Source organism: Gossypium hirsutum, chromosome D11 (assembly GCF_007990345.1).
Source record: "Gossypium hirsutum isolate 1008001.06 chromosome D11, Gossypium_hirsutum_v2.1, whole genome shotgun sequence".
NCBI lineage: Eukaryota > Viridiplantae > Streptophyta > Magnoliopsida > Malvales > Malvaceae > Gossypium > Gossypium hirsutum.
This window is the reverse complement of record NC_053447.1, coordinates 32,289,029-32,361,117: the sequence shown is the minus strand read 5'-3', so window position 1 is coordinate 32,361,117 and position 72,089 is coordinate 32,289,029. Positions and strand designations below refer to the sequence as shown.

The 72,089-nt window shown below is 34.1% G+C and overlaps 1 protein-coding gene across 1 annotated transcript; it reads right to left on the bottom strand.

Moving 5' to 3' along the window:
- Positions 1–34,392: 34,392 nt before the first annotated feature.
- On the bottom strand, positions 34,393–35,890 carry LOC107911404 (uncharacterized). The gene is made up of 2 exons (XM_016839235.2): positions 35,418–35,890; positions 34,393–35,308 (listed from the first exon to the last, which is right to left on the bottom strand). The coding sequence occupies exon 2, from the start codon at positions 35,229–35,231 to the stop codon at positions 34,689–34,691; it is 543 nt and encodes a 180-aa protein (XP_016694724.1). The 5' UTR covers positions 35,232–35,308; positions 35,418–35,890; the 3' UTR covers positions 34,393–34,688.
- Positions 35,891–72,089: the final 36,199 nt, after the last annotated feature.

Sequence of the window (72,089 nt, the reverse complement as noted above, 5' to 3'; positions counted from 1 at the left end):
GCCAATTGAATTTAAACTGAATATTTTGCCTTCTCATTTGAAAGATGATTATTTGGGTCTATCTTCGACTTTACCTATCATGGGTTCAGTTAAGTTCACTAAAAATCAAAAAGAAGAGTCATTTGTAGTTTTGGAAAAGCACAAGAAGGGTATCAAATGGATTGTATCAGATATTCGAGTCACAAGTTTGTGGATTTGCATGGATTACAAGAAGTTAAACAAGGCCAACAGAAAATATCATTTTTGGTTTCCTTTCCGAAAACAAATATTGGACAAATTTGTTGGGTAAGAGTATGATTACTTCCTAAATGAGTATGGTTGGTATGATAGATGGCCCTTTGACACTGTCTTGGTCAGTGACGATTTCGAATAAATTTGAGGGAGTTCTCTTCAGTTTCTCTATCGTTATTTTATATTTTTAGTTTTTTTTCTCTCATTTGAATAAAATGGTAGACTTTGATAAAATATTCTTTGGGCCATTACATTAATTAAAATTCTTTCTAGGAGATTGGGACTTACGTGGGACCATTTGTGACCCCTCCAGTCTTTCATGGGAGTTTAATTTAATGTAATTTTTAAAAAATATATATTTTACTAAGTAGCCCGAAGAATTTAAGTATTTGTTTTGCTAAATAAAAGGCCAACTTTTAACCCAAACGTTAATTTCTTTGAGTTTTTTTTAGTTTACTTTCAATACATGAGCTTAGGATCCAAAAAGGAGCTGTCATTGGGCTTAAAACACTACTAGGAAGGGAAATATTCAACCCTTTGCCGCACAAACCTACAGCTCTTATCTTTCTCCACCGCCACTCCCAAGTAGACTAATTGTGCATCTCACTTAACCCCTTGCACCTTTATTCAAAGCCACTAACCATCGCACCTAAACTATCCTTAAAACTGCTACCCCCTCCAACTCTAAACCTTACCCTCAGCTACTCACCCACCTGCCCAAAACTAAAACCACCCTTAACATATTTTCTAAGTCCGACGCCGACAGTCCCTTCATTTTGCACCATTTCATGAAGTGAACAGTTTGTAGAATGACTATGCAGCAACACATGTAGTTGCAGCAACAAGCTTACTGCAGATACTCAAAATTACATTATAACTCAATCAGAGATGCACTTAAAATATATATTTCATAACCCATTTGTTTTTGTGCTTGAATTTCAAGACTTTATACTCGAACCATGGAATCCAACGTCGAGGAAGGAACGAGGTGATAGTATTTAGAGGGGATTACAAATAAATAATAAGGGGAGATATTGTTTTTACTTTATTTTACTTTTTAGGATATGTTAAGTTTTAGTTTTAAGCTCTTTTAGGAATTTATTTCTCGCATAATAAAATAAGAGGTTGAAATCATTAATAAAGTTGAAAAATTTACAAAATAATAAGTGTGGCAATAGATATGTACATGTCTAGGATTGGATCGGTCTAGGAAGAGCTTGGTATTTAAGCAGTCAAACTTGACTCACCTCTTTTTTTTGGGATCCTACTTGATGTACAGTATCTATTCACTTCTTTATTTTCATTTTTTTCTATTATTTTTAACAATGAGGACATTGTTCATCTTAAGTAAGGGGGACCAAAAATTTAAATTGTTTTTTTCAAGATACATTTTTCTTATAATTATGATAAGTTATATTTTGCTCAAAATTTTGAATTTTTGTTAATTATGTGAAAATTTAGTATAAATAAAGTTCTGTTATCTCAATGATTGTTATGTTAGTTGAATTATGACATAAATGTTACTATTAGTAAAGTTTGTAAATTGTACCATAAAATTTTTAACTTCTTAGCAGAGTCATGCATGAAAGTTTAAGTCTATAGAATTGACTTAGTAATTTCTTAAGGTGAAATCTTAGGAAGCATGAAATTTTGAAAATGATTTAGGCAAACTTTTGTTTGGACCGTTTGAGCCTTTCAAGCCAACCTTAACGAATATTTATCCCTTGAAACCGAACTTTGAGACTATATGACTTGATTTTATTTGAACTATTGTAATATTAAGCCATCATTTCTCTCATATTTATCTCTAACTTGTCCCAAACATTAGACTCAATCTATCCAAAATATTCTCTAAAAATAAGTTTGGGGGAGTTGAAAGAAGTTTCAAGCGTAAAAAAAAAATTGTAGTACATATAATAATATGCTCGAAAAAAAAAGAAAAAAAGAGAGCATATGTACTCAAAAGAAATAAATGTACAAAAAACATGTGTGAACTCAATTGCAAAATGATTTGGTGAATTTGAAGGTATTTATTTCGAAGGTTCGATACAAGCTGAGTCTAGGGTTTTTAGCCTAAATTTATCTATCTTTTACCTACCCCTAGCCTAGCCATATTACAACCCATTTAAAAGACCTTTCGATTCAGATTTCTGTGCTGCCTACATTAGTGGAGAGAAATTGCTAAGTTCAACATATGAAGGCATAAATTAAACTTAGTGATTGCAGTTTAGTCTAGAATAAGGAAATAAATATTAATTTGTAAGAATTAGCATATCATTATTGAGAAAGCATTTAGTCTATTCTTGCTATCATGATAATAATTGAGAATAATTCGAACAATATGTATACTTTAGTTGCATAATTTTAAAATTCTTGTTCTTGAGCATAATTACACTAAACTCATAGTTATGGGGGAAATGTGTTCTAAAGATATTTTCCAATGGTGTTTACAAGTAATTTATTTTAAAATTTTTTCATTACTCGGGACAAGCAATGACTTAACTTTGGGGGTGTGGAAATACAAAAATATATAGACATTTTTAGCACCTTTTGAGCTCTAATTTGTACAGTTTCGTAGTAATTTTTTTGAAATTCATACTTTAATTATAAAATAATTAATTTTTACTTAAATTATTAACATACTGAATTTTAATTATTTTTATAATAAATTTATACAAATTTGGTTTATTTTCGATAGTTTTGCACAAATGGTGAAAATTGGCTCGGCAGACACCTCGAGAGGCTTGAACCGTTGGGGCAATGTTGTGCATGAAGTGATCAAGACCAAGGTTAATAATATTTTCCAACCATAAACGATACAAAAATATGTATTAAAAATATTTTTAATTAATTTTGATCCAAAATTAATTGGGTTAAAAATTAATTATAAGCCTGAAGATGAAAAGAGGCCCAATTGTGTTAAGTAAAGAAGACTGATCCAATTAGGAAATGGGGCAGCCCAAACCATCCATAGAGCTGACACAATTAGCTAGTTTTCTTAAAATCCTATTCAAATCCCTCCACTTTTCTTGCCTTCAAACTTTTGTCCCTAACATAAAGTAACAAGTTTGAGCCATTCAAACTTGCATCAATTTCAGCTGGCCAAGGGAAGAGGAGTGGCTGCTATTTATTTTCTATTTTTAGCAGTCATTCCCACCTATAAATACCCCTCTTCCCTTCCTTATTCAACACACCTTCATTCCTACACATCTCTCTCTCTTTCACTCACTGTCTCTCCTTTGTTTTTCCCTTTTTTCTTGTCCATTTCTGTTGCCGATTTCCCTCTTGAAAAAGAGCCTTCTTCCACCTTGGAATAACATCATTCTATTGTTCATAGAGGCCTTAGTTCAATAAAACAAGCAGAGAAGAAGAGGAGTGCACTAGTTTGGCTTCAAAGAAATATTTAATTGGTGCATGTTTAATCTTCTAATGTAACTAAAGGTTAAATTAGCAACAGTATTAAACAGTACATTAGCCTTGCATAACTTACAAGATTATTGTGATTAAATTGTTTCAATATAGAAATATATTGTTACCTCACTTAATCTTTTATGTGCTTATTAATGTTGATTAATTATTTGAAATGGCATTGAAAAATGTTCAAGAGATTAGTTAATTTAGTAAGTACGTATGAGCAGTAGTTAGCAAATTACCAAGTTGCCTTGAAAATATTCGTAATAACATGAACACGAGTTTAGTAATTCTAAATTAAGGAATGTAATTGATCTAGCATAATTATGACATCTTGATTAAAACCATCTTTTTGAAATCATGCTTTGGAATTTTTACTTTTATTTCTATTAATTAGTTAATTTTTAGTATCACTCCTACTCCTACGAGAAGGGGATATCCACTTGAGCATCTACGAGCTCTAGGTGGAAAAGAATTCAGTGATGTAAAGGGAGCTGGTCCTATGAAAACAGAGTGTTAGCTTGAGGTTTTTGAGAGATTCATCGAACAGATGACCTACAACAATGAGGAGAATCTAGGCTGCACAACATCCATGCTCACTGGTGAAGCTTATCGTTGGTGGAGTATTATGAAGAGAGGTACTTTTGTAGATCACATAATGTGGACTTTATTTTTAGAAGTCTTCAAGAGAAATTTTATGGGCGAGTCATACATGGAATCTTGCAAGCATAAGTTCATCAACCTGGTGCAAGGAAATAAGATGCTAGCTGAGTATGAGTAAGAATTTGTTCAACTCAGTCAATATGCTTCAAAAATGGTGTTTATTGACAGAGATCGATGCAAAAAGGTTCAGCTATGGGTTAAATAAAGAAATAAAATGAAAGCAATCGAGGAGACTTTAGAGGAGCCACCGTGAAGTGTCACGAAGAAAAGAACTTTTGACCATTCTGACACATCAGAACAACCACCCAAGAGAGGGAAAGAGTTGCAATAATCTGGTGAAAGTGCTAGACGTAGCTTTCAATCGAAACAACAAAATCGTGATAAAATTGGTACTAAAAAGTCGCCAGAAGTGAAAAAGTGGTCGTTATGCAAACACTGATCACAAACATTCTAAGGAATGCCAAAAACTAACTAGGGGATGTTTTAGGTGTGGTTCCATGGAGCATATGGTAAGGAATTTCCAAAAACATGTGGAGTGGCCACTAACTCAGAGTTCGACACCTGCAACAACGTTAGCTAAAGATTGCAACCAAGGAAGAGGTAGTACTAGGAGACCAACTAGGCAATGAACTGTTGCTTACACAGTAGCTATACTGACTGAGTCTGGTGGACCGGCTCTTGTATATGCTATTAGCAAGCCACAAGACCAAGACACAACTAGGGAGGTCATAGGTAAATTTCGAGTACGAAATTCTTTTTAGTGGGGGAGAATTGTCACATTCCAAATTTGGGCTTAAAAGTTTCGGTTTGATAAATTGGGTATAGATGGTTTGGGCCAAAATTAGTTCTCGATAATAAAGGCTTCAATGAAGTTCAATATTTTCTTTTCTAACAAGTTTTAAAAGTGAAATCAATTTCGAAAAGTGATTTAGAGGACTAAATTGTTAAAAGGGAAAAAGCTAAAAGTAGTCTTAAAGATATTATACCTTTATTTTAAAATCAACCTATTTGTTTCTTGGAACGAAACAAAGTCACTCACGTACTCTCCTTCAAAATCCTACCGCGACTTGAAAATCTTCACTCACCCAAACACTTTGATAGCCCATAAAAGTAAACTCTTCCATTGTGATTTTACTCATCTTTTAAACAACAAAAATTCTCTCAAAGTTTTCAATAACCTTCATCAATTTTCAAGTTTGTTTCTATCGGGCTTTTATAACGACCAAACACCAGGTCACCATTCTCTTGTGCGAGGTAAGGTTTGGTTCTCCTTAGTATTTCTAACAAGCTCTAGCATTTTGAAAACATGTTTTAAAGTCATTGAAACAAAGTTCATGTTTTGAGCTAAAATCGAGGCCGTTAATGGTGAAACTTGGATTTCTAAATTAAACAATTGTTTTAAAGTATTTTCCAACCTGTTTTAAAGAGATTAGAAGTTGAGAACTGATAATAAGCTCTAAGAACAAATCATTCTAATAGGTTCGCCGAATTGGCAAGGTGTAAACAAGTCATGTGTGTTTTGTGTTTTGTTTAATTTTTGATGTGTTTAACATGTATCTGTTGTGAATTATTTGTGTGAAATTGTGAACCAAGCAGATCCTTCAACAAGCAAAGCAAAGGGCAATAAGAAGCTCGTATACGATTCTACAAACCTAATAGGTGAGTGTTCTAAGGTCGCCATTAGTATGTGTGAACCATAGTTTTATGGTGAGTTCGCCAAGTGTGAGCTATATGTGTTCAAGGTAAGTATGAATATGAATGAATTATGATATGTGAAAGCATGCCTTATGCATTTCGAGCTATATACGACACATGATTAAGTCAGTATGATATGAACTGCTTTTACATGTATAATTGACTTTGCAATCTCTGAAACCATTGGTATGTCATAGGATTAGCGAGTACTCACCTATATGTTTTGTGATTTGGGTGTGATCCCCTAAGGATATGTGGGGTGAGCCTAAAGAGTGTTTAGCTCAATGTTACACTTAGGGAATGTGTGGGGTGTGTTTGGAGAATGTTTAGCTTTACACTACACTTGTGGAAGGTGTTCGACTCTTTGAGTTTCTGGGTGTGATGGAGATCCGCTTATCCAGTGTTTGGTGATTAAGCCCACTTTTATGTTTCAAATTGACAAAGGAATATCTATACGCAAATTGTTTCAAATTGACAAACCCTTATATGCATGCTAACCTTTATATGTATGGGAACCTTTATGCATATGTAAACCCTTATATGTTTTTGAGATATATGTATGAATGTAATGGTGAACTCATTGTGTGACTTATATTTTGTATATGCTATGTGGTTCTTCAGAACATTCACTAAGCTTGCAAAAGCTTACACACTCTTTACTAACACACTACAAATAGATTGATTGCACGGTGTGTAGTGACAAAGCAAGTGATCTATTTGAGACATAAATATCGAGTAGGTGTTACAAATAAACTCTGGACTTATGGGCAATGTGGTATTCTGCTTGGGCTTAGAAATATTTTTCTATCTGATTGACCTCGCTGATTGTGTTAAAGACTTGGACATTTATGATATACTTATTTTAAGCTTGCGAACTAATAAAACATTATATATATACCTGAATGTTAAGTATGTTAATTATTCGTCGGTATGAATATAACTCAAAGTCATGTTTGTTTTTTTCTTAAATTACAAGTTCATGTTCCTAATAAAGAGTGTTCACCATAAGTTAGAGCATGAAATAATAACAACTGACTAATTTATATAGAGTTCACTAAAGTTGCTACGATGTGACAAAGTCGTCGAACTGTGCAATGAACGGACCCTAACGTTTAACGAACTTCTACCCATAAACTAATTTATGATACATGAAGTAGGAGAGACCCTGTGAAACAAGTTCTCAGACTCGAAACACATAGGGGTCATTCGCGAGACCTACCTCACTTAAGGAGACTTATTCCACAAAAACATAGAACTCTTAAGCTATGCAAGTTGCGAGCCCTAGAATTAAGTTATTGCATGTCAACAGTCTTTCGTATGTTTCCGTGTTCGCATGAGTTCCCCTTTGGTTTACATGACATGCTACTGTAACATGCAAACCCCTTTGATTGTGAAAGTTCAATATTGTTATGTGAACCCCTTTCTCTGTGAAAGTGAAGTATTATGTGCTCGCATGTTCCTTATTTTATTCATATGGTATGCTGGTCTGTTGGAGGATCTATTAGAGATGAAATGGAGAGTCACTTTAGTGGCTAATGTGACATTTCGTGTTCGGGTCGAACCGTCCTGATCGGGTTTGGGGCGTTATAAAAAATAAAAATAATATAAAATTCCTAAAATTCACTAATATTAAAAATAAACTCAAATCATACTAAAATAAAAGACAAATAACTATAAGATATTATAGTTATCAATTATCTTGACTCTAGCCATTAGAAGATGAAAGATTGCTTCTTAAAAAAGTTGAAAGCTTTGGAAAGAAACAAGGAACACTTTTTTTGAAAAATTTATTGCTTTTTGGTTTTTGAGAGAATTGCATGATTTCACATAAAGACTAAGTAGACTATGTTGGTGGTATTTATACCAAAAATAAGTGGACACCTCTATCAATGACTTTTATTCTAAGATGTGGAGAAAGAAAATCTTGAAAAAATGTTTACCAACCAAAAATATAATATTTGGTGCTAGAATTTTCATAATACACCAAAATTATTGGAAATTACAAAAATAACCAAATTTAACTAGAAAATCCAAAACGATATCAAGCAAGGTTGTTTGGATGCCTTCCAAAGATAATCAAGACCTCAAGCTTGTTAGATCCCAACTAAATTCCTTAAGCTTTCAAACCTAGTGGAATTTAGAGCCTTGGTGAATAAATCATCTAACTGATTTTGAGTAGGAACAAAATTCAAATCAACAAAATCATTCTCAACCAACTCTCAAATGCAATTGTGTTTGATGCCAATGTGTTTGGTTCTTGAATGCATTACTAGATTCTTAAATATGTTGATGGAACTAGTGTAGTTACAATAGGCAGTGGCCACTTGCAATTCCACTCTAAAATCTTCTATCATCCACCTCATCCATAGTACTTCAGCACAATAACTTCTAGCAAATATGTACTTCATCTTTGCTATTGAAAGAGAAATTGATGTTTGCCTCTTATTGTTCTATGATACTATTTGATCCCAAGTATAAGCGTCCACCATGTGCTTTTACAATCATCAATGTTCCTAGCCCAGTCAGTGTCGTTGTAACCTATAGGACTCACTGTATTATCTTTAGAAAACCAAATTCTCAAGTCTGAAGTTCCATGACCATGCCTAATGATCCTTTCGATAGCATTGACATGTGATTCTTTAGTATTTTTTTGGAATATGGCACATACACCAACACTAAAACACAAGTTAGGTCAACTAATAATGAGGTAAAGTAGACTTCCAATCATGCTTCTATATGTGGTCTTAAAAGTGGGCACTCTTGTTGTATTTGCGCACAATTTCTCACTAACAGACATTGGAGTGCTAGTAGGCTTGGAATTCTCTAGGCTGAACTTCTTCACAAGGTTCTTAGAAAACTTCTCCCAAGAGAGGAATGTCCCATCCTCTAATTTCTTGATTTGGAACTTAAGAAAGTATGCTTACTCACCACCATACTTATCTCGAATCCACTCTGCATCATTTTCACAAAGTTGTATTTTGCAAAAATTGAAGTTCCACCAACAGTTATCTCATTAACATAAAATTGAGCCATTATAGTCGTGCCCCTATGTCTTTGAATGAACAAGTTCTTGTCAATAGACCCTCTTCAAAATCCTTGATCGATCAAGAAATAGGACAACATCTTATGCCAAGCTCAAGGGGATTGTTTAAGACACTATAAAGCTTTGCTTAATTTATACATGTGTTATGGATAGGTAATGTCTTCAAAGCCTCTAGGTTGAGACACACACACCTCTTTCTTTAGGAATATATTGAGAAAAGCACTCTTGAAATCCATTTGAAGCAATTTGATGTTAAGAAAAGTAGCCATTGGAAGTAACATTCTAATGGCTTTAAGTTTTGCAACAGGTGTAAAAGTTTCCTCAAGGTTATTACCTTTGACTTGAGTGTAGCCCTAGTCCACAAGTGTTTCTTTATTGCAAGCGATATACCCATGTTCATCAGTCTTGTTCTTAAAGATCCACTTTGTGCTAATAATGTTGCAACCAATAGGCTTAGGCACTAGCTTCCAAACCTTATGTCTTTCAAGCTATGATATCAATATGATTCGACTCATTGTATAATAGTATATTCTCATCATGATATCAATATGATTCAACTCATTATGGACTGAAGGTACATAAATGCCAAGCTCGAAGGCATAGAACTCCAACAAGACTCCAAACAGATTATAGACCCTAATTGGGATGTCAATTATACCCGATGATAGCGCTAGAAAGAACATAGGTTTTCCTCTTTACTTATTGGTTAAAATTTTCCCATTTAGTTATCCTTAGCATATATTTTAGTATTTTTAGTTTAGTAAATTGCATTTTATAACTAAGTGAATCCTAGTCTATTTTATCCTTAATTTTGCTATCTTTTTGCATTAATATCGCTGCATGAGTTAATTCCAGATTGTCTCCAGAATTTTCGCTGCACCTGATAGTTGTCCGGATAAGAACTAACAATGCGTGAGCTATCTAATTTGGTATAACCAATCTGTACGTACAAGGATTGAATAGTTCTAAGGAAACGACACCAGTACTGTTGGAGGAGGACATAAAAGGTTGACGTGAGAAGAAAAATAGAGGGGAAAAGCTTTTTCTTGACCATCATCTTCTTCATCCTACCTTGAAGCTTCCGACTATGGCAGCTGAAGCCTCTCACGGGTGACCCAACATGAAAATTGATGCATATTAGCTTCTGACGAGGAGATTTAAGTGCGAGACAAGAGGGAATAGAAAGATTCAATCGAGTTGTCTAGGAATAGTATTCTCCACTCGTTTCTTTCTTATTTCTTTCTAAATGCTGGTGATTACTCTCTATTTTCTGTTTGTATGGAAGTACACATGAATTATTGGTTAAATGTTATCTTATTCAATCTTGCTTTTATTTTTTAATCTTGGGGTTTGAATGTTTCTTATCATGAAAGTGTTATTGCAGTCACTGACAGTGGAAAGTGTAATGACAGTTCGAGCCAACAAGCATTACAACGGAAGTTGAGTGAGGATTAAAGTAATTTAGTCCACTTGCTCTTAATAACGCCATGTTGCCATCATTGAAAGGTGGGGTTAATATGCATGTTTAAGTCTCAGATTAAATAGAGGAGTGACGCTTCGTAAGATATACATTAAAATTTATTACCTCGACAATCACCTATCCTTTTATACCTTGTGAGCACTTAGTATTCTGCTAAAGATTCATGTTGAGGATCCAGTTTATCATTACCATATTTTATTTTATTTTTTTCAAGTTGTTGCTCTAACAACTATCCTCACAATTTATCTCGGTTCTATTTAGTTATTGCATTGACATTAATAGACAAAAGACAACCATCCTTGTGGAATCGATATCCGATAGATTCACATCTGTCTACTATACTTGCATCGACAGTGTATGCTTGCACATTATTACTGTGATGTTAAACAACCGATCAAGTTTTTGGCGCCATTGCCAGGGATGACGTTTGTTTGATTTTTATTTTTATTTATGTTTTTGTGTGTTTTTACACTTTATTTTCCTTATATAATATTTAGTATTCACTAATTGGTTTTTCTTTGTTGCTATTTCTTCAACTTCATTTTAGGTGTTTTATGACTCGAAGCACTCGAAGCAAGTCAGATTTTCTTGCCAATTTTGATCCAGAAATTGAAAAGACTGTTCGGAGTAGACTTCGAGAACAAAGAAATATGGCTCTACCAGGGGACAATGCAGCCATAACCCCGATGCAACAGCAAAATGTTAATAACCCATTGTTGCCACAAGATGCTCACAAACAAAATAGGATTATACGAGATTTTGTGGTACCTGTCTTGGATGATTTACAACCAGGAATTCTTAGGCCAGCAATCCAAGCTGGGAATTTTGAACACAAGCCAGTAATATTTCAAATGTTGAATTCTAATGGACAATATGTCGGACTGCCACATGAAGATGTGAGAGAACATCTTAAATCCTTTTTAATGTTCTGTGCTTCCTTTAGTCAACAAGGCGTTCCTGATGATGCCATAAAGATGCAATTATTTCCTTATTCCTTATAGGGAAGATCCCATACTTGGTTTTTTGGGCTACCTGTTAGTTCAATTACTTCTTGGAATGCACTAGCAACACAGTTTGTTTTGAGATTTAACCCACTAACAATGAATGCTCGTCTTCGAAATGATATTACTTCTTATCATCAATTGGATGATAAAAATCTTCACACCACATGGGAACATTATAAATCTTTACTTGACACTGTCCCATGCACGAAATTTAACCAAAAATGCAAATTGAGATTTTTTATAATGGGTTGAATTCACATACAAGGAATCTTGTTGACACATCAGCCAATGGACCTCTGTTGGATTGTACTTATAATGATGCTATGAGAATTCTTGAGAGAATTGCTGAGAATGATTATCAATACTCTATCTCCAAAGTTGCACAAGCAAAAACTACTCTAGGAGTTATTGAATTGGATGCAATAATCGCAATAAGTGCTCAAGTTTCTTCTCTCACAAACATGATTAAAAATATGCAAGGGACTAGTGGCGTTGCACCTATATAAGTTGCTTAGCAAGTTGATGTTCCTACTTTTTGTTGTGAGATTTGTAGTGACAACCATAGATATGAAGATTGTCCATAACATGCAGAGAATGTCTGTTATATTAGTAACATCCGCAATCTTATGGTAACTCTTACCACAACTCTGCACACAACCAACCGTTTTGAGGAACTCAAAACGCTAGAAAAAAAATGTTGTGACATTCAGATATAGGAAAACATCTACTCAGGGAAATTATAATCCAAGACAAGGGAATTACAATCAACAACAATAGAATAACGATCAGCACGCTCATATGCATCCACAACAAGGCCAGACACATCCATACCAAAATCTGATGCAGTTACAACACTTTTCCATATTGAATCAGCATGTTTAAGGACATCGATAATAACCGTACACTCAAGATTCTACTTCTGACCCATTAGCAACTCTAGAAGCGTTAATGCGGGAGCATATTACTCACACGGAAGCTATCATATAAGGGAATTCATCTTCCGTTCGAGCATTGGAGGCATAATTAGGACAACTTGCTTTAGATCTAAATACTTGACCACTAGGCTCATTACCTAGTGACATAGAAAATCCTAGTCCGAGGGGGAAAGAACATTGTAAGGCTATCACTCTTAGGAGTGGTAAACAAACTATCTAACCATTTATAGACTCTACTATAGGACCTCAAGATACGGATGAAGTGATCACTAGTGAGAAGGTTGAATCTGAAGAGTTTGTCGATGCATCAGACAAAGAAGTTCCACAAATTTTCACTCATATGCCTAATGTCTGACCTTTAAAATTGTCGACAAAATCAAAGGTATCGACGCAAGCAAATGTATCTCTACCTTTACCTTTCCCACAAAGATTCAGGAAGAATGAGCATTACCAACAATATCAACAGTTCCTGGACACACTGAAGCAACTACAGATCAACATTCCTTTAGTAAACACTCTAGTACAAATTTCAAGTTATGGAAAATTTATGAAAGACCTCTTGTCCAAGAAGAAAAAGCTCATTGATATTGAAACTATTGCACTCACAGAAGGTTGTAGTGCTGTTTTGACAAACAAGTTGCCCCCCTAAATTAAAATATCCTGGGAGCTTTACCATCCCATGTTCAATTGGCAATCATTATTCGGGTAAGGCTTGGGAGCTAGCATTAACCTAATGCTACTATCTACTTTTAGAAAGTTGGGAATTAGTCACATGAAATCTACTATAGTGACATTACAGCTAGCCAATCGATCCTTGGCTCAACCTGAAGGTCAAATCAAAGATGTTTTAGTTCGTGTGGATAAATTTGTTTTTCCAGCTAATTTTATCATACTTAACTGTGAGGTAGACAAGGAGGTTCCCATAATCTTGGGATGACCATTTTTAGCCGCCGGTTGAACTCTTATTAATGTTCACATAGGTGAACTAACCATGCAACTTAGTGATGAGCAAGTCACCTTTAGTGTTTTTGAATCCATTCAATGCAAGGATAAAGAAGAATGCGATACTGCCGATGTGCTAGATGATCTAATTGAGGAAGAATTCAATGACCAAAGCACAATACTTTCTAAAGAGTTTACAGTGACATCTGATGTTGAGTCTTTAGACGATTGTGACAGCATGGTTAAATCTAATAATCTTGAAATCAAGCATGAATGGCAGATTGAATCCTTAGACCTAGCCAATAGAACAACCCCAATTTTCATACCATCTATTGAAGAAGCTCTTAGTCCGGAATTGAAACCACTACCTCCTAATCTTAAATATGTATTTTTGGGTGATCAAAATACTCTCCCAGTTATTGTCTCCGCAACACTGGATGTAACTCAAGAAGAGAAATTGGTCCATATTCTTAAGCAACATAAATGAGTTATTGCTTGGAGTATTGCCGATATTCAAGGTATTAGTCCTTCTTTTTGTATGCACAAGATCAAGTTGGAAATGAAGGCAAGCAACTGATTAAACATCAAAGAAGATTAAATGAGACAATAAGGAAATCATAAAATGGCTTGATGCTGGAATTATTTACCCGATTTCTGATAGTAATTGGGAAAGTCCAGTACAATCCGTACCTAAAAAGAGTGCCATCATCGTGGTTCGCAACGATAAGGATGAATTAATTCCTACATATATTCCCACAGAATAGCGAGTTTGTATAGATTATCGCAAATTGAATGCGGCCACAAAGAAGGCTCACTTCCCACTTCCTTTCATTGACCAAATGTTGGATCAGCTTGCTGGAAAGGCCTATTATTGCTTTTTAGACAACTATTTTGGGTACAATCAAATTGCTATTACACCGGAAGATTAGGAGAAAACAACCTTTACATACCCCTTTGGTACTTTCACTTTTTGCCATATGCCTTTTGATCTTCGCATTGCACCAACCACATTTCAAAGATGCATGATTGCAATATTCTCAAATATGATCGAAGACTCTTTAGAGGTTTTTATAAATGATTTCTTAGTCTATGAGAATGATTTTGATTATTGCAGTAACAATTTGGAGAAAGTTTTGAAGTGATGTAAGGACACACATCTTGTCCTGAATTGGGAAAAATGTCATTTCATGGCAATTGAAGGTATTGTGTTAGGCCATTGCATCTCTAGTTAAGGCATTCAAGTAGACAAAGCTAAGGTGGAAATCTTTGAGAAATTACCTCCACCAACAAACGTGAAAGGTATTCACATTTTTATTAGACATGCGGGGTTTTACCAAAGGTTTATTAGAGATTTTTTGAAAATTGCAAAGCCCTTATGCTCATTGCTGGAACAGAATCGAAAATTATTCTTTAATGATGCATGTCTGGATGCCTTTATTTAGTTAAAAAAGTAGCTAGTGAATGCACCCATTGTCGTTGCACCAGATTGGTCTCAACCTTCTAAAGTTATGTACGATGCAAGCGACTTTGCTATGGGTGCAATTTTAAGACAACGAAAGGGAAAAATATTTCACGTCATCTATAATGCTAGCAAAACTCTTATGGAGGCTCAATTCAATTATACCACCACATAGAAAGAATTGATGGTTGTACTCTTTACTTTTGACAAGTGACATTCCTATCTTGTGGGTGCAAAGGTTACTGTATTCATTGATCACTCGGCATTGAGATATCTCTTAGTGAAAAAGGATGCCAAATCAAGACTGATACGTTGGATATTACTCTTGCAAGAATTTGACATCGAGATAAAAGACCGTAAGGGTTCAAAGAATCAAGTTGCAGACCATTTGTCTCAATTAGAAGTTGGTAGCGAAGACGGAAACATACTTCAAATTATTGACGTATTCCCAGATGAGAAGTTATTTGCTTTAGATGCAACTCATTGATATGAAAATTTTGTTAATTATCTTGTGTGTGGAAAACTCTCATTGGGTTTCATAGGCCATAAAAAATATTTCTTCATAACGTAGTGAAGTATCATTGGAACGAGCTGTATTTATTCAAGGTATGCAATGACAAAATCATTCGACATTGTGTTCCGAAAGAGGAGATGCTTTCAATCCTAAAGCATTGTCATGATGCTCCTTATGGAGGCCATTCCGGTGGTATGAGAACTACTGCTAAAGTTCTCCATCAGGATTCTACTGGCCTTCATTATTCAAACACGCCCACAATTTTTTGAATCAATACGATACGTATTAGCGCATCGGTTCTCTATCCTGGCGCAATTAAATGTTGCAACAGCCAATTATGGAAGTTGAATTATTCGATGTTTGGGGTATGGATTTTATGGAACTGTTTCCGAGTTCATTTGGAAATCTTTATATATTAGTAGCTATTGACTATGTCTCGAAGTGGGTTGAAACTGTTGCAGTCCCAAAGGATGATGCAAAGATAGTGCTAAAATTTTTCATAAGCATATACTCACCCGCTTCGGCACACCAAAGGCATTGATTAGTGATCAGGGTACACACTTTCATTGCAACCAAGTGGCAACCATGCTGAAGAGATATGAAGTTAATCATAGAATGGCAACTACTTATCATCCGCAAACCAATGGACAAGTCGAAGTATCAAATCGACAAATTAAGAACATTCTTGATAAGTTTGTAAACCCTTTGAGGAAATATTGGTCTTTCCAATTTGATGTTGTTTTATGGGCATTGCGGACAGCATACAAAACTCTATTAGGGATGTCGCCGTTAGAAAGTAATGTCACTTGCCAGTTGAACTGGAACACAAAGTAATGTGAGCAATTAAGCAAGTGAACATGGGCTATAAAGCGGTTGGAAAGAAAAGGCTATTGGATATCATTGAACTAGAGGAGATTAGGATAAATGTCTATGAAAACACTCTGATTTATAAGGAAAAGACCAAACGATGGCATGACAAGGTTATTTTACAGCGACAGTTTATCGCGGATCAACAAGTTTTACTATTCTATTCTCGACTTAAATTGTACCCAGGTAAATTGCGTTCACGTTGATCTGGACTTTTTGAAGTTGCTGACATATTTCCTCATAGTGCAGTCACAATTTGAGATTTACGTGATGGACACCAATTTAAAGTAAATGGATAGAGGCTGAAACACTATTTTGGCAACAGTGATTAAAAGCAGGCAGAGACCATTAAATTGGTCGAAGAGTTTTAATTTTTAATTATTACTTCGTGATTTTAGTTTATTTTATTTATGTTTTGTTAAAGTTTGTTTTCCTTCCTTTTTGCAGAATAATTAGGTACCATTGTCGATACATTGAAATTTTGCTATTAACGCATTTCGTAATTCTGTACTACCATTTATAACTCATTAGAATTCAGGGGAATTCAGATTCCACTTTTGAATCAAAAATCACTCAGCCGTTTGATCCTTCTAAGTGGGCACAATTTCTATTTGACACAACTATTCCCGCCAGCTTTATATCTTTCAACAAAACAACACGCCTCTTCATCTTCCTCTTTCACTCACTATAAATCCTCCCCCACTGTACCGACTGTAACGCAGTCAAGCAACCATTTTACTTCCTTTCTCTTCTTCAGATCATATCTTTTCAACTTTAAACCGTTTTCCCTCAACAAAAGATGGAAAAAAATGAGAGGCTTGGTCAAGAAAGACACCAAATTTACTAAAGAAGATGCATCCTCTGCTACCGCAGTTCGTGATTCAGAATCCCCAAGACTAGTGCAGAAAAAAGGATCTAGTAATCTTTTTTAATAAAGCAGCAAAGGAATGATTTCAAGACAACATGTTGAAGCAAAAATTACACCCCGAATAGGGAATTTCCCTTTTACAACAACCAGACTTGAGTAAGCAAGTCCACAAAACCATCTCGAAGTTGAAGAGGGAAACTTTTTGCACCCATCCTGGAAGCTATTCTCTTTCACTCGTACGTGTGTTTTATGCTAACCTTTATGATCATGAGTTAGAGTTCATTTTTATTCGATAAGGTTTAATACCATGAAACACTAAAAAAATCAACGAGCTATACAACACCAAGGTGGATGTAGACGAACACTCTGAGTTCATTAAGGATATCACAGATGAAAATGAGGCTTGTTGGTAAAAGACTTGTGTGTCGAAAGAGCATTGTGGACGGGTTCCTGTAACGCCCCAAAAATCTAAGTCTTTAATTTTTGCATGATTTGGCACTGATTGCTTGTTTGCTTTAATGGCTAAGTTATTTGGGTGTGTATTAAAGTATTTGAGGAGCCTGGGTTCAAGTCTTGGCTTCTGTAGAATTTTTATTTTTGCTCTTAAATGAATCTGGGCATTAGCATATAGGCTTTATAAATAATAGTGCTTATTTTATGACACAAAAATAGCTTGTGGTCTAGTGGTAAGGTGGCGTGTTGTGTAACTGGAAGGTCTGAGGTTCAAGTCCTAGGTTGCACAATGGAGTATTTATTTTGCTGCTTGAGCTGTGTAGGTAATGGAGTTGGACTGAAACACAGCTAAGGGGAGTTTGCATGGAATTTGAATAGAGTTGTTGGGGGAGTTGAAGAGAAATCGGTAAAGTGATTCAATGAGGGATAAGGGGAGAGATTGTAGGAGAAAATCAAGGGAAGTGAGGGGAGAGGAGGGGAGAGGAGATGTGTGCCAAATGTGGACTTTGTTAATCAGGAAATTTGGCTAGAGGGGTGTACTGTTCATTTTGGTATACCCTTCATTTTGGTTTTGTGTATGTTTTCCCTCTTTTTTCCTTTGGTGCCAGATTTTTGAAGAGATTTCGTGTACCTCTCGGGTTTTTTGAGTACTTTTTTTGCTCTTCCCTTTTATTTTTTCTTCTTTTTTTTGGCCGAATAGTTTTTATTCCCCTCTGTCGAATTCTCCTTCTTTCTTCCCCTCATTTTTTGTTGCTTCTTATCACTTCTCCACTTTTTCCACACCTTTACCGAATTATGTTGAAGTGGTTTCATGTTGCATCTTACGTTTGAATTACTCTTCTTTCTCAACCCCTTTTTGCACAACTGCTTGTGGAATATTTCCTTTCTCTCCTCTTCATCTTCTCCATTTTACTTTCGGCTTGACAACTATTCTACGACGGTTCGATTTCCTTGAGGAGTAAGGGTGTAGCAAGTGATATTAAAATCGTCGAAACCTTTATCTCATTATTTAATCAAGGTAAGTATTTAGTCTAGCATTCTAAGTGTTGGCCGAGTGCTTTCTGTGGTTCCGTGAGTTGTCATGTGTGGATTTAAACCACATAAATAAACAATCCTGTTTAATAATCCGTTTACAATGCAGATATCCGTCAAAGAGATTGTAGTCAACCTTCGCCAGTGGTATAAGTGGGCTAAGCCACTTTTGACAGTCGAGGCAAGTATTAATTTAGTGTTGGTTAAGGGTGTAAAAGAGAGATATTAACCCTATTGTTTTGTGACTAATGGAAAGCCTTGTATGAATGCAAGTTTTGGGTGCTCGTGGATCTTGGTGCGTTTTCACAATCAGGTGTGTAAACACCCTATTGTAATCGTAGAACAGCAAAAAGTCGAAAAGCCGAAAATACGGCGTTTGAGACCACACAGGCGTGCAATTGCTCGTGTAGTAAGCCCAACCTACGAAACATGGGTGATAGACTGTAGAGGCCTCCATGAACTTTTCATGGGCTTAGGCCATAATGGACCACGTTGGGCCTAAATGGGCCGTGTGGGCTCAAAGGGCTTGTGGGCCCCACACGAATGAAATCCACGAATTATGGCAAATACTGGACTAGGCGATATAGATCCCATAGCCGTGGCAAATTCTAGGCTAAATGGGCCGCACGAATGTGTGGGCCCACTTGGCCCGAGTAATAGGCTTTGGGCCCGTTTACACTATTTGACCATTTAGGTTATCTGAGTCATTCGATGCAACTACGGACCTTTTGAGAGGTTAATAAATGACCAAAATACCCCTATAGGGTAAAATGACTAAAATACCCTATAGGATAAAATGACCGAAATACCCTCATAGGGTAAAATGACTATTATACCCCTAAGAGATGAAATGACTGATATGACCTTATGTATAACTGATTTGCTCTATAATATGTATGACTATGATTGAGTATGACATTCTGCATCACGTATGATTTATGACATGACATACCGCATGGGGTTGGGATACTGTTATGGAGGAACTATATTGTTACTACCAGCTTTACTGTGATATTGTTACTAGCAGCTTTGCTGTGATACTGTTACTAGTAGCTTTGTTACGATAATATTACTGGCAGTTTTGCTGCAATATTGGTGTGTTGGCTGGGTGGGTCGATTTTATCCCCACACGGTGTGTTGGTGGTACGAAGAGGTGTGTTAGCTGGATTGGGATAGGTTGCATTATTGCACTGTAATGATATTGTACTGGTCTAAGGCCCACACTGTACTGTTACTGAATAGGGCTCAGGCCCAGACTATCACTGCTTTTTCTATAATGTTTGCCTGATAGGGGATTACACACTGAGTTTCGTAAACTCACTCTTTCCTTCTAACCGTACAGGTAATCCTCAATCTTAGGTGATTTGGTGCTACGAGGGACTCGGAGGTGGCCACACAGCTACAGATGTTCTACATTTGCTTTTATTTAAATTTTATGTTTATATTGGGTTTTGTTTTTGTAATAAGGCCTTTAAGTTGTTTAAATTTTTAATTAGACTTTTGCTTACTTATTTTAAACTGCTAGTTTAGGAGAAGACAGATTTTCAAAATAATTATTGTTTTCAAAGACACGAGACCTAAAGAGCAGAGTTTCAAAAGCTTCCGCGATTTTAGATCAACTTACTATAACAAAAGCAAGACAGCAAGGTAAATACTTTGGCTAGATGATTTGTTAAATAATAATTAAGAGGTTTATTAAACTTAGAAACGAATTTTTACCAACAAGACCAATTTTTGAAAGACACTTCAATGTGACACATCAGATTCGACCATAGCGTCTAGGCTGGGTTTGGGGTGTTACAGTTCCTATCAAGAGAATTATATGATGCATCGTTGCTTCCTGACGCTGCAAAGCAACATCTGGTTTCATTTTGTCAACTGCAAGCTAAAGCTCTCTACTCATAACACCACAGTAACCCTCGATAAAATATGTTTGATACATTCCATCGTCAAGGGTAGAAAGATTGATGTTGGTGCAATACTCCACCAAGAAATTACTAACTGCGCCGCAAGGAAAATTGGAATCTTGGTTTTCCAATCATTGGTGATGTTATTGTGCCAGCAAAGAGGAATTGTGCCCGTGATGGTGAGAAAGTCCTGAAAAATAAGGGTCCAATAAATGAAGCCTTTATAGAAATAATGACTCATGGCAAAGAGACGTCGATACTGAAGAAGGCAGAAACAAGCAAGATAAGGAAGGTCAAAACCAAATTCAATAGCAAAGGAACAAACCTGAATGTAGAGACATCATTATGGCGTAAAATGAAATATGTCGAAAAAATGGTCAATTCTATCAACAATAGGAAGATCAAGCTTGTCACTACAATAAAGGATATGAAGAAATCTTAGAATTTGTTTTGTGCTTATACCAAAGCTTGGAATAGTTCTATTGTAGCCACATTAAGCCAATTGAGCCCATCCCCACTACCGGAATTCCTAGTGTTTCAACCATCATTCGAAATTATGAACTCTCATCCACAGATGATGACTTAGAAGACCGAGATAGATCGGTGGCATCCCCTCCCATTATGCAGGTTTCTAACAATGAAAAAGAAGAGGAATCTATGGACATTGAAGAATGCCTACAAAAGATTTATACCTTGTTCGATGATGGTATTTTTGCTGATCAAGAGGACACTGTTGATGAGAAGGAAGTTATTGTTGCAGAAGAAGTTGTTACTGAAGAAGAAGAAGTTAATGAAGATGAAAAAGAAAAAGTAAAGGAAGATTCTGTTGTGAACATTGTCACCACACACGAGTCTGTGGGTGTAAATATTGATAATTTGGAGTGAGATAGAGCGAGACCGACAGAAGTTGCTAAGGTAACCAATGAGGAGCAATGCAATTCATTGGAAATAGTGGTCTACAGTGGGCCACTCCAAGTGGCCTCTCCTACACAGGAAGTAGCCAATGCTGCCGAGGCAGAGCCAGAAACTGAGGAGCAATTCGAGGACCATGCGAAGCCCAAAGAAAAGAAGAGAAAGCATTCCAGGGATAAAAAAACAAAAGAAGGAGGAGGAAGAAACATCGTGCAGCCACATCGATGGCTGAGGATAACTGAGTTAGTTTATTTAAGCTTTTGCTATAGTATTTATACATTGCATGTAGCTGTAAGTTTTATTTTGATAAGTACACATTGTCATTGCATTTTTATTTTCATTAGATTTTCATGTTAGTGCATTAGGGACAGTGCAAATTTTAAGTTTGGGGGAATGCACATGGGGCTTGGAAATGCACCCACATTTAATTTTTTTCAGTAATGAAACATTTAAGGTTTAACTATAGTTAATGAAAAATTATTCAAAAATTTGTGTTACATTCGATGCTTAATTCTTGAATCATTTGAATTATCAATGAATGAATTGGATAAATTTGATAGAAGATTGTAACTTCAATTCTTTGATGAATGGATTAGGTTGCATTAGTAATGGAGTGACTGCTATCATTCCTTAAATCTTGAATGAATCTACCTTTTACAACTGTTTATATATATAGTTATAAATTAGAGAAACTCCAAAGTAGGTGTAGTATGGAATGTTAAAGAGGGAACACTCCAATACAAGCGTTAGAAAAATCAATCTGGCCAAAGGCTGTCACTGCATGAGTGTATGTCGGTGCAATTATGTACTCCCTGGAGGTTTGTACAATAAATGTTGTATTGGTAGATAGAACTTACGGTTTGAAGCATGATGCTAGCATTGATGAAGTTGCAACCTTATTCATTCATGCTTATGTATTGTCGATGTAATATTCTTTCATCTGAAGTTGCAATCTTTTTACATTAATGTCGTTGCATGAGTTAATTACAGATTGCATCCAGAATTGTCGCCGCACCTGACAGCTGTCCAAATAAGAACTAAAAATGTGTGAGTTGTCCAATCTGGTATAACCAACCTGTACATACAATGACAGAATAAGTCTGAGGAAAGGACACCTATACTGTTGGAGGAGGACATAAAAGGTTGACGTAAGAAGAAAAATAGAAGGGGAGAGCTTTTTCTTGACCATCATCTTTTTCATCCTACCTTGAAGCTTCCGTCTATGGCAGCTTAAGCTTCTCACGGGTGACCCAACGTGAAAATTGATGCATATTAGCTTCTAACAAGGAGACCTAAGTGCGAGATAAGAGGGAATAGAGAAATTCAGTCGAGTTGTCTAGGAATAGTATTCTCCACTCGTTTCTTTCTTATTTCTTTCTAAATGCTGGTGATTACTCTCTATTTTCTATTTGTATGGAAGTACACATGAATTATTGGTTAAATTTTATCTTATTTAATCTTGCTTTTATTTTTTAATCTTGGGGTTTGAATGTTTCATAACACGGAAGTGTTATTGCAATCACTGACACTGGAAAGTGCAGTGACAGTTCGAGCCAACAAGCATTACAATAGAAGTTGAGTGAGGATTAGAGGAATTTATTCCACTTGTTCTTAATAGTATCATATTACCATTATCAAATGGTAGGGTTAATGTGCATGTTCAAGTCTCAGATTAAATAGAGGAGAGACGCTTCGTAAGATATACATTGAAATTTATTGCCTCAATAATCACCTATCCTTTTATACCTTGTGAGCACTTAGTATTCTGCTGAAGATTCATATTGGGGATCCCAGTTTATCATTATCATATTTTATTTTATTTTTTTCAAGTTGTTGCTCCGACAATTATCCTCACAATTTATCTTGTTTCTATCTAATTATTGCATAGACATTAATAGACAAAAGACAACCATCCCTCTGGGATCCGACAAACTCACATCTATCTACTATACTTGCATCAACAGTGTACACTTGCACATTATTGCTGTGACATTAAATAGCCAATCACCCGAACTATGTCTAACATTGTTTGATATATCATTTTCATTATTTAACATTATTAAAACACGAATCATCTTAATTTTCAACATGATATCATTAAAGAAACATATACATACCTATCATCATACCACCCATTTTCAAGGTCATCAAAACAAAGTGACACATTTCATACCATCAATCATCACTATCAATTCCTGAAGCATAGCTACTTAACAAACTTATGTAAGGAAAACAAATTAGGCTAGCACAAAATGTAAACGTAACCATCACACGTTAGATGCCTTTTCCTTCCCTTTTCTTTGAAGATTCGATTACATCTTTTGATATGATACATCAAACAATCATTAAGACAAAGTTAGCTTCACACATTGAAACAAAGAAATCAATGAAATCAAATATGAAATGAATAGCTTCAACTTGACACCTAAAACCCTAACATCTGAATTTCAAATAACTTGAAATTCTCCCATTCAAATTTAATTTCTTCAATAGATGTTCTAGGTTTCTCAAGCTACCCAAAACACACATTGAACTCAATATCTTTACTTTCACTCTCTAGAATCTCTTAGTATTCAACAAAGGTAACTTTACTAACCCTTAACAAAAATTTGTTCTAACTTCATTTCTAACTAACCCAACTATTATAAACTCCTTCCTACCAAGAATGATATCTAAAGACAACTAAAAATTACAAAACCCCAACCTTTTTCTGATTTGATAAATATATTCTTACATTGAGAAAACTAAATAATAATTTCAAATAAAATGTTTCAATGTTCATTAATCATGGAGTAGTGAAAGAAAACACTTACAATTGTTGAAACCTTGAAGGAGAGATCAAAATGTAGTGGAAAGTATGAAAGAAAACCTAACGAAAGTTTTAAGAATTGATGAAAGATAAAGAAAAATGGTTTAGGAACAAAACATGTGCTTCTTTCATAACATGAAACTGAGTTATTTGATTAAATAGGCTTGGTTTAATTGCAAAATAAAAACTAATAATTCTATAAATTACATTTTTTTAATATTCACACATTAACCCCTCAAATTTTGCTACCTATATAGTTTCATCCCTAAACCTTAATGACTAAACTCTCTAATAAATTACTTAGTTATTCTCTTCTCTATTTCTCTTCTTGCCCCTAGGAACCTCTCGGTTTAATTTTCCAAAATGGCTCGATTTAAAATATTTGGCTCCAAAAATCAAATATTTCGACACCAATAAAAAAACTAGTTACAACTTCAGTTATTTAATTAAAATCAATTAAATAATAATTCAAAGAAATTAATTTAATCTCTAAGCCATCTCTTATTCATAGCAATAAAACACATTCACTGAAGATAGTGATACATGCGATCTTTTTCTCTAATTCGTCATTTTCAGTTATTCATCATATCGGTTCAAATGCAATCTAGATATAGTTGTGTTGAGTTAGCAGATGGATCGATTGGACATATATAAGTAGGGCTCAAATAATTTGCAAATTATTTTTTAACTCTTGTTTCTATTAATACAACATTATTTAGTCATGGAGTCAGTCCACTAAAAATACCATGACTAAACTCTCCCCATTATATACCAATACAAATGTAACTTAATTTATACTCGTCTAATGACCTTGTCATATGTGCGTTACCCTCATAGGATATCCCTAATCTCTTTGGGTTAATTTTTCACCCAATATAATTTTATCTCACGATAACCATTACATCTTCCTTCATGCAAAAATCAGTTACTAACATATAGGAGTTAAATCAATCGTCCTAGACAAATGACCCGTGACCATGTTATCTTTTCATCTATCATGTAATGCCAATGAAAGGATACATTTTTTCATCTATGAGCTAATATTTGTTTGTACATTTTGCTTTACGTGCAAAATCTATTTAGGAAAAATACAAATGATATTAATATCAATGATGGAAATTTTATTAAACCAATTTGTTTGAAAATTTATAAGTGTATATGAAGAAAAATTACACTAAGGGCACTAGATCCCAACATAAGGGACTAATACAACTTCACCTTAATGACTTATTCAAGGAAAATAAGGACACATAACAAAGAATATATGGTTGAAAACCAGTTGAAATTAGGATTGTTGTGTTGGATCTGGTGCCCTAAGTGTAGTATACTTTTTTTGTAAACTTGTCATTTTTTCGAACAGATTGGTTAATAAAATTATTCATGAATTACATTAATACTTTGTATGTTGTCCTCATGTGGTTTCTGGATGTAAAGTAAAATAGAAGCAAACATTTCTCATTGGTTGTCTAATGTTTAAACTAATATTAACCGATATTACTTGGTCCGGTCATAATACAGAAAGACAACTTATACTAGTAGACAAACCAAAATTAGTCTAATAAAAAATTAGCAAACCGATTGAAAGACTAATATGTCGTCTATCAAGTCCAATTGGGGAGATGTTTTATCTTGCGCATCAAAGAAGATGACCCCCAAAAGATAGAGACATAGATGTGACTAACTAGACTGTCAGTACATCAGACTGGACTCAAGAAGAATAGATCACGAATTTGTTTATGGATTTATTCACTTGTGACATTCATAGTGTGACATACTTAAATCCTGAGTGGATGATGGACTATGTATGTGTGACTCGTATACTTTAATGTAAGTAAAAGCCTGAGTTTAAATAGATAAAGAACCGAAGGCTGATGCGTTGGGTATACGACTTATGTAGTATGTAGTGTCATTCACAACAGTGGAATTCATAGCTCAAGACATGGGTAAATGATATTCTCTCATTGGCATTACATGGTTGATGAAGATTAAACGTGGTCATGGGTCATTTGCTTTGTGACGAATGACTTGATTACTATTTGATAAAAATTGACTTTTCATAAAGAAAGATGTAATGGTTACCATGAGATAAAATAGAATCATGTTAGGAGAATAGATAACATCCCAAAGAGATTTAAGATATCCAATAAAGGTAACACACTTATGACAAGGTCATTGGATGAGCACTGATCAAGTTGCATTCATAATGGTATGTCGTTGGGGAGATCTCAGTCACGATACTATAGTGGAATGACTTCCTAACTAAATGAGTTTATAATTAATAAGCGAAAAGCTTAAACTTAATTATAAATCATTCAAGCCTCAATTGCATATGTCCAATCGGTCCCTTCGCTAGCTAATTGAAACCATAAATGAATTGCATGCTAAATCAAATGAATAGAAATGAATAGAACGGGTGAAAATGGAGAAATGAGAAATCATTTGGAAATTATTATGCTTTTCTCCAAAATGAAAATGGAGAAATGGAATCATTTGGAAATTAATATGGTTTTCTCCAAAATGAAAATGAAAATGGAGAAATGAAATCATTTGGAAATTAATATGGTTTTCTCCTAAATGAAAATGAAAATGGAGAAATGGAATCATTTGGAAATAAATAAGGTTTTCTCCTAAATGAAAATGAAAATGGAGAAATGTAATCATTTGAAAATGAATGTGGTTTTCTCTAAAATGAAAATGACCTAAAAAATGAATTTATGTTTTTTGAATTAAATAAAGTTCAAAAATGAAAATAAATCATTTGGTCATTGTAACACCCCTAACCCCTTTCTGGTTACGGACAATTACCATACAAATCCAATCACTTTAATATCAAAACATTTCAATAATGTCATTTAACAACGATCATTTAAAACTCATCAACCACCTAGCATACATGTACATTTGGGCTTTAAATCGGGCCTTTGAGGCCCTAAAATTAGTTTGGGAATGATCCAAAACTAAATCGAAATAAATCAGAATATTTGGAAAGAAGTTGCAAAATTTGAAAACAAGGGTCACAAGGTTGTGTGGCTAGGCAGTGTGACATAGCTCAGACCATGTAACAATAGAACAAAGGGACACACGGTCAGGTCCTAACTCGTGTCTCAAACCGTGTAACTCACTGAGTTGGGTCACATGACCGTGTCGAAAGTCGTGTGCCAAACAGTATAAATCTTTGACTTGTGACACATGGCCGTGTCGTAGGCCATGTGTTAGGCCATATAATACACTGACTTCATACACCAAAATTAACAAGTGACACACGGTGGTATAGCCAGGTCGTGAGTGTCAGACAGCTGTGTGACAGCCCGTGTCCCAAGCCGTGTTGTAACACCCCTAACCCGTCTCCGTCATCGAATTAGGGTTACAGAGGATTACTAAGCAATCAAAAACATTTAAACATTATATCAGTTCCAATTTAATAATCACGTCATAAACCATTCATTCACAAGCATACTATTCCTAAACCAATCCCTCAAGGCCCTAAAAATAGCTTGGAAACAATTCAGGACCAATTTGAATAAATTTAGAGAAATTCGAGAAAAATAGTAAAATTTGAAAACATGAGACACACAGTCGTGTGCCTCACACGGCTAAGAGACACGTCCGTGTCTCAGGCCATGTAACCTTTGAACTAGGGACACACGGTCGTGTCCCAACCCATGTCCTGAGTAGGGTCACACGGCCATGTCACACGCCCGTGTACCAGGTCGTGTAACTCTCAAAGTTGCCCCACATGCTCGTGTGCCAAGTCGTGTGTTAGGTTGTGTAACTCACTAACTTGCATACAAAGGACCATCAGGTGAGACACGGCCGAGTCACTCTCTCGTGTCTCAGGTCGTGTGATCCCAAATTTACCTATTTCTTGCTCAATTTCACACCCTTATGGCATAGGTACCTACGCATTTTCAATTAGACATATGGGAAATGCAATTCAACTTCAAACACACTTTAACATAATCACATATTCACTCTACGCATCAAGCATTTATCAACCTTGACACCTCAATGTATTCCATCACAATTTATTCCCAACTTGTAGCTACAACACATCTAACACTATAAGCATACATCCATTTTATTATAGGCTCAAGTTGACTCATAGCATACCATTCAAACTATGACATTTCAAACACATTTAAGTACTAAGTATGAGTTCATAAGTTGTTCAAAAGCAAAAACATATCACAACATGCTTCTCAAAAGCTAGGCATTTCACAAGACAATACAAAAGGTCCTAGTACTTGCCATATGCCAAAACCGTAAAGTTAAGTCTACCAAGGTTCCTGGATAGTGTGATTCCTAGCGTCGACCCGATCTTCTTAGCCTTCAAAATGTGATCTACAAAATGAACAATTTAAAGGTAAGCTTAAATATAGCTTAGTAAGTTCGTTTAGAAATTCACAACCTTTTCAATCCAACATAGATTCAATCAACTTAAGCTTAGAGATTTACTTTATACGCAGTTCATAACAGTAATCACAACCAATTCACTAGTTTAGTATACTCAATGAGCATTGCTTGATTGAAATTTTTATCAGTATAACGAAGTTTCTACTCATTTGAGCTTCATTCAGTATAACAGTAGAATTTTATCGATTTAAGCATCAGTTAATAAATAGTAAAATTTTCTCAGTTAAACTTCATTTAGTATAACTATATGATTTGTTCGATTAAGCTTCATTCAGTATAACAGTAATATTTGGCTCGGCAGAGCGTACTTCCAGTATATAAAAAACGTTCATTAACAACATATTAGCAAGAATTTAAGCATTTAAGAGTATGATTAAGCACATGAATTAACTGGATTGAGTTGCAGAAGATTCCAAAGTACAGGGACTATTCCGCGATTTTTCCTTTTCTAAGATTATCAGCACATTCTTGATCTAGCAATAATAATTTCATTCCATCAATTAAAAAAACAACACAATTTGATCCTTTCGTGCAGCTAAATCCTTTTTGGAAAATTACCTATTTACCCCTTAATTTTCCATCTTATTCAATTTAGTCCTTAAGCCCTAATCATGCAATTTACTCAATTTTTCTAAACACCCATAATACTCAAATATTTTATAATTTCATATCAGTCCCTATTTGCAATAATTTTACTTCAAATACAAACAATTTGTCATTTGATCAATTTAGTCCTTAAACATCAAAATCATCAAAAATCACATTTCAAAATAATCCAATCTATCAACAAAGTTCCATATTTCATCAAAAGCTTTAAGAAATAACCTCATTCATCAATGGAAAATTTTGTAACATTTAACAGTTTCACAAATTGGTCCTCAGTTTAGCTAGACCAAACAGATACGAACTCAAAAGCATAAAAATTACTAAAAATGGGCATCAATACACTTACCAAATCAAAGCTTAAAAACCAAGGTTGAAACCCTAGCATTCTTTTCTTTTCTTTATCGTGAGGATGATGAGAGAATAGTGAAAATTTTCTTTTAATTTTAGGTTTAGTTTAATATATATACAATGACAATTTTGTAAATATTTCAACTTTCTTAATTAAGCCTTAATAAATCATTAATTAGCCTAATTAAACTACTTTTGTAAACATAATCTCATCAGTTCCCACTAACTAATTTTCATTGGTTAAATTTCCCTTTTAGCCCCTTTAATTTAACTACTCAACCTTTGCAGTTTTTACAATTTCAGTCCTTTTTAATTATTAAGCTATCCAAACAATAAAATTTCTCAACTAAATTTTAATGACTCTATAGACCTCATAATATGCTAATTAAATAATATCTATGTAGTATTTCGTCAGAATTATGGTCTCGAAAGCACTATTTCTGGCACTACTGAAAATTGGGCTATTATACGTGTGCTCCATAATTTGGCCCTAAAAACAAGCCATTTCAAGGCCAAAACACAGCTAATCAACCATCCAATTTGTGCATACATTCAAAAGACCTAAACACCTTTCAAACACTTATGAACATACCATTTCAAACATCCTATTTCATCTAACCAATATGTCATTCAAAGGCATCACATTTATACCAAAACATCATTAACCAAAACAAATCAATTTATAGCCATATTTCAAGCACAACACCTAGTTCATTTAACTACCAAATGACATCACATATCGTCACAAACACACCAAAAAAGATCATATTTTACAAGTACCTAAAAGTGGCCAAAATGACTTAACTTGTCAAAGCACTATAGTTCATCAACAAAACATAAACTCAAAAAATATATACATACCAAATTGACCATTAACACATTCAAGTACTATCAATATAAAAGGTCCTATACATGTCATTTATAACATTGGTCAAAATAACTCAAAAACTACCAAAATGGTTGTTGGATAGTGTAATAGATCTCCAACAAGCTTCCAAACGATCGAGCTTTCGATAATCTATGAAACAAAGGAAATAACTACGTAAGCAACTAGTTCTTAGTAAGCTCGTATAAACTCAAACATAACTTACCATTTCTTAAGCACGAATTATAAAATAAGCATAATATCATTACCAAGTCCATAAGCTTAGTAAAATCATATACAAGCACCATCAAACTCACAAGTTAGTGAGTTCATACATGATATATATGAGTTCAACCATATCATAAGTAGATTTCATGTACACATCATTTAACTCATTAACCTTTTCATAGGATCATGAACCATTATCCAAATGTATACATACCTTGCCATTAACCTTTGCATACCCGTTGAACCATCTAGAATTTCATTGGATACTGAAGAATGCTCACATATAGAGTGCCTTTCCATATAACCATAACCTTTCCTTTTCAATAATGCTCACACGAGCTATGAAATGGGTCTGCTCACTCGAGTTGTGGGTCAAAATGTTAGATACACAATACTGCTCACACGAGCTGTGGAGAATTAGAAACAAATACAGGACCTCAGCCATCAATAGGACATTCAAGATTAGCACCGGAACATGAAACCCCTAATGACATGTCATTCGTATCCTAGGAATTCTTAAGGTTCAAACAAGACTATTTATCCGTCAATTACTCAAAGCATTGATATATGTATATTCAAGTCCATTTATAACTAACATGATATAGCATATAATCAATTTAACTATAATTAATACGATTATAATCCATACGAACTTACCTCGATAACTATGGTTGCAATAGCCAAATTGGAGTCTAGTCCAAAGCTTTAGCTTTTCCCTAATTGAAGTTTGATTGTTGTTTATCTTGATCTAAATAGATATTTTCATTCAATTAAGTAATTCAATTAACAACAAGCATTCAATTCAATCCATAATTCATATTATCATAAAATTACGAATTTACCCCTTCTATTTAAACATTTTCACAAATGGGTCCTTAAGCTTGAAAGTTGTAAAAAATACCATTTTTACCCTCCATACATGGTAGATGAATTTCTTAAGGACCCATACCAGCCCAATTAAATCATCATTTCATCATGTTACCATAAAATTTTACTATTTTCATAAATAAGTCCTTAAACTCTAAATTCATCAAAAACCACTTAACAAAACAAGTTTGTTTAAAAACCAAGATTAATAATTTATCAATTAACATCAAAACACATTCAAACTCAACTATGGAAAGTCTCTCAACCTTTAACATTTTTGCAAACTAATCCCCCTGCTAAATAGTTTAAGCTAAAACGTGCTCAAAAACATAAAAATCAATAAAAACGAGACTCAAATACATACCATGCATGAAAATATGCCTTGACCGAAGCTTCCTCCTTCTATTTCAATGGTTTTTCGGTTTACTCTAGACTAAAATGAGGAAGATGATGATTTTAGCTTACTAGTTTTATTCTTAATTACTAATTTACCATTTTACCCTTGTCCATAACTATCCACTAACTTAATTATGGTATAATTATCATTTAAGTTCATTAGATTTCCTTTCCATAGCCATTTAGCCCTTTTAACTAATTGAAACCCACTTTTGCACTCTTTACGATTTAGTTCTTTTTACGTAATTAACCTTTTAAACTTTAAAATTTCTTAACTAAACTTTAATGTGACCCTAATATAATCTCATAGAATTTAAATAAATATTAAAATATTTATTCTCTCATTGAAATCATGGTTTTGAAACCACTATTTCCAACACCACTAAAAACGGGTTGTTACAGTCATCCTGAACTATTGAATACAGAAAAATTAAATATATTTTTTATAGATTCTTTTACAATAAAGTCATCATGATTTTAACAGAATTAGAACTGGGTTGAGAAAATTATTTAAATGGAAATAGAAGTTTATTTTAAGAAATAAAAAAAAAACAAATATTGAGTTGGATTGAATTATAAAGTATTGAGTTAAAAGCCCGATAAGTACTTATAATTGGACCCGATATGAGAAAGGCCCAAAAGCCCCTCATGTTAAAGGGGTGGACGGCAAACCCTAGTAATATTAACTTGGGTTGCTACCACCTATACTTCTAGTTAGACTAGGAGTTCATTTTTCTAGTTGAAATAAACTTTTACAATTTAACAAAGGTTCTATCTTCTCTCCTTATAAATAGATAACATCGGCAAGGTTATTTACACAACTTTCAAATATTGTTATTTAGCTTGAAACTAGAGATATTTTTATTCTCTAAGAAATAAATATATTTTCCAGAATAACGATTATGCTGGTTTCTATTTGAGAAACGAATTTTTCATTTTCACACTAAAGAAAATAAAGTTATTTCTGATTGTGTGTTTTGATTCGAATCAGTCGAGCCCACACTCAAAGCAGTTCGTGGTATGAGAATAGTAAAAAAGATCATTTGGTTGAAAGCCGGGAACAACAAGGAATCGTCTATCCGAAAACACAGGTGTGAATTCAGTCTAGGGTTTATTACTATAAATATCACAAACCAAGTCGGTTTTCAAAATTTTTATTTTTCGCTTTGCAAGAAAATCGTTTTCAAACTGGATTTTTCCAACATGTTGTTGGGTCTACAAAATTCGATTTTAGTTCCTTTATTTTTTGTGCAACCAGTTTTACCACTTCCTTTTTCTTGGGAACTTAGTTATGTTTGTTAGCAAATAACATTGGATATGTATTATAAATACCCAGGAATTGTTTGGAATTAGTATTAGAAAATATCACTTGAATTGTTACTTTTGGAGATTTGTCTTCTTGAAATAAACTAGCATATTAGTTGTTTTACTATTTAGATTCTTGCACCTTAGAACTCCGGGAGTTGTTCGTTGGATTTGGAAATGTTGGCCTTTTTCTTTCATGTGACTCCAATGGAACCTCAAGGGGCCAACAAAAACCATCAGATCATGCGTGAGAAAAACAAACCACCATGAATTCAACAAAAAGAGGTAATCATAGACCTGAAATAATTGAGTCAACATTGACTCGATAATTTTTTTTATTTCAAATAGGGGACTTCCTCATGCTATAAAGAGATGGAAGGTTGGTGAAAGAGGGAGTATGCCTTGAAAAATGACAAAAACTTTTAATAAGGGGTGGAGATGGAAGAATTAGTAAGGAAGCAGGAAAAGGGAAGAAAGGAATAAGTGGAAGTGGAAAAAGAAGGGTGAAGGAGGAAGGAGGGAAATGGAGGAAGGGGTCGACAACCAATGTTAAGTCGGGGCTAGTCGACTAGAAAATACGGAAGTTGGGTCATGATTTTAGGGGAAACTTCCAAAGAACACAACAGAGAGAGCTATCAATATTATTATTATTATCTTTAATTTTTTTGTAATTTTAATGTTTGATGTATAATGGGTAGTTAAGATCCTCTAAATACACAAAAAAAAAACCCTTTGAAAGGTTAAGTAAAACTATGATTATGGTCCTCCAATACACTTAAATTTTGAATTTATTCATTCTATTTTAATTTGAAATAATTTTATCATTTACTTTTCATAATATTATTAGTTGGAATAGTTAATTATGTTAACAAATCCAATTTAAAACATTAAAGCATATTTTTTTAATAAAATATATACACTTTTTAACGCATAGTACTAACATTGATTTTTTGTGTGTGTGTGTTAGAATGGTATTCAAAAAAAAATTACGTCATAATATTTTAATCAAAATAATCAACCGTGATAATTATTTTAACTTAACCAATGATATTATAAAGTAGAGATAATAAATTATATTTTCTTTTTGAGAGCAAATAACAAATTATGTTAAAGTATAATGGTTAAATTTAAGATATAAGTATAATATAGGAACCCAAACCATAATAATTTAACCAAAAAAATTAAATACATTTGTACAAAACACACTCGTTTTCAGCATTTCTACATACAAGTACAAATAACTTAGACCACTAGAATAGAAAGATTAAAATCAGCGAGTGAGGAAAAAATGATTTTTACAAAGATCATTTGAAAAACTACATACACATCACATTTATTGACACGATTAGTATTTACCTCACATGCAGTACTTGAACAAATAAACAGACTCAAACCATGTTTTATTTAGTTGTGACATAACAAAACCAAAAGAATTTTACCACTTCCATCCCAGCTCAAGAACCTTGTTATTTACACCAATATTTCCTTTTCTCAGCACTGAGCCTGTGGCACTGACCAATTTTCTCCTCGTGTTTTCAAGGTTACGATTCATGCTGAAGCCCCCTCCATTGCATGGTACCTTAGCTTCAGGGTCAGTCCCTGCTCTCAGACTCTTAGCCCAATCAAACTTCTTACCATTGGATTTAGACCCAAGCATGCCTTTACCATTTCTTGATCTTGAACTACGGGGTCGAATAGGCTGACCTTTTCCATCATTAGGAGCTTCTTTCTTTGTCTCTTTTATCTCTATCTTGGTTCCACCCTCCATTTTTATACAAATATTCACCTCAGAAGGTGTTTTGTCTTTTTGTTTATGCCCAGATTCTGATATGTCATCAGCATTCCTTTCTCTTTTGTGCTGATAAAGGCGGTGCAATCTAAATGCCAGATGGTATATTCCATCTTTAATCTCTTCTTCCAAATCTCTTTCTATTTCACTTTCAAGCTCGCCTCGAATTCTCCACTCCTCTTCGCACATGGCTTCCCCTTGCTTTATCTGCTTCTGGATTTGAGTGGTCACCCTGGAATCATCAGCAGATGATACAACAGAGAAATCTGCAAGAACCCATCACCAAATTATGTAAAAATATCAGCAATGCTTAATGAAAATTCAGATATATATGACAAACAAAATAATGGCTAGAAAAAGAAGGGGCTGAGGAACCTAGTATATCCGCTGGTTTGGAGTATTTGACCTGCTGGTTCTCGTCCTGGTCTATCCTCTAGATTATGCTTTTCCTTGTCTTATTCGTGGTCTAATAGCAGAGCCACACCTGAAATTTTAAATACAAGTAGAAGGATTAAGACTTGTAGAGGGCATGGGACCGATGTAGAGTTGGAAACGATATTGACCCTTGCATGGGGTATTTTGTAGGAGGGAGAAAAATGACAGTTAGAGAAGTTATTTTAGTTGGCTGATTGAGATTTAGGGTTCAAATATCTCTAGGAGAAATGGAGACAGAATTATGAATTTGCCATATAGATTGAAGGGTATGCTCTTGGATTAAGGAAGTGCTTTACGTGGAAGGGATCAATAGGGTGTTCTTGGTTGCCCTTAAAGCACAATCAATATAGGGTACAATACCCACATGCTTGATGTTGTGTTCTTGGATAGTTACCTTTAACTAAGGCTCCCATAAGTTGGTTGAAGGGAGGTGTAGGGTTTAGCTTTGCTCCATTTCTTTATGTTCCCCCATGGCCATGCCCATGGGGTTTACTTTACTCTTCACTTGTTTGAAAAACATCACCCATTTCTAACTTTTACCAAAGTTTTCACAACCATACCGAAAACAGAATTCGTGAAATCATTAATTTTTAATTAATTGAATAAATCATTAAAAATTTATAAAAAATAATTATCAAATTTTAATCTTAATGGGCCTAAATAAAGGTGCCGGTCTCCAAGCCTAAAACTTGAAAAGTAAGCTGAATTTGAACTACAAGGGTCGAGACTTAAAACTCACCAAATCAAAAACAGTGTTTGGAGGTGCAATGCAATGTGGTGGCCTAACACCAGGGCCGGGCCTAGCAGCCCTTCTGAGTTATTTATAGGAATGCAGCTTCGTCATGAGCTTCTAACTAATTTCCCATTTTTGGTGGGTAAATAATTCTGAAGGGAAGGAGATTGAATGACTGAGGCGAATGTAAAGATGGGTTTGGGGGATGAGATTTGGGAACATTTACTGCTATTTAACCTTTGATTTAGTAGTTAGTAAGCGAGGTTATTCTAGTTTTACTTAAATAACCCTGATTAACTTTGTCAAATGATGCTTAAAGCAAAAATATTTTTACTGCTTGCTCATTCTTGAATGCTCATCCATGACTTTGACGACTTGACGTAACTTGTAACCAATATATACATACATATAGAATTCTTTAGGTGGAGAATTAAAAAATGAGACAAGTATAGTAATAATGGGTTCAAAAAATTTTGAGTGTAAATTACATCAAAAATATTAAATTATTAGTAAGTTTATATTTTCATCATTTAATTTTAAAAAGTTATAAAATAATCATTAAATTATTCAAAAGTTTTTATTCAAGTCACTAAGCCGTTAAAATCGCTACTTTATAGCCTTCTTTGTTCATACTGCCTGTACGACTCAAAAGTTCTCATTCCCCTTCTCTTTTACAATTCTATTTTTTTTCATGAAACAACTTTGAATTTTACAAATTTGTGAACCAAAATCCAAACAATTTTTTTACCGATCTCCGACATTGACCATCAAATTGACTTAGATATAAGGTATGTTCTTCTACTCGTCGATTGGTACCGATCCACCATATCGACCGCCAAATTGTTGATTAGAACTCACTAGCCAAACTATTTTTAAAGGAAATACTTAATTGCCTAGTGACTTACATAAAAACTTTTGAATAGTTCAATGACTTGAATAAAAACTTCTGAATAATTCAGTGACCATTTTGTAACTTTTTGAAATTAACTGATCAAAATGTAAATTTACTGATAGTTTAGTAACCTTGATTATAGTTTACCCAAATTTTCTACCTGGAAGATGGAAAAGAAATTATTTTCAAATATTGTTTGGTATGATTAAAAATAGAGAAGATAAAATGAAAAATAATTAAAACTCTATTTTACCAAAGTGTCATTTATACTTAACTCATGTCACTCTCATTTACTTTGGTTATTTTTTTCTTTCCAAGTTGTTAGATTGATTTGTTTTCGTTAACAATCATAAAAAGGACAATTTTTTATTTATTAATATTTTTCAGAACAACACAGGCTCAATGAAAATTATTTTTTCACCCCTGAGAAATGGATCAATCAAAAAGCCACTTGAAAGATGAAAAAGAGATACCACCCTTGTCTTGCTTTGACATTGACTTCCGCTAAATCAGACGCGAATAACTGAAGTGTTTGGAGGCTTTTGTTTATATTATTTCTAGCCCCTTTAGTTGATCAAATCTTTCGTTAGGGTTCGGTAATCTAAAATGAAATTATGGTTTTTAAATTATTATTATTTAGATTTTTTTATAATCTCACATTTTTAATGTCAAAATGTTATAATATAAAATGTAATTTCATTACAACTTCTTTATTAAGTTATTTAAAATTTGAAGTGGAATCTGAAATTTAAAATAAAATTATTATTTATCTTCGTATTACTTTGTAATTTATTGCATTGATTATTAAAAATTTATTATTATTATTATTATTATTATTTTAAAATGTTTGTTGAATGATCTAGGAAAATGAATTTTTTATTATAAAATTTATATTTTAATGCTGGGTTAAATCACGAAGTTAAATTTATTTGTTTTTCTTTTATGATATTATTTGAATAATTTGAGTTACTAGTATATTTATATGATTCATATTTTTGGAATAAAAACCTTCATCATGAGTCCAAAGTGGAGCACATTATTTTCCATTACTTGTTGGAAAAAATGGAATATTGTTTCATGTTTACACAAAATAGAAAAAATAAAAGCAACACAACATAAGTCTAAGTAAACAACAACAGCACAATAAAATTATAATAATAATAGAAAGAAAAAGTCCAAAATGCAGTAGAAAACTACACCAATCCAAACAACAAAACAAAAATAAAAACAACATAATAGAAATCCGAGAAACTAACAACAATAACACATCAGTTCAATATATATATATAATAGGTTAAGCTTCTTCTTCTTCTTCAAACACTATCGGTAATCTTGAAACATCTAGTAAAAGTATTAAAAGAGTTAGTTAAATAATAAAAAATTATTTTCAAAAATAAATAAAATAAACATATAACTTTATAAACTAATGATAAGTATATTAGCTTCTTAATCTTCAGGTATTTTGGATAAGTCTAGCAAATTTAAAAACAAAAGTATTTGTTAAACTATGGAAATGTTTACTAATATAAATAATGCAAAAGCTTATTTTATGAATCAAAATTAATATATTACCATCTTCCATAGTTTGAAGTTCGTCAATATACTCTTTAAGATTGATGAGAACCTTAGATTTTCGAAGCCAATCTTGTGTGCAAACTAAAGCCTTGACCATTAGAGGAGTTAGAGAACTTCTAAAACTATTGAGAACATGCCCACTCATGCTAAATACACTTTTCAAGGCAACTATTGATATAGGAATAGTAAGAACATTTCGAGCCATTTGTGTAAGAATAGGGAATTTAGAACTGTTCATTTTCCACCATAATAATAAATCAAATGAACTTGAATGATTTACTCCGTCCTCCTCACCCAAATACTTATCCAACTTATATTTACTTTCTGGTCCAACTTATTTCTTCTTCTTAAGATATTTTTGTAGTTAAGCTCGTTTGCATTTATGATTTATCTATTTTCATTTAATTGAAAAAAAATTGTTGAAGAACTTGATACGGGGTTGCGCGCGGACAAAGATCGAGTTGCCAAGTCATGAGAAACTCCTACGAAAACCCTAAACAATTAGATCTGAAACGAAACAGAAAATTAAAAGATTAGATTTTTGAATTTTCAGATCTGAAATAAAATCTCCAAATCAGCAAAGAATCAAATTGAGAATAGAAATAAGTGTTAGGGTTCTTGAAACCCTCAAGGAGATTGTGATTCTGCCCAATTGAACACCAAGATAGTTTTCCCCAAATTTCGACAATCTAATTTCACCCAAAAAGAGTATGGAAAAACCCTAGAAATTGGGGATTTTTTGGCTGATTCCTTAAGATAGAAAAAGGCTGAAAACACAATAAGAATAGAAAATAGATTAGATAATGATTCAGCACAAGTAGAAATAAAGAAAGAATTGACAGTAAGAAATTAAAAGATAAGTCCTAAGAAGCCTTGAAATCTCGAAAGATCTCACAACTCCCTTCAAACGGCTCTAATCTCCCCTCCAAAGAATATCAATGGCAAGAAGAAGGTTGAAGATGGCTCCCACAATAAAAAAGATTGTTAAAACAACTTCTAAAGAAAACTCAAGAGAAAATCCTTGAAGAACTCAAAGAGAATTTTCACTCAAATCAAATCTGAAATTTTCAATGTAATTGTAATGTAATGTAGGGTGGCTGGCCAAGCCATATAAATAGGCCTTTCAAATGTTTTCCTAATTTAATTAGAACACTAAAACTAAAACTAAAAAAAACTCCTAATTATTTTAATATGGAAATTCGACCAAGGGTCTTTTATTTGGGACTCTTGGACTGAATATAAAAATTTAAACTAAATAAAATAAATAAATAAATAAATAAAAATAAAACTTTACAACTTGGGCCACTTTGACAATTTGGCCTGATTTTCAACTAAGTATGGGTGGATTTCTTGATTGGGCTTGGAATCTTCTTATTGGGCCTCGCCTTCAAGAATTTGGGCTTTTGTGACTCGTATCATTCCCCCCTTCCTCAAAAAGATTCGTCCTCGAATCTGAAAAATCAAATGAACTCGACTTTCCTCTATCGAACGGGAGTAATGGCAATTGAGTCCACTGAAAAGAATAGCCATGAAATAGTAAATAGCAACACAAACAAGCTTGTAGTCCAATTATAAGCATAACAGAACAGGTATAACGCATGTGAATGGACAGATTCAGATTACCATGCAAACAATCTAATTTACTCACCACTGCCTCGTCAAATATTTGAAACAAAGATGGACATGTTTTAAGGCATTCAGTCGTCTCACATTGTTCCCACAAACCATGAATAAATTGCGAGTAATAAATCAAATGGTAAACATAATCGTCACAAGTAGGTATTTGAAAAGATTCACATGGTTCACAGAGTTGCATAATCATACCATGCATTAATCGACGGTCTATAGATTCACTCACACATGCATTATCAAAAACAAGAATCTTTTTATCAACCATCAAAACAGATAGAATAAATAAAATAGGACAGTCAAGCACGTTTCGATCTAAGTGTTCATCAACACGATCTTTATCACTATCCGAGGAGTACAAAAGTGTTTCAAATGTTTCAAGCATCTTACCTCGATAAGCAGAAGAATAAGGGTCGATTTTACCTTTTTCATTTAAAACAAACCTTCGCTCATCGGGGGCATAGTGTAGTCGAATCTCCGTTGTTGAGTTAACCTTTGTCAAATGGAACTCAAACTTCATGTACAACCACATAAACTGTTTAAGGCACGAATATAAATTGAAAACAAATTTGGAAAATTTCGTTACCTTATTCTCCAAAACAGATTTGGACAAATTCGAGGATTTTACACAAGGTAAATCAAGAGAATAACAAATCATGCTTCTTTTCGTAATGACTTTATCAACCACAATCGAAGAGTAACAATTAATCGGATCAAAATGAGGGGATCTTTTAAGAACTAAGTCACCAAAAGTTTTATTAATAATTTTCAAATCTGCACTGGACTCGGTTTCTAAAATTTCCTTACCTCGCTTACCTTCGGGATCATGTAGTGTGATTTCATCTTTGCCTAAGTTGATCGTATGAAAGCGTCTTTCATTTGAGAGGTATTGAAGTTGAAAGTTATCTTTCGATCTTTCAGGAACCTGAAAAGTAGCAACACAAGAAAAATTCATATCTTGGTTAGTAGAAACATTCCTCACTAGCCTTTCCTCGTCTTTTTCTTTTGTTTCTTTTTCTAACTCATTTTCTCTTCTTTCTTCAACTTCTTTTTCAAATTTCTTTTCTGTTTCACATTCCTTTTCACTCTCAATCTCTTTTTGCTCTTTTTCATTCTCTTTTTCTTTTTCCTCACTTGTTTTAACAGAATTTCTCAGTTTGATTTGGTCCTCATGGACTTGTTCCGGAGTGAGCGGCACTAAGGTAAGTTTCTTTCCTTGATGCTTGAAAGAATACCTATTGGTACGACCATCGTGAGTGACTTTTCGATCCAGTTGCCATGGTTCTCCTAGCAATAAATGGCAGGCTTGAATAGGTACTACGTCGCACACGACTTCGTCTTGATATTTACCGATAGAAAAGGCGATGCGCACTTGTTGAGTGACCTTAAATTGGCTTTCGTTGCTAAGCCCTTGTAGTTGATAAGGTCGTGGATGCTTGGTAGTGGTTAAGCAAAGCTTTTCCACCATCGTCGTGCTGGCTATGTTCGAGCAACTTTCACCATCAATAATAACTCTACAAAGCTTACCTTGTACGTGGCAGCGAGTATGAAAGAGATGTTCTCGTTGCTGCTCGCTCTTTGGTTTTGCCAAAGATGATTGTCCATGATCATGACAATCATCATCCATTCTAGGGACACGTTGAGGGTTGCACCTATGGGGCTGGTTATCCCTATCTTCCTTAATTGGATCTCGATATTGATGTTTTTGATTCACTCGTACCTCATTCAAAGTAGTATTCAATGCTTGAAGTGTAGCATTTATTTGTGTGATTGCAGCAGTATGTCTGTCTAACTGTTGTTGGACTTTCATAAGTGCATCATTATTATCACCTTTAGACATCTTCAAAACCTGTAAAAAATAAACACTCAACACTCAAAAATAAAAGTTAGCAAACCTCACCATTAATCACTCAAAAGAAAAATCAAATTCTCAATGAGGTCGAATTCAATCTTGTGAGTTCTTTATCAGAGTTTATATCAACCAATTAGAGAGTGTGAACCAAACTACCAAAGAATCCTAATTTGCACTAGGATGCCAAAAACTGACGAGACACCAATTGATTCGTGTTGCACCGAGGAAGAATTGGGCACACGTTTAAATCCTACTAACACAAAAAACAAGAAGGTGTTAGATATTGTAAAGGGAGAATAAAAAGCAAACAAATGAAAACCTACAGCTAAGAATCAATAAAAATTGTTGAAAACAGAAAACCCGAAAAACTGCGGAGTAACTTGACAACTTCGTTCGAGGTGTTCCCGATCTCAAAAAATCACAAAATTAAATATGGAATGTCTTCAAATATTGAATTTTTGATCTGGAAAATTTGGGCACCAAGTTCAACCCGCTGAATATTTTTTTAATTTTTTATTGGATTTCGTCTTTTTTCAATTTTTTGACTTTTTCGACTTATTTTTTTGTGGGAAATATTTTTGTATATTCAATAACAGTGCCAAAAATATGTATGTAAAATTTCAGATCAATCAGAAAACGTTTACCCACTCAAATGAATTTTTTTTCGAAAATTTTTCTGGGTAAAACTGCTGTTTGTAATTTAAAAAATAGAGATCAGTTTAGAAATCAACCAAGAACACCCAAAACGCCCAAAATCTGATACCAAATGATACGGGGTTGCGCGCGGACCAAGATCGAGTTGCCAAGTCACGAGAAACTCCTACGAAAACCCTAAACAATTAGATCTGAAACGAAACAGAAAATTAAAAGATTAGATTTTTGAATTTTCAGATCTGAAATAAAATCTCCAAATCAGCAAAGAATCAAATTGAGAATAGAAATAAGTGTTAGGGTTCTTGAAACCCTCAAGGAGATTGTGATTCTGCCCAATTGAACACCAAGATAGTTTTCCCCAAATTTCGACAATCTAATTTCACCCAAAAAGAGTATGGAAAAACCCTAGAAATTGGGGATTTTTGGGCTGATTCCTTAAGATAGAAAAAGGCTGAAAACACAATAAGAACAGAAAATAGATTAGATAATGATTCAGCACAAGTAGAAATAAAGAAAGAATTGATAGTAAGAAATTAAAAGATAAGTCCTAAGAAGCCTTGAAATCTCGAAAGATCTCACAACTCCCTTCAAACGGCTCTAATCTCCCCTCCAAAGAATATCAATGGCAAGAAGAAGGTTGAAGATGGCTCCCACAATAAAAAATATTGTTAAAACAACTTCTAAAGAAAACTCAAGAGAAAATCCTTGAAGAACTCAAAGAGAATTTTCACTCAAATCAAATCTGAAATTTTCAATGTAATTGTAATGTAATGTAGGGTGGCTGGCCAAGCCATATAAATAGGCCTTTCAAATGTTTTCCTAATTTAATTAGAACACTAAAACTAAAACTAAAAAAAACTCCTAATTATTTTAATATGGAAATTCGACCAAGGGTCTTTTATTTGGGACTCTTGGACTGAATATAAAAATTTAAACTAAATAAAATAAATAAATAAATAAATAAAAATAAAACTTTACAACTTGGGCCACTTTGACAATTTGGCCTGATTTTCAACTAAGTATGGGTGGATTTCTTGATTGGGCTTGGAATCTTCTTATTGGGCCTCGCCTTCAAGAATTTGGGCTTTTGTGACTCGTATCAGAACTAGACTACCTTCAAACAATTGAATTATCCCAAAATCAGAAGAATACTCATCAAACAAGCAATGAAATGATTTATCAATTATTTTCACAATGCCATTAGCAACATTAGGAAAGCAGTAAGTTGACCCCAAAGTGTAAAAAGTTCATTTTAGATCGTGGATCAAAGATAACTACCAAGTAAACCAGCAAGTTAATATTATTTCCTTCACCCCAGTACTTATTATACTTATCCCTAATTTTGAAAGCCATAGAAAATATGTCTAAATCTCCACAATCTTGTCACCTATCAAATAGACAAAACACATTTGCCAATACTTCGAAAAGTGAATGAAATGTGACATGCAAAGATCCAGACACCTTCATTATAAGATGATAAAAATGCACTAACATTTTTATAACTCTTCGAACATTTTCTCAATCATCAAATGTAGGAACTCCATCTCCAGCAATCAAGTGAAGAAAAAAGTTATGATCATCACATACATATGCTTCAAATGCACGTTCATATTTTTTAGCCACCTTTAACATCATATATGTTGAGTTCCATCTATCAGGCACATTTAAACACAATTGAGCCTTACTATGTATCATTTTTTTTGCCCAGTGGTTGATTTTTGTCAACCTTGATGGTGATACTCTTATATACCTCATAGAACCTATAACTCAATCTATAGACATAGAAGCATCCTTAATGTCGTATTGCACAATGAGATTAAAAATGTGTGTAACACGTCTCATATGTATATATTTCCCATTTGAAATAGAAGCATTTCAGTGATTCAATTTCTTTCTCAAATATTCAGTGGCAACACTATTGGCAGATGCATCATCAACCGTAATAGTGAAGACCTTCTCGATCCCCCAATCTTAAAGATGTTTTTCAAAGGCTTGACTTATGTTTTCACCTCTATAAGCAAATATTGGACAAAAATTTATAATTATTTTTTTAACCTCTACTCATCATCCACCCAATGTGTTGTTAAAACCATGTAAAATATCATCTGTAATGAAGTCTAAGTGTATGTCGTTAAACAAACACTACTTATATATGTTCCAAAATAATTATTCATTACACTCTTCATGTAGTTAAATAAATCAAGACAATCCATTCTAATTGTCCAATAGGATATAAGACTAAATCGTGGACATGCTATAAAAAGAAAGAATTTGAACCCCTTTTCTTCTACAATTTTAGAAGGCATTTCATCCACAATTGTCATATGAACCAATGTCTTTCTAAAAGCATGTTGGTCAAACACCCAAGTTGATAAATTCGTTGGTTCTTGGCTAGTCTTCACAAATGTTAATTCTAATTGCTTAGGGATATAAGTATTACCTCAAGGTCTTTTTAAGCATGTTTTCAAATGATCATTCAAATTGGTTGTAGAATCCAAAGTTGTTTCCATGGTGTAAGTAACATCACAAGCATTGCACCTTGCTCTCTTATCCCTTCTTCAATTACATATTTCGTGAAATAGTTCCAACAAGCTACCCTTAGAGTAATGTTTCTTTGAACACTTACCTTTATTGTTGTTTGATTTTAAAACCCCAAAACTCAGCCTAGACGTTATGGCTAAATCTCAGAAGTCACATTAAAACCGTTGAAAATATTTACTTGTTGAAAAGAATTAAGTTTCAATTATTTTTAATGAAAACTCTAAATTTTAAATATCGAGTAATTTAGCATTTGAAAAGAACTTATTAAACTCAAGTGTTTGAAAAGTATTATATTTCAAAATCTCATCCTAAATCATAAAACTAAGAATTTGCAACATTTTTAATTATTTCTTAATAATGATTTTGGTAAAAATATTTCGCAGAAGAGTTTTGAAAATACTTAAAGAAATCAAAAAGTCTGTTTAAAATCAAGCAAAAATCGTAATTAATTTAAATAAACTTAATAATTCAAAATACTTGTAAATCCATCAAGCATGCATGCATGGAAATTTAGAGATATAAAGTAAAGGAACAACCCAATAAAAAGTCCAATGTCCAAAGTCCAAATAACATCCCAAATAATTTATAGTTCATTTATTAAAGTTCCATCCGAGAACCTCCTTTAAATGTTGAATCCAAGCCTTAAGTCCATGAATCACCTAAAAGGTTATGAAACTAAAGTTGTGAGCTTTAAAAGCCTATTGTTAGTCTTATAACAAGAAAAATAACAATAAACACATGCTTATCATACAACATAATCAATTTTATGCACATGATCATGGAACTACAATTTTTGTAAAATAATTATGCAATTTTTTTTAATAAAAACATCCTACCCATCACCGCTACACTCCAAAAAGAGTTCCCCAGAACTCATCTATCCAATCACTCTAATATATATGGATGGAGCCACCAATATTCGCAGACAAACTGCCATGTAGGTTGTGGATAAACCACCAAATTCATAGACAAGCTGCCTTGTAGGTTGTGGACGAAGCCACCAATATTTGCAGACAAGTTGTCATGTAGGTTGTGGAAGAAGCCACCAATTCTTCCTCCTTACAATGTCCCACCCCATGCATGTGATATGTCCATAATGAACATATATATAAACATATTTTTCATTTCAATATATCACTCATCACATTAGGCATGTTGAAACATGCAATTCGAATTTCTTAACATATAATATCATATAGGACATGTTTAACATGTGATTCATATATTGTTTTAAGATATCGAAATATCGCAATTTATTTTTCATGTAAAATCAATTATGTTAGAATATCACATAACATGAGAATGAGAATAACATTTTTTTTCAAAATAGTGATAATCATAACCATACAACATATCTTTCGTAATCTAGTTGGTTTGGGTCACTTACTTGATATAGTACACATCGATAGGTTTAAATCTCCCTTTTGGAATACTTTAAGTATTTGCATAAAACATGATCCAAATGATAATGTGTTTGAACATTAAAATTAATGTATATTTATTTTTAATTAAATTGGACCCACACCTGATAATAGATCTAATGCGAAACACCACTCTAAAGAACACCCACACTCGGATCTTAACCAATGGAATATCGATCTGTTATCAAAGTGACCTGTCATTAAGAATCGTCTTTTTAAACATTTTATGATATTACTCACTTAAACTAAATCATCCATTTTGAACTTACTCTTGTAAAAACTCATTCATAATGATGATTTTGTTTGTGAAATTAGGATCTTTCTGGGATGGTATTGATCAACCCTTCATCAGAAGTGGAATACAATATATTAACACTTGAAGGAAAATACACTATAATCCCTTATACACATTTGGCCGAAAAGATAAAATAGGGAAGAAATAATGGTTTTTATTCCACTACCATACTTACTTTAACTCGATTAAGTCAAAAGGATTGATGGATCACCAGAGTCTTGAATCGGAAAGGAAACCGAATCTAAAGAAATTGATTATTTGAAAAAGTGAGTCAAAGGTATATGATATAAAAATAATTTAAGAAAAATTGAAAATAAAATAAAAGAAATAAGTTTTTTTTACTATAAAGAGTGGTAAAGATCAAAAAATGGTGAAGAAAGGAGAAATGATCACTAATCATCATGGAGGTGCTACAACGGTTTGGCAAGAACCCAACAGAGGAGGGGGAGGAAGAAGAGTGTTGCGGCACTTGAGAAAGGGAGGAGAGAAAAATAAGGAATAATGAGGAGTGGAGAGAAAAAGAATGTTTTATCTAATATGGTGCAAGGTTGTGGCCACGGTGCTGAATGGTGGTGCAAGTGCGGCATTAGAGCAAACAAATAAGAGGAGCGATAGCAAAGCGGAGGTCCTCCGGTGGTTCTGTTGGCAAGGAAATGGTGGTAAATGGCTAAATAAAAAGAAAAATGGATAGAAAATGGAGGTTCAAAGAAGGGGGACGACAATATGAAGAGAAAAGAAAAAGATGAAACATAAAAGGTGTATTACACCTTGTCTAGGTACATTGAATAGACAAACAAGGTAAGGGGTGAGGGAAAGACATGTTGAGGGGAAAAATGAGCAAAAAGGGGATTTTGAGAGTGAAAAGGGGGTTTAGTGAAAGAAGGTTGACTCACACACAAGGAAATAAATAAATAAAAATATGAAGAATGTGGAAACTTAAACCTAGAACTCTTAGGAAATTATGTAAGTTCCTAACCACTAAGCCATTTAATTCCTTATTTACATTTCTACAACAATTATTTTAAAAATATGGTGTGACCTTTACTAAGGTTTGAAACAAATTTACACCAAAGAGAAATTAATGAGAGGAAAGGGATTCAAACTCAGATCATCAAGGACAGCTCCACCACTACTTAATCACTATATTTGATACTTATCTATTGACAAATGTGCCAAGGTTATTAAAAAAATTCGAGTGACCACTCTTGGTTTATTAATCCAATTTCTACTAACCCAATTTTTCGAATGTGACATTGATTATCTCAATTGGGGAAGAATTTTGTGAACTTTGAGTTGAACCACCTCATTGGATCACTCATCTACAAGTAAGCAAAAAAAATTAACATTGGACATTAAAGAAACAAAAGTCACAAAATGATAAATAAGAAATCAAATTAATTTAGATTGTTATTTTTTATGCTTTTTTTTTCATATTCCACTTTTTTATTTTTCTTTTTTTTTTGTATTCCATTATCAATACATTGCATGATTCTACATTTAATCAGCTACCTACCTATATGATATTAAGGAAATTCGGGTTAAAATACAAAATTAGTAGTGAACTACTTTTTTCCCCTTATACGAGTAGTAGACTATTTATTACTTTTTTCATGAACTAACAGGAGTCTTGTTGGTGTAGATTCATCCTCGATATAAAGAACTAATACTAAAAAAATATTCGAAAGTGTGAACCTGTGTTGTTTGTGCACCAACAGGGACTTCTAACTTCTATCATGAACTAACAGGAACTTGTGCTGTTTGTGTCGTAACAAGAACTTGTATTGTTATAGGACTATGAACTCAAGTGTTTGAAAACTTAAAATCCATTAGAAACATGAACCAATACTAGGAAACCCAAAATCCCAATGTTACAAAACTATTACATGACTATGAACTTGTGTTGTTACAAGACTATGAACTTGTGCTATTACAAAGCTGTTGAATGATTATTAGGAAACTCAAAATCCCAATGTCATTCCAATGAAAATATAATGGATTTGAAACTATAACACATTATACCCGACCCGATTGTTGGGTTTGAGTACCGAATGTGACAATGAACCTAAATAATTTAACAAAATTTCTAAACTGATTTATTTACGTACTTAAACAATATCAAATTTCAAATTTTAACTACTACTTATACCATATGAGAATTAAATTCATACAAGGTTGACATCGTATTAAACCTAACAATTAATAAAAATATTTAACGAAGAATTTAATACATGTATATCCAACTTAATCCTCAAGGTGTGGCCTCTAAGGGTGCACCTCTATATGCATGATACAGTTGTCGCGACCTTCGCGCAATGTTGGTGGTGTCTGGCTTGGTCCCCTCCACTACGACTTTGAACATTTCGATCATGCATCTAAGGCAATACAATCGTAAGTTCAAATGAACTTAATGAGATTTTGTACAATAATCAACACAAAATTTAAAACCCTCTATGCATCTTTATAAATTTCGTCATCTTACTAACGTAACCCAAGCCATGAAATCTTTGAGCCAAATCATTTGGCGGACTTAATCCTTGGTTTAGACATAAATGTGCTCTTCTAAATAACAACTTTTGGGATTCGAACTTGTACGACTTCCTCTCAAAAACCATATCACCTTTTTCCTAACTTGGCTCATTAAATATTGTCATATACGCTAGTCATTCAAATTTTCAGCTTCCTCTAGCGGTCTTGCAACTGTTGTAGCCTCAATAGTGGACCCTTACCCTGAACCATTCATTCCATACTGACTCAACATAAATTCTTTGATTACCCCAGCTACTATCTTCTTTAGGCTTAGCCCTCGCACAACTTCTCCTTAAAGAATACCCAATTCTAACATATTTACTTGTAGTCTCGTATATGACATTTGGCTGATTACTAAACACACTTTCCTTGTGAACTTGTACTCCACGGGATAGTCTCATAGGATCTTTCCCCTTTAGAACATTTTGCTAAGACATTTCCAATATCAAATAGCCCCCGGAGGATTTCCTTTCCTCGAATTTTCCTTTTCCATTGATTCCCCACAATAGTTAGTCCCACGCGGGCTTCCCAGGGCTAAAATAAGCCCAACAGGCATCCACTTCATTAATAAAATCCAAACAAATTCTCTACTGAAGATAGTCTTTGGCAAACTTACTTGACTCTAGCTACCTCTTACCCGCAAACCCTTAGGATTAGAATCCACTTGTTCGCCTCACTATCTTACCTAATATTGGTTTACTAGCATAACACTAGCGAACTCATTCTAGTGAATAATTAAAATATCTCGAAGAAAATATCCCTTCACTACCTCTATTGCGTTAAATTACTTATACCAATTCCTCTCACCGTTAAAGTTTGGCAGATCCCATGATTAACAAGCTTACCCACAATCTCAAACACTTTTACAAGCTTTTTCTTATCTTCATAGTTTGGTGGATTCCCTTACTATTACGTTTACCCGCGTTCACAGACACACCGCGATCGTCTTCTTATGTTACTCATCATGTGAATCACACAGCACTTTCCCTTTGTGTGCCTTATCAACTTACTAGTTCACCATCTTGGCAGACTCCATATGCTACCATAGCCCAGCTATGGTCTTACAAAACATGATGACCCCATGTTTACTGTCCTGGAAAATTTCATATGTTGTCATAGCCCAAATATGGTCTTACACAATATGGTCTCATCTTTACTGTTTTAGCAAAATTTATATTTCGAGGAATTAATAAACCTCTTCTAAGGTGTCACCTGAAGGACCTATAAATCGTTTCTATAGCGTCGCGCCAAAAGACCAATGAATAATCGTCATCGCGATGCTACTCCATAGAGTCGATAGACTGTGGTCATGGTGTTGCTCTAGTGAACCCGTAGATAACCATTCCACGATGCCGCCCAACTCCCTTGAATCCCATAGTTATCCGTCTATGCCCCCATTTGTCTAACTATTCCTATCTTCATCTACCCCGTCAAGGTAAATTCCTCCGTACTCTACATTTAATATAGACATGCATTTCATACTTATTATTCCAAATATTAATAGAGCACACCTCATTTAATCACATCCATGCTCCAACACCATGTACATTTAGAAAGCATACTAACAAGCATTCATTTATGTCCACAGTCTTATACATGTACAGTTCCCCCAAACATTGCAATCATATACGACTACAGATTTCATACTAGATCCAAAGCAACATACAAACATGATAATTCAGCAGCTCAACAACAAATAACACCCAAGGTGAAATACAAAAACTCACCTAAATTCTTTCATCCTCGTTAGCTTAGCTTTTCCAACACCAGAGCCTCCATCGACCTAGCAACTAAGCACGACAACCATATATTGGTTAAATGGAAGGCATTAAAACCTTAAAACCCAGAGTTCAGAACCATTTAAAATTTCTCAATAGTTTCAGAAATCCTTACTCCTCTTTTTCAATCCACAATACAAAAAGATATAAAAGCTTACCCGTTCCCAGAATTATTTACTCCTAGAATTCTATCCTCTCGATCACTACCCAATGCAACACTTTCCTCTATTTCTCTTCTTCGGAGCAACCGAAGAAGACGATGAAGAAAGAAGGAAATTAAAACAGAAATGATGAGGATTTTGCCTTCGAAAACTCCTCTACTTACATATATATAACCCCTCTTAGACACGGTTCAAGGCTCCAAATAACCATCCATCAAAAATCATTTTGTCTTCCACCAAGGAACCAATCGGTTCCATCTTAACCAAACCAGAACTGAAACTCAACTAATTGCTAACTAGCCATAATTTTTCTCAACTTTTCTAATAGATCCCGCCAACTTATTGTTAATTTAATTTACTCCCATTTGTCATCAAATTTAGGGACCTTAAAGAAAACCCGAGTGTGACAGAAACATATTAAAGATATAATGGGTTCATGCTTTTCGAAATTTGCATGAAATTTTAAGAAAGTCATTTTTACTCAAAAATGAAAATGAAAATTACCTTAACAAAAGAAGAATTAAAGATAACTTTGTCCTTTGATTTTTGAAAATGAAATTGAAATTGATTAGAGTGTTGGGGTTTAATTTAGGAATGAGAATAAATTTAATTTTGGTGGAATGATTGGGACTTGTTAACAGCAGTAAAAGGGTTTAGGTTAAAAGAGGGAAAATATCTAAAATTAATAAAAACTTAAAACGACACCTAAAATAATAATATAAATTTAAAATGACATAGAGTGGTATTTGATTTATTTGAAATCAAAAACTCAACTCGACTCGAATTCAAAAAACTAAAAAATAAATTTGAGTTGATTCGATTAACTCGGTTAGAATAATTTGAAATTTAAATTTTTTTTTACTTTTTTAAGTCGAATTGAGTTTTGTTCACCCTTAATTATTAAACTGGTTTGCACAAAGCCAATCAGAAAGGGAAAGGTTGTAGAACGTTGCTCCCCTATCATCCCTGACTAACATGGTCCAAATCAAAATGACACTCAGATAGTCCCAAAGAACGTGAAACACACTCTTGATATACGCTCCACAAATAACACAACTTGGTATCATGGTAATGCCTCTTTGGTACCTCTCCTCAATCGTCGAAATACATTGCTTGTAACAACCCGAATTTTAGTAGTGTCCAAAAGTGCAATTTTGAAACCTCATTTCCATGAATCAAGTTTGTAAATATAAAATAGGAATAATTACGGAGTTAATATAAAAATTTATTGAAGTTCGGTAAGTAATTTAACCGAGAAATTAGTTAATTAAAGCATAGGACCTAAATTGTAACAGTCCAATTGTTATTGAGTTTTAATTAAGAAAAGGCTAGAAATCTAGATAGAAATTTCCCAAAGGGCCTAAATGGTTATTAAACCGTTGGTTCTCATCTTGTTAGTGGAGTATGATGATAACCACCACTAGTTGAATTAATAATGATTAAATAATAAAAATGATAAATTAATTAACTTAATTAAGATTAACTATTGTTTAATCTAACTATATATATAAGTGAAAGTGGATGGAAAGAGAAAAGGTATATTCATTTTCTTCCTCACCAATTTCATGAATGAAAGAAAGAAAGCCGAGGTTCAACATTTGGCCATTAAAAATCAAGGTTTCAAGCTATTTTCATTAAATTTTTATATATTCTTGATCATGAGAGCTTGAATTAGCTAGCCCAAGCATCAATTTGTCTAATTGCCTAATATATAACAACTTCCGATTATTGAGAAATTGATGAATTAGGCTTTAATTTGATAGATATTAAGCTTAGACCATGATAATGACTAAATTTTAAAGCTTAATAAGATTGGTTATTAACTTTATTACTATAGGGACCAAATTGAATCAATTGAAAACCTATCATGAAATTATTCATGGATAGTAAGTATAGGGTTCTTAATGAAATAATGTGAAATTAAATTTTGATCTGAAGTTAAATATCGAAAGATATGCTTATCTGAGTTTAAGGACTAAATTGAATAAAATGAAAAATATTCATGGCTTTGTATTTGGTGGTGGATTGAATGAAATCTGATATTGTTTTATTTATTTAATTATCGATCATAGTGAATGAGGACATCGGGCCACCGAGAGGGAAAGGAAAAGCGTGAGCCATCGACAAGTGACACAAGATTTCAATTTGTACTTTTATGATTTGAGATCAATTTATTTGTTTGCATATTCATGTTAATTGCATGATTGAATCTTGAGGGGAGTATATAATTTTTGTATGAATTGATTTGTTGCGATTGATATTGAATATTGAGATAGTAGATTGAATTGAATAAAATGGAAAGTAGTATGATTTAATGGAACATGGTTTGTAATATAAGAATGGATTGAAACATGATATATGATATGAGATATTGTGTATTGATGGTGAATTGAAATGTGAATTTGAATTTGAATGTGAAATTATATATATAAATTGAAATGAAATGAAATAAAAATAAAATGAACTGGGATTAATAATTGTTTATGTGATCAAAAAATATACAGGGTACGGAAATGCAAATGTGACCAAGCACAGGGTATGACAGGTAAATATCAATAATTACAGGGTATGAATATGGGAACAAGAATGATTAAAGTTATGATGATGTAAATATGAATACTGATGCCCATATGAAATCTGTAAAACGTTAGGATATGATTGACACGCCAATAGGGTCATATGCGCACTTGTACAAGATATGTGATAATATGGAGATTATGACAGGTTATATTGATATCCAACATCTTTTACAGATCATTGACTATTATTTGTCTCTACAGAGGCACTGGTGTGGCAAAAGGATGTAATTAAAATTTTTTTATACATTTGATGCATAAGAGCTTTGCACTTCAGTGTCTTGGTGTAGTGTAGTTTAAGCTCGTACAAGCTATCTAGTGTGATGTAGTTCACTTGTATATTTGAGTCTGTTTTACTTGGGTTCCATTGGGTGAAACATTGAAACCAAATCTTGAATTCAGAAAATGAAAAAAACTAAATTTTCGTAAGCTATTATAATGTATGATTTGAATTGAAATGGTATGAACTTGAGAAATGATAATAGTATATAAAACTGTATTGATTGACATGGAAATGGTGTATCAAATTGTTAAACATATACATGTTTGAAACTTAAATGAATTGTTATATACACACTAATATAAGACATGATATTGAATGTTGTAAATGGTTATATAATGAAATGGTAAACAGTTTCAAATTTGTTGAATGGTATGGGAAGGTAAATTTCTTTGCAATGTTATATGATTGGTATGCAAATTGTAATATGCATACATATATTAGTGGTAATGGAACCTCATGAAACAATGAAATATGTACTGGTTTGATATTGAACTTAAAGTCAATGTGATCATTTGATAATATAATGTTGTATTAACTTGAATCTTGAAAGTACCATTGAGCTTTATCGTTTAGTGTACGATTTTTCTATTTTGTACGCAGGTTTTGGTGGATCTCAAAGTTTCAAAAGGTGACTTCAGCATCTAATCAACAATCCTCCACTCAGTAAAGTTTGTATAGTTTATTTTACATTTTAATATATATATGGCATGTACCTAATGTTGAGCCAATTTTGTAATGTAAACGACTATTTTGGAACCTTGAAATGGTAGTGTCTTTTGTGTCTAAGCATAGTTGAATACATTCATGTGATTTAGTATAATGTTGCATTGATTGAAATATACAAATGGTACTATATACCAAGTTGGTTTTAAGTTTGTACTATCAAATTGCAATTTATGGTTTAACTAACCTTGTAAATGGTATAAGGTTTAAAGTGATGAATTGTGCAAATGGTCAATTGTATTGATTTGAGTTGAATTGTGTAAAGTATATGTGTATATATATGATGCTAAATGGCACAAATTGTCATATGTATTGATGTAAGTCTTGAAAACATTGAATGATTAATTTGATAGATTGGATGATAATGTCATATATATGGTTGCATATGAAGTGTTCAGAAAGTGTACTTAAAAGAAATTCCAGCCTTGAAATTTACCTAATTCAAATAGATGTGGATATTACTATCGAACCGATTCCTCAGGTTCGCAATTGACTTCCTCTGTAGCATGATTCTGCCATAGAACCTTGACCAGTGGAATGGTCTTCCTTTTCAAGACCTTAACCTCTCGATCTAGAATCTAAACTGGCTCCTCAAAAGTCAAATCTGGTCTCACCTCAACCTCTTCAACAGATACAATATGAGATGGATCAGATCGATATCGCCTCAACCTAGAGACGTAGAACACATCATGTATACGATCTAACTCAGAAGGTAAATCAAACTGATAGGTGACTATCCCAACTCGTTTAGAATCTGATAATGTCTAATGAACCTAGGGCTCAACTTTCCCTTACATCCAAATCGAATGACCTTCTTCCACGGTGATACCTTAAGGAAAACCCCTTAAGGAAAACCTGATCTCCCACAACAAACTTTATGTATCTCCTCTTCAGATCCGCAAAAGACTTCTATCTATCAGAAGCTGCCTTAAAACGCTCTTGAATCAATCTAACCTTATCCTTAGTCTCAAAAACCAAATCTGGACCTATAATCCTCCTCTCTCCCAATTCAATCCAACACAAAGGAGCACGACATTTACGACTATAAAGAACCTCATAAGGTGCCATTAGAATACTGGACTGAAATTTGTTATTATACGTGAACTTAGCCAATGGCAGAAACTCCTCCCAACTACCACGGAAGTTAATAACATAACTCTGTAGCATATCCTCCAATATTTGAATCACTTTCTCATATTGCCCTTCAGTCTGTAGATGGAACACAGTACTGAAGTCCAACTAAGTACCCAATACCTTATGCAGTTTCTTCCAAAACTGAGACGTAAAATCAAGGGTCTCTATCAGAGATAATCGAGATCGGAACCCCATGAAGTCTAACAATCTCAAAAATGTATAGCTTCGCTAGCTTCTACAGAGAATAATCAATCCTAACCAAAAGAAAATGAGTAGAATTGGCCACTCGATCCACTATAACCCAAACAGGATCCTTCTTCGTGGGTGTCAAGTGTAACCTACTAACGAAATCCATAGTTACCCGTTCCTATTTCCACAACAAAATCTTAATAGGCTGAAGTAAACCTGAAGGTAGTTGGTGCTCAGCCTTAACTTGTTAGCAAGTCAAACATCGATAAATAAAATCAGTTACCTCACGTTTCAAATCGGGCCACCAATACAACGCTTAAAGATCCTGATACCTTTTATTCCCACTAGGATGCATAGTGTAAAGGCTAGTATGCATTTCCCACAAGATAGACTGCCTCAACTCAGCATCATTAGGCACACAAACCCAACCTCTAAAATACAGAACACCCTCACTATTCAAACCAAAATTAGAAGTCTTACCCTTATCCCGAATCTGAACAATCTAAGTTAGCTTAACTTGTAACTTAGCCAACAAACTATCATTCTCAAACAGACTTAGGTGAGCAAACATCACCCTCAAATCAGACATTGATCTCAGAATAAGAGCATCGGCCACAACATTGGCCTTACCGGGATGATACTCAATGATCCAATTGTAGTCTGTAAGCAACTCAATTTATCTACGTTGTCTAAGATTCAACTCCGTCTGAGTAAGGAGGTACTTGAGGCTCTTGTGATCAATGTAGATAATACACCTCTCATCATATAGATAGTGCCTTCAAATTTTCAATGCGGAGAAAATGGCAACTAACTCAAGATCATGTGTAGGATAGTGGCCTTCATGCGGCTTAAGCTGTCTAGATGCATAAGCCACCACTTTACCATATTGCATCAGTACACAACCCAAAATGATGTAAGATTTATCACTATACACAACAAACTCCTTACTAGATTCAGGCTATACTAGAACAGGGGCCTGAGTCAGAAAAGATTTGATCTTCTTAAAGCTTGATTGTTGTTCATCAGTCAAAACAAAAGGTTCGTTCTCACGCAACAATTTAGTCAAAAGAGCTGCGATAAACAAGAACCACTCTACAAATATTTGGCAATAACCTGCTAAACTGAGAAAACTTCGAATCTCAGACACATTCCTAGGTTATTTCCACTCATGAACAACCTCAATCTTTTTAGAGTCCATACAGATACCTTAGGCAAAAACCACATGCCTCAGAAAAATGACTTCTCTTAACCAGAGCTCACACTTGCTTAACTTAGTGTAGATTTTTTTCTTATGGAATATTTATAGAACCACTCTAAGATATTCATCATGCTCAACTTCAGTCTTAGTGTGCACCAAAATGTAATCGATGAAAACCATGACAAATTGATCCAGATACGACTGAAAAACCCGGTTCATGAAATCCATGAATGAAATCGGAGCATTAGTCAAACTAAATAGCATGACAAGGAACTCGTAATGCCCATAACGAGTCTTAAAATCAGTCTTATGCACATCAACCTCCTTCACTTTTAACTAATGATACCTAAAATAAATATCAATCTTCGAGAACACCAATGCCCTACGAAATTGACCAAACAAATCCTCAACCCTCGAAAGTGGGTACTTATTCTTTACCGTCATTTACTCAACTACTGGCAATCCACACACATCCTCATAGTACCATCTTTCTTTTTAACAAAAAAAAACCAGTGCTCCCCATGGAGACACACTATGTTGAATGAACCCCCTATCAAGTTCCTGAAACTGCACTTTCAGTTCTTTTGGTGCCATACGGTAAAGAGTGATGGACACTAGAGTTATCCCAGGTAGTAACTCAATACCGAACTTGACCTCTCTATCCGATGGCAACCCCTGACAATTGTATTCAATTTTAAAGTTGAATAGTTGTATTCGATTGAAACTTGTACAAGTAGAACTAAGTTTTAATTGTAGAAGATTGAAAACGCCTAAGATTTGGATTCGATTTATTGGGTCGAGTTTGATGTGTTACAATTAAAACTGACTTAGCTTAACTTGAATCATCTGGCCATAGAAAATAGCTTCATATCCCAACCGTTTAGATGACTTCGCACTTTATAAATAATGAATTGGAAACTATTTCTCATAAGTGGCATCCCTAGATAAATCCCTAAGTCATCCACCATTTGAAAACCAAGTAAGCACACCAAGGCATTCACATGTCCGTTCACCATCTTAATAGAAAAATACATTTGTGTTTTACAAGCATTCATCTTATAATCGAACAGGGCGCTAATCTCTTCAAGAAAATTTCTATCCACATTCACTTGGCCATTCTATGCATGACAGAATAGAACTAAATCATCTGCAAATACAAGATGAGACAACACAAGACCATGCTTTGCTAACCAAACTGACCTCCAATGCCCATTCTGGACTTTGCTAGAAATTCTATAAGCAATCCTCTCCATCCTTAACACAAACAAACACGAAGAAAAAGGGTCCATCTATCATATCCCTAAACCCTATCATAGCCCACTACTTGGAAAGAAAGTATCCGAAGGGTCCCCATTCTATAAAATTTGCATGGATGATGTAGTTACACAAGCCACAATGAGCCTAATCATTTGAGATGGCAATCCAACCAAATTTAGTGTTTCTTTCATAAAATTGCATTCTACTCAATCATAAGCCTTCTCCAGATCAATTTTAATTACCACCCACCCTTGTTTCCTTCTACGCACATGCATGGAGTATACCATTTCCTAAGTAATTAAAAATTATTTACAATATGTCTTCTTGGGTTAAAACTAAATTGGTTATGGGACACTATATTGGGCATACATCTCCTCAACCTATTAGCAATGGTCTTAGTAATAACCTTATAAAGAACCATGCATAAAATGATTGGTCTAAAATGAATGAAATTCTCTGGATTAAAGGCTGTCGGAACTAAAACTAAGAGTGTCCTATTGATTTTTGGATAAATAAAACTCCTTTTAAATGCTTCACTTACCATACTAAAAATTGAATCACTAATAACATACCATTGGCTTTGAAAAAGTTATGCATATAATCCATCCACTAGGGAAACTCAAACTCAAACTAAAGGGACATCCCGAACAAAGCCTCAGGCACCTCTCCTTCAAAACATGTCGTTCCAAAAACTCAAACTCATATTGGCATATACTAAGGAAACAACTATGGAAGGAGACATTTCTTATACCTACACCTCCTTAAGAAGACAAGTATTGAAAAAGGAGATAACTTCTCTTTTAAGAATATATTCATCATAACACCACTCCTTCCCCATCACCTTAAAAGGCTCAATACGATTAAGCCTCCACCATGCCAAAATTAAACTATGAAAATAATGAGTACTCTCGTAACGCCCAAAATTGGTACCTAGTTAATTAATTAGTGTCTTAATGTCGAAAATTTAAAAATATGATCCTTAATAAAAACTAAAAAACGTTACTTATTAAGACTCTTATCATTTCAGAGAAAGAAAATGTCACACCCAATGCGTTAGGGCACGACATCCTATTTCCTCAAAAATTATTTTGTCCAAAATACTCTTATAATAAAAATTTAAAAGAATATCCATTTATTTAAGATTTAAGAAATCGCGGCCTAATACGTTAGGGCATAATTTCTCAAAATCATAAACTTGGAATATTTCCTTTGTTATCATTTTTTTAAAAAATATTTGTCTCGATAAATCAATACGTCACATCCAATACGTTAGGATACAACATATTAAATTCCCGATAACAAGCTTTTCATTTTAATTTTTTGATTAATGAGCAACTCTCGATCGTTAGATTTAACGAAGAAAATCGGAACCCAATACGTTAGGGCTCAATTTCCTTGAAAATCCTAAATATGAGTATTATCTCAATTTTGAAAATTTTTGAATAAAATGATTTTGATGCTTGAATGATATCGAACATAGCCTTTTAAGCGAATAGAATGCGATAAATGATAATATACAACATGGAGCGATAATTTGTAAATAAAACATACACTAATGAATGATAAATAATAAATGAATTCGAAAGAAAATACATAAACCTATTTAAGAGAGAATTTAAAGGTAATAAATAAAATAATATGAAATCCATAATATATAGAATAAAAATAATTTATTACAAATTATATATGTATATATAAAATAGCATTGTATAAAAATATTTTCATATAAATCTTTAAGGCATATAAATATGTAAAGTGAATTTCGAATATATATTACAAAATAAGGATATCAAAGAATATATACAAATCATGTTGAATTTACCTAAAATATAAAAAAGTGTGATAAATCGAAATAATAGCAATATATATTGAATTTCAAAATAATGATACATTATAATTTTTTAAAAAGGGTAATATATACATATAATTCAATAAACTTATAGCCATAAACATATAAAACGTAAAATAAAATGGAAAATACTAAGCTTAATCATTAAAATAGTATTAGATTCAAAATTAAATATATTTTAAAAAGAAAAAAAATAGTGATGTAAGAAATCAAGCACATTGAATTAACAAGGATTTAAATTGAACTCCAAACAGAATTAAAGGAAAAAATGAAGGGCCCAATTAAAAGGCGCGAATAACTCATAGGGCTCGAATGGGAAAATATCTCCATCCTTTGAAATGCGTCACTTTATTAGGGCTAAAAAAATAACTTAAATTCGCAATGGTATTACCTTCTCCCTTTTTTAAAATCATAAATAAGTAAAAAAAATAGTAAGCTACCTTTTTAAGTAATGGGCCATTTCGATCGGGCCAAATGATATAATTTTGTACTGGACTTAGACTTTATTTTATTATTGTGAGCCCGGGCAAAAATTGGGTATTACAGCTGCCCCTCTTTGCTCATTGTCGTGTAACAGGAACAGAGCAAAGACTTTAGAAATGGCCAATTTTTGCCCAGTCACGCTGGATCTTGGTGCTATTCTTCTTCAAGCAGCCGCATTCCATCCTACTGCATCTTCAGAGGTATAGGAATTAGTGCTTCAATCTACTCCACTGCAACTTAAGGGAGATAAGACTTGTATCTTTGGTCTACTTCGCCACCAGTACGGGAAGACAAGATCTGCTACCTTTGATCTATTTCATGCCGATACATGAAGACAAGATCTGCTTTCTTCGATCTACTTCGCCAATACATGAAGACAAGATCTACTTTCTTTGATCTACTTCGCCGCCAGTATAGAAAGACAAGATCTACTATCTTTGATCTACTTCACGCCAATACATGAAGACAAGATCTGCTATCTTTGATCTACTTCACGCCAATACATGAAGACAAGATCTACTTTTTTCGATCTACTTCGCCACCAGTATGGGAAGACAAGATCTACTATCTTCGATCTACTTCATGCCAATATATGAAGACAAGATCTACTATCTTTGATCTACTTCACGCCAATACATGAAGACAAGATTTGCTTTCTTCGATCTACTTCACGACAACCTAGGGAGGCAAGGCTGGTATCTTTGATCTGCTTCACTGTCGGTACAGGAAGGCAAAATCTGCTATCTTCAACCTGCTCAACTACAACCCAGAGAGGCAAGGTTGGTATCTTCGATCTGCTTCACTGTCGGTATAGGAAGGCAAGATCTGCTATCTTCAACCTACTCCACTACGACCTAGGGAGGCAAGGCTGGTATCTTCGATCTACTTCATTGTCGGTACAGGAAGGCAAGATCTGCTATCTTCAATCTGCTCCACTACAACCCAGGGAGGCAAGGCTGGTATCTTCAATCTGCTTCGCTGTCAATGCAGGAAGGCAAGATCTGCTATCTTCAACCTGCTCCACTACAACCCAGGGAGGCAAGGCTGGTATCTTCGATCTGCTTCGCTGTCGATGCAGGAAGGCAAGATCTGCTATTGATACTAGTCACAAAGGCCTTAGATGCGTACACGAAAGAAAGAGAAAATCAAGATTCACTTTCTTGTTTTCAAGAAAATCAAGAAACCGAATCTTGGCCCAATTTTGCTGTTTGGAGCGATTTCAAGAATCAAGAAAATCAAGATTTCAAATCTTAGAAATCTTGGTCCAAGAAATTGAATCTTGCAGCCAAAGCGCATTGAATCTCCATTACGAGCATCAACGAGCCAATTTCGGTAGGAGATGGACTACAAGCCCAAGTTCTTGAAGGCAAGGCCCAATAAGAGGATTCCAAGCCCAACCAAGAAATCAAACCATACTTAGTTGAAAATCAGGTCAAATTGTTAAAATGGCCCAATTTGAAAAAATTTAATTGTTTAATTTAATTTTTAGACTTTAGGAGCATTATATGTAAAAATTCAACCTAAGCAACCCATTAGAATGCCTTGGCCATCTTCAAGAATTTTCTCTTGAGTTTTCTTTAGAAGTAGTTTTAATAATCTTATTGATTGTGGGAGCCATCTTCAGCCTTCTTCTTGCCATTGATCTTCATTGGAGGGGAGATTAGAGCCGTTTGAAGGGAGTTGTGAAATCTTTCGAGATTTCAAGGCTTCTTAGGACTTATCCTAATTACTTGCTGTTCAATTCTTTTCTTTTAAATTCTGCTTGTGTCGATTCTTTATCTTAATTATTTAATCTTATTATTTTGTTTCCAGCCATCTTCATCATTAAAGAACGGATCAGCCCCTTTTTCTTGGCAGCAAAGATCGTTCAAGATCACTATTTTCCATTGATCTTGTCAATTTCTCCTTTGTCATCACTGGTTGAATTCGGTTGGTAGAATTTTGGTGAAATTAACTTGTTGTTTCAATTTTGGAAAATCGCTATCTCTTTGGGCTTCAAAGATCGTTTTGTATTCTTAAATCTTTATTTTGTTCTTGCCGTCCCAAACCCTATCTTTACTCCATCAATTTGCTGAACTTTTAAGATTAACTTGCTATTTGTGTTTGTTCTTCTCAGATTCGACAGATTGGGATTTAATTTGATCACAAATCCGTGTTCTTTGCGTCCAATATTTGCTATTCTTAAGGGCGTTTGTTTCTTGGCTTCTCCTTTATTGATTTGGGTATTTTAGTTGTCAGATCTAATTGATTTTAACTAAGTTTTGCTGTTTTGTTTCAGATCTGATCGTCTAGAGCCTTCCTAGGAATTTTCCGTGACTTGGCAACTCGATTTTGGTCCACGCGCAACCCTCTATCATTTGGTATCAGATTTTGCATGTTTTGGGTGTTCTTGGTTGATTTCTAAACTGATCTCTATTTTTTAAAAAACATTAAACAACAGTTTTTACACAGAAAAATTTTTGAAAAAAATTTCATTTGAGTGGATAAACTTTTTTCGATTGGTCTGAAATTTTACATGCATATTTGTTGTGCTGTGATTGAATATAAAAAAATATTTCCCGCAAAAAAAATCAGTCGAAAAATTCAAAAAAAATAGAAAAATACGAAATTAGAAAAAAATTTAAAAAATATTCAGCGGGTTGATTTTAGTTCCCAAACTTTCCAGATAAAAAATTCAATATTTAAGGACATTCCAAATTTAATTTCGTGATTTTTGGAGATCCGAAACACCTCGAACGAAGTTTTCAAGTTACTCCGCAGTTTTTCGGGTTTTTCGATTTCAACAATTTTTATTGATTCTTAGCTGTAGGTTTTCATTTGTTTGCCTTTATTCTTCCTTTACACTATCTAACACCTTCTTGTGTCTTGTGTTAGTAGGATTTTAAGGTGTGCACAATTCTTCCTCGGTGCAACACAAATTAATCGGTGTCTCGTCAGTTTTTGGCATCTTAGTGTAAATTAGGACTCTTTGGTAGTTTCGGTTCATACACTTTCTAATTGGTTGATATAGACTCTACTAAAGAACTCACAAGATTGAATTCTACCTCATTGAGAATTTGATTTTTCTTTTTGAGTGACTAACGGTGAGGTTTGCTAATTTTTCTTTTGAGTGTTGAGTATTTGTTTTACAGGTATTTCAAAAAAAGGAGAAAAAAAATAAGATGGTAGTCTGCCGCACCCTTAACATCTAAATGGGAGACGATTGTGATAACCAAAGGACCAATATTTTCCATTCTAGGTGTTTTATAAAATGTAACTTATGTTCACTTATTATTGATAGTGGGAGTTGTTCAAATGTAGTTAGCAGCTATTTGGTGGATTCCTTAAAGTTACCTTGTATCGAGCACCCTATGTCGTATCACCTTCAGTGGCTTAATGAAAGCTCAAAAGTTAAAGTTACAAAACAGTCCTTGATCACTTTTAAGCTTGGGAATTACGAGGATGAGGTATGGTGTGATGTGGTCCCAATGCATACGGCACACTTGCTCCTTGGACAGCCTTGACAATTTGATCGTGATGTTACACACCAAGGCAAGCTTAATAGATACTCTCTTGTGTTTAAAGGCCGAAAATTCACTGTTGCTCCTTGAAATCCCAGTTATGTATATAAAGATCAATTAAAAATGATGAAATTTTATGAGGGGTGAGGGAGAAAGGACAAATAAAAAAGACAGAGAGAAAAGAGGCTAGTAGTGAAAAAAGTCAAAATTTAAATGGCCCAAAGGTGAGTGAATTCGCAAGTGGTAAAAATAGAGTGAAAATTTTAATTGCAATAAAAAAAGATGTGCGAAGAGACCTATTCAATGAACAGCCTTGTATCCTTGTGAGGTGTAGGCAAAATTATTTATCTCTATCTAACATTAATGAAAATTTACCTAGTGTGTTTCAATGTTTTTCGTAGGATTATGAGGATGTTTTTAGTGAGGCCCCTAAAGGTTTACCACCTTTGCGTGGGATAGAACACTTCCATTAGCCACATATGAAAGATAACTTCCAACTTCAATACCTTTCCGATGAAAGACGCTTTCATACGATCAACATAGGCAAAGATGAAATCACACTACATGAGCCCAAAGGTAAGCGAGGTAAGGAAATTTTATCAACCGAGTCCCGTGCAGATTTGAAAATTATTGATAAAACTTTTGGTGACTTAATTCTTAAAAGATCCCCTCATTTTGATCCGATTAATTGTTATTCTTCGATTGTGGTTGATAAAGTCATTACGAAAGGAAGCGTAAGTTGTTATTCTCTTGATTTGCCTTGTGTAAAATCTGCGAATTTGTGCAAATATGTTTGGTGAATAAGGTAACAAAATTTTCCAAATTTGTTTTCAATTTATATTCGTGCCTTAAACAGTTTAGGTGGTTGTACATGAAGCTTGAGTTCCATTTGACAAAGGTTAACTCAACAACAGAGCTTCGACTACACTATGCCCCCGATGAGCGAAGGTTTGTATTAAATGGAAAAGGTAAAATTGACCCTTCTTCTTCTGCTTATAAAGGTAAGATGCTTGAAACTTTTGAAACACTTTTGTACTCCTCGGATAGTGACAAAGATCGTGTTGATGATTTAATTTTTGTAAAACACTTAAATCGAAACGTGCTTGACTGTCCTATTTTATTTAGTGATGATCTATCTGTTTTGATGGTTGATAAAAAGATTCTTATTTTTAATAATGCATGTGTGAGTGAATCTATAGACCGTCGATTATTGCATGGTATGATTGTGCAACTCTGTGAACCGTGTGAACCTTTTCAAATATCTACTTGTGATGATTACGTTTACCATTTGATTTATTACTCGTGATTTATTCATGGTTTGTGGAAACAATTTGAGATGATTGAATGCCCTAAAACATGTCTATCTTTGTTTCGAATATTTGACGAGGAATTGGAGAGTAAATTAGCTTGTTTGCATGGTAATCTGAATCTGTCCATTCGCATGCGTTATACTTGTTTTGTTATGCTTATGTTTGGACTACAAGTTCTACTTTCAATGTGGTTGACTTATCTATATTTGATTTTTTAGATTCGAGGACGAATCTTTTTGAGGAAGGGGGAATGATACAAGTCATAAAGGCCTTAGATGCGTACACGAAAGAAAGAGAAAATCAAGATTCACTTTCTTGTTTTCAAGAAAATCAAGAACCGAATCTTGGCCCAATTTTGCTGTTTGGAGCGATTCTAAGAATCAAGAAAGTCAAGATTTCAAATCTTGGAAATCTTGGTCCAAGAAATCGAATCTTACAGCCAAAGCACATTGGATCTCTGTTGCGGGCATCAACGAGCCAATTTCGGTAGGAGATAGACTACAAACCCAAGTTCTTGAAGGCAAGGCCCAATAAGAAGATTCCAAGCCCAACCAAGAAGTCAAACCATACTTAGTTGAAAATCAGGCCAAATTGTTAAAGTGGCCCAATTTGTAAAAATTTAATTGTTTAATTTAATTTTTAGACTTTAGGAGTATTATATGTAAAAATTCGGCCCAAGCAGCCCATTAGAATACCTTGGTCGAATTTCCCTCTTAAATTTGTTAATTAGGTTTTGTTTTAAGTTTTCCTAATGAGATTAGGAAATAGTTATAAGGCCTATTTATAGGCATGGTCGGCCACCCTTATTAGAAACACATTACAATTACATTGAAAATTTTAGATTTGTTTTGAGTGAAAATTCTCTTTGAGTTCTTCAAGAATTTTCTCTTGAGTTTTCTTTAGAAGTAGTTTTAACAATATTTTTTATTGTGGGAGCCATCTTCAGCCTTCTTCTTGCCATTGATCTTCATTGGAGGGGAGATTAGAGCCGTTTGAAGGGAGTTGTGAAATCTTTCGGGATTTCAAGGCTTCTTAGGACTTATCCTAATTACTTACTGTTCAATTATTTTCTTTTAAATTCTGCTTATTTCGATTCTTTATCTTAATTATTTAATCTTATTGTTTTGTTTCCAGCCATCTTCATCATTAAAGAATGGATCAGCCCCTTTTTTCTTGGAAGTAAAGATCGTTCAAGATCACTATTTTCCATTATTCTTGTCGATTTCTCCTTTGTCATCACTGGTTGAATTTAGTTGCTGGAATTTTGGTGAAATTAACTTGCTGTTTCAATTTGGGAAAATCGCTATCTCTTTGGGCTTCAAAGATCGTTTTTGATTATTAAATCTTTATTTTGTTCTTGCCGTCCCAAACCCTATCTTTACTCCATCGATTTTCTAAACTTTTAAGATTAACTTGCTATTTGTGTTTGTTCTTCTCAGATTCGACAGATTGGGATTTAATTCGATCACAAATCCGTGTTCTTTGCGTCCAAGATTTGCTATTCTTAAGGGCGCTTGTTTCTCGGCAGCTCCTTTATTGATTTGGGTATTTTAGTTGTCAGATCTAATTGACTTTAACTAAGTTTTGATGTTTTGTTTCAGATCTGATCGTCTAGAGCCTTCGTAGGAATTTCCCGTGACTTGGCAACACGATCTTGGTCCGCACGCAACCCTCTATCAGCTATCTTCTACCTGCTCCACTACAACCCAAGGAGGCAAGGCTGGTATCTTTGATCTGCTTCACTGTCGATGTAGGAAGGCAAGATCTGCTATCTTCAACCTGCTCCACTACAACCCAGGGAGGCAAGGCTGGTATCTCCGATCTGCTTCGCCGTCAGTGTAGGAAGGCAAGATCTGTTATTTTCAACCTACTCCGTTGCAAACCAGGAAGGCAAGGATTTGTGATTTCACCGATTTGTTCTCTGAGGATCATAACCTGTATAATGAACCTAAATATGCCTAAGATTAGGATGGCATGATCGAAATGCATCAAATGCTCCTAACTAGACATGTGTGAATGCTGTTTGCATGAATGTAGAATGCTATTTTTTAGAATGATCCCCTTTTTCGATTAAGTTATCATTACTCGAAGTTTATTAAGGCTTTATCACTGACGTGCTACAACACTTTCTTACTCGGCTGGCGTCTCCACTTATTCAGATTTCCCCCACTGTAAACCTCAAAGTTCAATCTACTAGGACGTAAAATTTGTACCATTATTCTCCCACTGCAACCCGAGGGTAGAAATATATGGCTTCTTCTCAATCCACTCCTATCACAATTCAAGGATACAGAATGTAAAATTCTTTGGCCCTTTACACCATGCCTAAGGTGTCGCACCAAAGGCTCATGTGCAAATGAAGTCTTTCTTCTCCGAGGAAACCTCTTCCTATTACCTGGTGACCATTGCTACCTTGTTTATTTTAGCTTTGTCACCAACCTGACATCCTGTCACTTTTCTCAATCAATTTTTTTTACAACAGGATCTAGAAAGTTCTAATTAGTCTCTTAAATTTCTAACCTTTAAACTTGGTGCGTTCTAAACAATAGTCCTGTTTCAGGTTCCTGTATTATTTAGAAACTTCTAAAGTAATATGAAAAACTTCCCTTGTGAAAGTTTTATTAGTCCATTAATCATTATTCCAATGCAACATGCTTGCAAAAAAGGTCATAACAATAGATAAGAAAAAATTGGTTCTAAGCATAGCTCGAAAGAAATAAATTATCAAAAATAGCAAAGAAGGATAACAAAGAAATTGATTGGGAATGTGTATCTTTAAAAAGAATGAAGTATTCCAAGAACAACAAATTCAATAGTATGAAAATTGGGTGCCCAAGATATCGCAGCTTGAACTTCTTTGTACAAACTTTCTGAAGACCTTTCTGAGTTTGACATGTGTTTGAGAGATCTACAGTACTCTATCGATGCCTCAAGATGTTGCCTACTCTTTCCTATTGACTAAATCACCACATGCCCCAATCTGATCAAGATTCGAGTTGCTCTAATCACCTCATGCCTCATTTTGATCACTATTTGAGCCGCCCTTTTCAGGTTTTCAACTCAAATCCCCTTTGGTCTCAAGGCGTCCTTTGCGGATTTTCATCTTGGCCTCTCCCTTTTGCTTTTTCTTTTTCTTTTTCTTTTTTTTTTGAAATATTTTTTGATTGAATCTGAACTCATAGGATTAGGCATGTCCTTGCTACCGTCGTTTTTCCAGATAAGGCTTTCCATATAAGATACTTCTCGTCTTGGGATGAAGTTCTTTTTGTATGGGAAGGATTTTCTTCAATACTAGGTCTCTCTCAAAGAATTCTCTAGGTTGGATCTTTTTTGTGAGCTCGTATCATTTGCTTTTGGCGTATTTGACCATGATGGATAACTTTGAACGTTCCTCTTCAATCGAAATTAATCAAAAACTCAGAGAGAAAGAATCTTGTCTTCAATAGGTAAAATCGCGATGAGCCCAAGAGAAAGGTATTGCCCTGGAAGAGTTTTTTTTTTGCACCATCCTTTTTTGGCGATATGGCATTGATCGTGAACAGACTGTAAACTTTTGATATTATGTTGTCAGATATGATTCTTTTGGCATTCCACATGATTCTTCAAGAATTTGCTAACTGTCGACTTTGTGACATTGGCATACGAAGCAGCTTCCACCCATTTAGTAAAGTAATTGATGATCTCAAAGATGAATCGATGACCATCTGACTCTTTTGGCGAGATCGACCAAATGACCTTCATGCCCCACATAAGGAGAAGTCATGTATCCCAATGACTTTTTTTTTTGTTTTTTAGGGTAAGATCCGTTTCTCGACTTGTTTTACCATCCTTAACGAGTTCAAAAATAGGCTATAATCTATGTCATCTTCAAAGTTATGAGATCCCTCTAAACACATGCCTCGTTCAAAAGGAAATTTTGAGACTGTAGCAGCGTCACTCATGTTATTGATATCTGGAGACCCAATATAAAAGAATATACAAAAGAATGTATTTATGAATAACTATTTGTATAATATAATTATGAATGAAAGAATGATGTGGAAGAAAATCCAAAAGAATGAAAGAATAATTATTTCAAAAAGAATGAAAAAATATTGGCTCAAAATGAATGCAAAGATGTATTTTATTAGAATAATGACGTTCATACATGAGCCTATTTCACAAAGGAATTTCTATCATTTTTAGGCTAAAAACAACAAAAATGATCTGAACATTACTCTAAATAAGCTCTAAAAATTGCAAGGATTTCTTCCGTAATTCAATTACTTAGAACACTCCCAGATTTATAAGGGTGGATATCTAACAAGGTCCCTTTTCAATTTTGTCTTCGTATATGACATTGATGTGAACCCTTCCCAACACCTCTTCATATATTGCGTTCACTCCATTATCAATCATGATTGGGTAGCGGATTAGATGGATCATCCAACTTGACAACACCCATGTTGATGAATTTTTCAATTAGCTTTTTGAAGGTAATGCAATTCTCTATTGAGTGCCCCGTAATTTTCGCATGGTAATCACATTGTGCGTTCGCATCAGACCACTTAGGGTACGGAGGTTGTGGAGGTTTTAAGTAGGAAAGGGCAACAATGTGTGCATTGAACAAATTTTGATACAGCTCCTTATACGACATCGGTATTGGTGTGAACTGGAGCTTCTCAGTACCTTGTTTCACTCCAAGTTCTTGTCTCAATGAACATTTTTGGTTATCAGCCACCTTTCTCAACTAATTCACCGTAATCGTTTTTGAATAACTGGTGTTATTGACCTCATTTTCCTTTTTCTTCGATGCTGACCTTCTGCTACTTTCTCCAGCATCTATCTTTCCACTTCTGATGGCATTTTCTATCATTTCACCATTCATAATCATGTCAGAAAAGCTTTTAGTAGCACTTCCTAACATATGCATAATGAATGAGGCCTTCAATGTGTTAATGAAAAGCATTGTCATTTCTCTCTCTAGAAGAGATGGCTGAACTTGGACGGTAACCTCCCTCCACCTCTGTGCGTATTGCCTAAAACTTTCACCGGGTTTCTTTTCCATGTTTTGTAGAGTGATTCTATCAGGTACCATGTCAGTCACATGACTGTACTGTTTTATGAATGCCTATGCGAAATCCCTCCATGAATTAATCTTGGTACGGCTCAGTTGATTGTACCACTTGGATGCTGCCCCTGTGAGGCTGTCCTGGAAACAATGTATTAGCAGTTGGTCGTTATTAACATACCCGGTCATCCATCTACAAAACATAGTAATATGAGCTTCAGGGCCACTAGTTCCATTTTACTTCTCAAACTCTGGCATTTTGAACTTGTAAGGGAGTACCAAATCCGGAACCAAGCTCAATTCTTTAGCATCAAACCCCTGGTAGCTCTCAACACCTTCCATTGCCCGAAGTTTTTCCTCGAGCCATTTGTACTTTTCCTTTAACTGTTTTGACAACTCATCATTCACTTTTTCTTTGTCAGCTATTTCATCAAAGTCTGGGATAGCAGGATTAACAAGGTTGTCTCCTGGGTTAGAGCTTGATCCAGCCTGAAAATTCATTGTCGTTGCAGCATCGGCCTGAGACTGCTAAGGCTTAATGGTGACAGAGGATTTGCGCGAATCTATCTCAACTTGCTGAGGGGTGAAGCTTGGAGGATAGACAGGTCCCTCACTATCTCCTTCTTCAACATTAAGCACAGAGCTTTTTCCTTTATCAACTCCTCATGTCAACAACTGAGTCAACTTAGCCATCATATTCCCTGAGATTTCATCATTTTATCCATTATTTTTTGTTGAATCTTCTCAAGCTGCTCATTCATTTATTGTTGAAACTGATCCTGCATTTCTTTTTGGAACTATTCTAGCCTTTGGTCCATGTCTTTAGTTTTTGATTGAGTACCGTAGCAGTGTTTAGCGAGTTGGTAGGTTTCCAGATTAACTGAGGAATGATTTTAATCGATTCGGCTCTTTTAATATTTTTTAAATACATATGAAGCAATGCAATGCATGAATGTAAAAAAAACGTTGATTCTGATTCAATTACATTTAGAAAACTTTACTA

Coding starts and splice junctions, on each gene's coding strand:
- LOC107911404 (XM_016839235.2), bottom strand. CDS start 35,231: ATGTGCGAAGAGGAGTGGAGAATTCGAGGCGAGCTTGAAAGTGAAATA.